We start from the raw sequence: 71,236 nt of genomic DNA, 5'->3' as shown, positions 1-71,236 counted from the left end.
CTTTATTATTGGTTTAGATTATGACACATGCATTGATGTTATGAACATATGAATGGGAAGAGACTCTCTCTCACGCTTAGGTACGCAGGGGGTGTAAATCCAAAGCCCTGATTTGCATTGAACTAAGTTGACTCGTGGGCAAGCACAATCTGTGCGTGTCGAATGTTAAACCGATCGAGACAAAATTTGCCCAAGTGAATGAACCAACGTTTTACCACCTGAATCTCTTTTTACTACCTACTCAAGAGTGTAACGAAAATATTAAATTTATTAATAGAGATTCTAAAATGTCGCGACAATAATAGCTGATATTAAATCCATTAATGGTAATTTTGTAACGTCTCGACAATAATTGCTGACATTAAATCCATTAATGGCGATTTCATAACGTTTTTGCAATAATGTCTGATATTAAATCCAACATTGAATGTCCATAACTTGTCCATTCATTGCAGTCATAAGTGAGCCCTCCTATATAAGGAGGCTAGATCTTGAGCAAAGATAGAAGTGAAAGCAATAGCAAAAGACTTCCTCCACCTTCGTTCCCCGATTCTTTCCTCTCAGTTGTGAATTCACTCAGCTGAACTACTTGTGATAACACTCTAATACATTCTCAATTTGCCACAAACAACTAGTGCTTGGTTGTGTGCGTGGTTCTACCGTTGTATCCAGAAACAGATGAACTGAGAGGACCTCGAAGCACAGCCGGATGTGGGGCAACTCTGTTTCAAGAAAACTGTTTAAAAGCAAGCCTCGACATTTCTCGATTCGGCAACTCGCCTTTCACTCCTCTCAGCATCTCCCGACTCGACGACTTGGCTTCCCAACTTTACTCGGCATCTCCCGACTTGAGGACTTGGCTTCCCAACTTCACTCGGCATCTCCCGACTCGGTGTCCACTCGGGGAGTCTGTAATCGAATTGGGCAGTAGGTATTCATCTTCCAGACAATAGAGTAGCTCGACCTGATTTTCAAGGCTGATAATCTAAGATTATTTGCTCAGGTCATCTTTACAGATAAATTAGAATTGATTTTGTGTAATTTTAATTCAGCTAAACTTCCCCTTTATCTCCATCAACAAATTGTCCAACATACCTAGTATTATTATTATTTTTAATTTTCATTTCCTTTAGCCTAAACTTATACTCTAAATCCTAAAAATATTCAAACAAAAAAATTAAGGTTTACTGATGGATGTATAGGATAACATTCTATATATAGAGTTTTGTTACTTACACATCCGAGGAAAATTAAAATTAAATAACACTATGTGTTCTCGGTGTATGGTGTAACAAAACTCTTTCACTATATATATAGAGAAAATTTTATTATCTTACACACTCATCCGTTAGCATCTTATGTTTTTTTTTTTTTTAATTTTCACTTCCTTTAACCTAACTACTATATTTTAAACTCTAAATCCTAAAAAAAAAATTTGAACACGGGATGCCTCCATGAGTGGATGTGTAAAAAATTGGTTAAGAAATTATACTAAAATATTATAATTCTAGATCATTAGGTTAATATTGTCAAAACTCAATTATAATAGTTTTTGTATCGGGTAGTAATTCATAATTAGTGTTTACCGAACTTGTTTAATTTATATTATTTACCTATTGTTTATGTCAATTAAATCATTTTTTGTTATTTTATGTCATTTTCATTTGACAAAGATGAGAGAAAAAGCTTCCTCGATAGGGGGCAATGTTGCACTTCTGTCAAATTACTTTTCGCAACGTGGAAGGTAGAAAGTAGTCAATTTCAATGGTTTGAATACTAGTCGTAAGAGTCTAACTATAATAAGAAAAGGTCGAGTAATCTTTAAGGAGGATGCCATACGTCGTTTGGCCTATAGCTTTAGGCTCGGTTGAGTTGATAACCCTCTATGCCACCTTGATACAAACATAACTAAGTTTAAAGAGTAGACAAGAGCCTAAGATATACAATTAGGGCTATAAATAAATCAAGCTGAGTCGATTTTTGGGATGTTCAAACTTATTTGATAAGATAATCGAGTTGAACCAAACCGAGCTTAAAATGAACTAAGTTTTTAAAATAATTGTTCAAGTTTAGTTTGATTTATTTTTTATGAGTTTGAGCTTGTTTTAAGCATGGCTTGAGCTTAGTTTGTGTAGATATTATCGAGCTCCCAATTCAAATTTGGTTTGAGCTTGCTTCGAGCTTGGTTCGTTTAAATGTTATCGAGCTCTCAATTCAAGCTTGTTGATTGTTTAAAATTTTTAGTTGTTTGATTTGGTTATTGAGCTTGATAATTTAAATTTATTTATTTATTTTATTATTTATTTAGCATATTAAAAATAATTTTATTAATGAATATAGTTCGTGAACATTGTTCATGAACGTTGCTCACGAATATTAACAAGCTAAACACATGTATTCAAGCTTGTTTGAATCTTACATATATTAAACTAATATAAACAAACTCTTATTCACGGACGCTTGATTCATTTACAATTCTATATATAATCACTCGTTTGTCATACTAATAATATTACTAGTTCTACTTTATTGATTATCAAATATTTTATTTTTGAAAAATTATTGTGCAACACGATCGCAAATAAATATTGCATGGATAAATTTATATTAATTCTTCGAGTCAAATCTAATAAAAGTGTAGGGCATGATTTTGAATGGATTCAAACGGAATTGAAAGAAAATATGTCGCTATATATGCTTGTAATATTGCAAATCATGTTAATTTTTTTTTTATGACTTGTGTTGCTATCTATTGATGTTGACGTTGGATTAATTTCTCTTGCTTGGCTCGATGATTGCGGTTGAATCACAACAAAACTTAGGATTTCACATGGTGATGCGAGCAAGCAAATGAATATGTGTCCCAACGGAAGAGGCCGTCGACTGCCGTCTTCAATTGGTTAATTCTTGCCCAGGTGTATTGTCTCTTGGATTTAGTCAAATTTGGCTCGGAGTAACGGGGAATATCTACAATAAAATAAAAATAAAATAGTGAAAATATGCAAAGCAATGATTTAATGAGCAATATATAAATATACATACAGAGAGCTTATGATGACTATGTTAAATTTTGGACTTATAGTTTGTTTTAGTCAAAGTTTGTTATCACACTTCAACACGTAGAGATAGATGACGGAATAGAAGGGCAACTGGAGTCAAGTATCTCTTCAATTGAGATAAAAGTTCTAGGATAGAATAGTTGTTGCAATTATTGATTGAATGGGCAGCGTTAGCTAAAGAGGTCAATGGCGTACTCGTAAGGACGGTACCCAAGGCAAGCAAGATTTAAATGATGATATCTATGTTACATATGATAATGGAGGCTTATCTCTGGCAGCAACAACGACTAACCTGTCACATTCACGGATCAAAAATTCTAAACATCAACCAAGATTGAATAAGATTTTAGGGAACCCATTTTCGCTGCTACAAGGAACCGTGTGGTTTTTTGCTATGACGAACAAGTTTTTAAATGCTACCTAACACGGTGGGTCGAGTACATGTTTGCGCGCATGCATGCGCAAGGCTTGATCAAGCCAATGAAAGACAGAGAAAGAAGCTCAATTTTTAGTTTCACATCATCTTGTTGGCCTGACCCATGTGGTTTCTGAAGTGATGCTATTTCCGTAGTACACCTCCTTGGAGGATTCATCCCAATACGCCTGCAACAACACAATCACATCAATAGCTGACCGACTGAAAGAAACATGCTACCGAATTTGGTCGAAAGTGGTGAAACAGGCATAAGCAACGCATTTTTAAACGGTCATTGGTTCCTGTTACTTGGAACTCGTGTCCTTGAGCAATTTCTAACATAGCTCTTAACTGACACCCATCTCATTTCATTTCGAGATTACGATTAATTACTATGTAATAATATTTCTTTTCTTTTGCCTTTCCCCTTTTTTGCAGCACATACAAGTTAAGTCATGTCCATATAATTTTTAATGTTCTAAGAACCAAGGTAGGAAGAAAGGAAACAAGATGAGGTGGAGTAGACAAACCTGCCAACCAGAAGGAAGATCTTTGGACAGTTCCGTCAGATCAGGCAGCTTTTTTGCATTGTCAGTTGCTGCATCCGAAACAGATTCAACCACATCAGATTTGGCAGCTTCAACTCTCCTTCGTTTAACCCGTTCTCGCCTGTATACAAGATTGTCATTCAGCTACAATTTCAACCAACGCAAGCACAATGGGGGAGAAAATAATGACGAAATTCAAATTTGTATCACTTTAGCATGAGACTGGAGTCAAAAATCACAAACTGTAAAAGGATAATCAGTATAAAAATAAAAACGTCAAACATTGAAAATTTGTATCCACTCCAAAAGAACGGGTTTAAAGCATAAAGCCATCAAAATTCAACAAAAGATACATAGAAGCCTCAAAATTTCTATAATCTTACTAATTGTGCAATTGTGGTGTTCAATCGGTGCAGCTTTTTTATTCTAGGCCTTAAGAAACAACATACCAGTCACCACCTAAAGGAAGGAAATTTGCATTATCTTGAGCTTCTCCAGTAGCAATCTGACGTGCATGCCACTCCTGCATAAATTAATCAATTAACATCAAATCGCAAAGAGAGAGAGAAGAGGGACGTGTGTGTGTGGTCGGTAGGAGGTGGGGAGACGGAAGGGAAGACAGACATAGACAACAGTAATGCAAATTAAGCACACCTTTATTTCCTTCTGACGTTTCTTTTCTAAAATTTCAAGAGCATCTACAGGTTCATCATCATCATCGTCTTCCCCATGCAGTTCCTCTTTTGCAGCCTTCCACTGATGAAACAGACAACTATATTGTTAGGCAAATACATACATGCAAAAGGGAACAAAAAAACACAATCTACATTCAATTATCTCACAATATACTCGTGCACATTTTAACTTACTTTATCAACCAAGCTGGAAACCTTCTTATTAGACCGCAAACTTGGAGCAACTGCAATAGTGGCCTTCCTAGTACGTAAAACTGAGAGATGATATCATTAGGTACTATAGGCACAAGAGGAAGAGAACTTGGCAAGCAAAGTGTGTACATTCAACATTTATAATGAAGCAATCAAATTGTTACTCAGAAGTGAGAACCTTTTGATTTATTTTTGTTGGAAACTGGAGGAGCAACCATGGTGCTTCCATTCATTAAATCCTTGCTGGCTATTTGCACGCCAGATGTATCAGAAATTGCTGATAGGCTACTCTTACTAGTCTCTTTGAAAACAGCAGAAACATCAGAATCATGCTTTCCTGGTGATACAGATTTGTTTGCAGATTCCATAGAAGGCCCAACTGATATTGCTTGATTCAATGAGGAGACATTACCATAACTTACAGCGCTTGCTTCAACATAAAAACCAGTTGATGCAGTGCCAGAAACAACAGGTATGTGTGAGACAGACCCACCAGAAACATCATAGTATGTCATGGGTTCAACTTGATTGACATGTACAGCGATTTCAGGATAAGTGCTTGATACTACTGGTTCATAATAAGATGGCTGTGGAGCTTCAACAATTTGGGATCCATCACCTTGCATATAATAGTTTAGGTTTGTCACCTCACTCCCATTAGGAGCATAATAATTGTAGGAAGGAAGAACATATCCCAAGCTATACTGGTCTTGGGGAGGCGGAGGCAAGACATCGGCATAAGGTGGAGGGTATGATGGTTCAGGTGGATCTTCTGGCGGAGGTGGAGGAATTACTTCATTATCAGGAGGTGGGGGAGGGATCCACTCTTCATCTGGAGGTGGTGGAACATTAGGCTCATCAGGATGGCTTACTGAAGCTGGGCCCACCTGTCCAGTTGGTTCTACTGGAACAGGAGATTCAGTAGTTGGATATGTTGGATGAAAAGCAACTGTCTCGTCATCCACCTCCATCTCCACATCCATATCAACATCCTCAGTGGGCAGTTCAGCCTTGATTATGGAATTCACAGTTTCCTCACATATATTGGTCCTCACACCAGTGAATCCTAAGCATGCAGTGTCTTCATTTTCAGGCTTTTTCATATCAGGCTCAGTCTGCATGACATGTGTGTCAATATCAGGAATGGAGTAGCGGGTTTCACCATTATATAAACTACTATTCTCCTCAACTATTCTAGATGGTCCTACATTATCAACAGTACTTTCATCAGGAATAGAAGAAACTTCTGCACCAGCAATGACAGACTCTAGCTGCTTGAGTTGTGTCTCAATATGCCACCAGAATGGAATCAGAGATGAACCATATGAGGAAAGTGCTTTGCAATCAGATATCCTCAACTCAATCTCCTTTGCAATCCATTCATGTCCATCAACACAGCTGGGAAACACAAAACATCAGTTTTCTGATAAGAACAAAAATTATCTGATAAAATGGTTATGTACGCATATCAGGAAAAAAAGACTATAAAAAAAAGAAATCACAAGTCATACCTAGGGAGTGTCTTCAGTCTATGCAATAAATTTTGAGCATATTCCACAAGTGAAGCAGGCTGAACATCTGTCATTGCATAAAATTCACTGATCTTTGTGGTGTGTTCTGCTTCATAACTTGTCAGATCTGCGGAAGACCTTGAATAGTCTAAAAGAGCATTGCTAGTTGCCTGTTTCTATAAAAAAAAATAGTTAGTTAAAAAACATAATTATGTAGCAGCACAAACTTAAATAGCTAAAGCATATACACTCAAGCTTGTCAATTGAGCTGCAAATACAACCTGTCCATTTGTATTTATCATCTCCACAGTTCCATATGGTTCTATGCTGCTACTAATCCCACCATGCATGTTAGAAACTGGTATGTTTGCTTGCAAAAGAACAGGATAATTCACTTGTCCTTCAACAGTGGAAGAAAGATTGACCCCATTTGTCGGAACTTCAAGTGACAATCCATGAGGTACCTCCCATGAAGTCTCTCCTGTGGCAGTATTCCAATAATAATATTGATTGCTCTGCTCATGCATTACAACCTTCCAACTTCCTGCCAAATCACCAACAACTTGCATTCCAGAAGCATCAAGAACTGGTTGGCTTTCAGGAGCACCTTTGCTAACTTGAGCAGCAGTTGAAGCAATATCACTTTCTATGGTATCATTAGACTCAATATTGTTTGTGTTCCCCAATTGGCCATCACTAAGGCCAACAGCATCATCTACATTATTTGTTTTGTTTTCAGCAATAACATCTACAGATACAGTTTCCTGAACATGTTGATAACTAACAGTTAGCAAAATATACAGTTAATAAATACAAAAACTTCAAGACATTATACATGAGTTAACATGAAGAAGAGTCTTGTTCCCCTAGAGGAACAAGAAAAAAAAACAACACAAACATTACTTTTGTCAGCAACTTCCACATTATCTTGATGTTCATTGCTTTCCTCAACAAATGGATCTTTCAATACACTAGTGGAATGAATAGAATAGATTCTAGGCAGAAAGAAAAATATCATAAAAGTGCATTATATGCTGCACAAAAATAGTGCTACAGGGATACAATTACATAGTTTATGATTTTGAAGCATAGAAATGTCTCCCTCAAGCACATGTATCGAGAACAGTTATCATGCCCCAGATAATCCACATGACCACCATGCATGCAATAGCATTTCATATTGAAAAAAACTGAGCATCAGATCTGGTTGATATATCAGCACATAGTGAATTACCATGTTACAGTGTGGCCATAAGAGCAGACTAGAAAAAATGGAAGGATCACAATACCTGCACCAGAGGATCAATTGATACATTCTCTTCAGCACTCTGAATTGGATGTTTGCTGGACTCTTCATCCAATTCATCATCACTATACTGCTCAAGTAACGACAAAGGATTTTCCTTCTTCTTACCTGAGAAAATGGAATTAACAAGTAAAATATCTCAGAAATAAAGAAATAAAGCTAAAGAGAATGCCTGAAACACACAATACTAAGCCTTTAGCTATGCAGTAAGCTAGTAGTTATAGAAATAGTATAATTTTAATGAAAAAATATATAAATGTCCAACCACCTGACAATCATAAAACACATGTCAGCAAGTACAAACCAAATAAAGCTAGAGACATACAAACCTCCACATCTAGATGCTGCCAAAGGATAATAACAGGTAGGGAGTCATTCAATTCCCCTGTGGCAGCCCGATCTGAATGACTAATGATGTTCCCACACCTCAGCCACCCTACAGTCTCAGAACCAGACATTTGGTGCATACAACAAGCGTGTATAAAATTTCCAAGTTTCCACCAAAAATATGCTGTGGCATATCTTCTCTACATAGTCCATTTAAAATGAACTCATGAAACCCACCTGAAGAAGATGGTGAATTGGGAACCTCAGCTTGGCAGTCTTTATCTGGATCCTCTCCTACTTCGTCATGTACAGAACTCGTCACCATCTCTCCTACAAACAGAACGCATGATGAATATCAAATATAGCAATTTATCAAAGAACTGAAAAAGCTTCTCAAGCATTATAGCATTGTAGAATCACTTTGCTGATTTAGAAGATAACCAAAAGGAACTGTTCAGAAAAAAAAAAGAGCATAAGCCAAAATCATGATATGGCATATGAATCTATCACATAGCCAAACAAATTTTAAAACAAGTTCTGCAGAATGCAGGCACAATAAGCTATAATGTGAAACAAAGTATAAAGGGAACCATTTTGTACTAGAGTATGCTTACAAAACAACATCGAGGCAAAAATATCCCGTGTGGCAATAAAGATTAAAAAAAATCATAAAATGCATATTAGATGCAAGTTGCAACACGTTTAGGAACTTTTGGAAATTGTTCTTAGACAAAAATTTTTATAAAAATGGAATATATGTTATTCAGCATCCAACACATAAGAGCTATTTTTGCTGCACAACCAGCCATATTTTACTAGTAAACACTATTAATCCTTGACAAAGAACCCGATATCCATGGTAAATCTTGCTTGCTTCTGATTTCTGAGCAATAAATATCGAAGGTCTGGCCAATCACTCGAGAATCCTAACGATCCATCACTGAGTCCCCAACCATTTTTTTCAAAAAAAAAAAGTGACGCTAACTCAAAATTAGGAACCACTAATATATTTAAATCCAACACAAGAGAAGAGAGGATATTCACAGGAAGATAGAGAGGAGGAATACCGGAGGGCTCGGCGAACAGATCGAGCTTTACTCGCCGGCTCGCCGCCTTCATCGCCGCGAGACGGCGTTCCTTCCTCTTCCCCATCGATCAACAGGTTTGAGTGACAACCAATTTGGACAAATTTTGGAGTCCTAGGGAGTCGCCTAAGGTTATCGCAGAAAGGGCGGATTGATTTGAAAGAGGCGAGATGGATGGTGCCCTAATTCGAGAGAGAAGATGAGATTTATGAGAGCATCGAGGTGTAGTATAGATGTCGTACACGTGTTTTACACCATTAAATATTCATTTAAATATATGAGCAGAAATGTGAAGTACGTTGCAAACACATTAAACCAATAAATTCTTTAGAAAAATATATGAATAAATATAAAAAAAAATTATATGCATCAAATTTATATACTTTATAGGGTTTAGTAAGTATAAAAAATTTATATGACTGGTGAAAATAAACTTTTATAAAATTTATTGTATATAAATTTTATATAAGAAATTTATATATATATAAATCTAAATTTAATAAATAAAAATTTATGCATGCCTTAGTATGTGTAAAAATATATGTGGTATATATATATATATATATATATATATATAAAACTTTTTTGTGATTTGATAAAATTTTTACTTGTGATTTTTATAAAGAAATTTGAATCCTTGATTATCTTTTATAAATTAATTGTGGAAAGATTGATGTAGAATTAATTATACATAGAATTGACTATATATATATATATATATATATATATATATAAAAGCCTTGCTCCTATTTTTTTTTTTTTTCACTTCCGCCAAATCCCTAGCTTTCACCACCACCGGCCCTAGCCTCCACCATCGTCGGACCAAGCTATAAGGGAAGAAGAAGAAGAAGCTTAGTAGTAGGGAGTTGAAGACATGTTCTTCTCATATTATATTTTATTTTAATTCCTTAAATTCATAGATGTTTGATACCTTTGAAATTCAATTTAACTAGCATTAGGAGACCTTAAAATCTTCATATTTTGATAGTTATATTGTGCCATGTGATCATGCACGTTTTACATATCATATCATGTATTAGATAGTTATATCATATCATGTATTAGATAGTTCCTATATATTATATATGTTTAGATATCATAGTAGATTAGGTGATGATTTCGGAATTTAGTTTAAGTTGTGTTTGTGTTTATGTTTCTACTTGCTTATAACATTATGTGCTCTATGTAGATTTCGGACTCTAGATGAGATAAGTTTCGGATTGAGTTTAGCTATGATCATATTCTTTTTATTTCTTAGCATGATAACCTTATAGATTAAATGTGAGATTTAGGAGTTTGTTTAGTTGTACATGTGTTTATTCTTACTCCTCACCATGTTCACTTAAATTCTTGGGTTCGGTTTCTTTGTATTATAACTATTAGAGTAATGTTTCTCGCAGCGAAGCTCCTCAGTGAAAACTCTTTGCGACTGAGGTGGCATCTTGTGTGGCCAAGTCCAACTCACACAAAAAATCGCGGACTTGGCTTCCTCTTTCATGACCCATGCCCTAACTCTCCACCTACTCCTTCTTTCTCTTTCGCGATTCTCCTCTCGTGCCCTAACTCTCCTCCTCCTCCTTCCTCTTTCGTGAAGCTCCTCAGCGAAGCTCCCGAGCCACTTCTTCCCTCCTGTTCTCGAAGAGAGGAGCAAAGTATGTCCCCTTCATGCCCTAACTTCTTCGATCGTAGCCTCGTGTTCTCCTTTCACTTCCTCCTAGCGAAGTGAGCCGCTTCTGCCCTCCTGTTCTCGAAGAGAGGAGAGAAACCTGTCCATCTGAAAAATAATGAGTTTTTTCTTCGTTCGCATTTTTTGCTTTATTTGCGTTTCTCCCTCCCCTGACCTATCTCCTTCTTCTTCCCTCTCCCTTCTAAGGAGTCGAAGCCATGACTTAGCTATTGGGTCAAGTTATATATAGTACCAGCAGACAAGGAGCTTTGAGTTTGAGCATTCTCTGAAGTAATCAACTTCTATTCTATTTCTTCTTCTTTGGCGTTTCCATGGTTTGGTAGGTGAGATTAAAATATTCAGGTTCTTAAAGAACCTGAATTTTTGTTTAGTTATAGAGTGTCTTTGAGTTTTACTGGTAGGTGGGATTTGTGCAGGTTCTTGAATTTTGTTCATGCTCATAGTTGAAGATGCTTTAGATTTATTAATAACAAAGAAAGAAAATATATCTATGGTAGTAATGTGAAATGAAATTTTTTTCTTTGTATCAACTCTAAACAAAGTAGTTCAGCATTCATGTTATGAATTGGACGTAGTATTTGTTAGATTTTCAGTCAATTTTGAACATATGGATTTACCTTCAATTTCACTGCTCCTTTTGATCGCTAATATCAAAAGTTATTATTGATTTGCCCTTTTATAGTTTTTTTTAAGAATGCCACAGACTTTTTTAAAATCAAAGTAATAAAATTTGATTATTAGGTTGCTATTTCATGACACCATCAAGTTACAACAACATCGACAATATGATATTTCAACCTGTAGCATGTAGGGACTGTGGACAAAGAACATTGGTGTGTATTTCTAAATAGACCAAAAATCCTAGAAGATACTATTATAGATTTGGGCAACATGGATGGCAAAAGTGGGTTATGCTGTGTTTGATCCTTGTGTCTAAGTGTACAGGAGCTTAGGAACACAAGAAGTCGAGCAGAAGACGTAGCTAGCTAGAAGGATGTCACGGGAAGGGAGTCGACGGGCTCAGTACATCTGAGGGATGAGGTGCTGCGGAAGAGTACACCGGTGAATGAGAAGGACGTGTGCGACGTTGATGAGAAGCCGGAGCAGAAGCTTGCTCGAGGAAGAAGGCTAGAAATTAGGTTCGGGTGAGCCCTATTCCAGTTGGCCGATATCACCTAGGCGATCGGAGCAATAGAAGAGCTAAAATGGAGCTATGGAGTTGCTGAAGGTGCCTTTAACAAGGGTTGAAGGCGCCTCCGTGACCTTCAGGAAGAAGGCACCTTCAGCTGGGCTAAAGGGGGCCTTCAACCAGTCATGGAAGACGCCTTAGACTAGGCAAATTTTGTCGTTGGTAATGGATAAACTTTTAGCCACCGCGCCTTGCTGGAAGCACCTTCCAGCACTATGGAAGGCGCCCTCAAGCCACGGATAAGATTTTCCAAGGGCTATAAAAAGACTCCTGGACCTAGGAAATAAACAACAACTCTGGTTTTAATTTTCTAGCAACTTTCTAAGATTTCAAGAGTGTAAGAGGCTTCTCCGCCTTCAACGAAGGAGATTTTCTTTTAGTGCTTTTATTGGTCTTGGATTAACAACCACCTACGTTGTAACCAAGTAAATCTAGTGCCTCGTCTTTAAGTTGTTATTTTCATTTATTATTATAGTTGCTTTTAATTAGAGTTGAAAGAACGGAAAAAAAAAAATTTCAGGCAATTCACCCCCTCTTGCTGACCTCACTGCACCAACAAGTGGTATCAGAGCTCAACTGTCTCAGAAGGACTAATCGCCGACTGAAGCATTGAAACGATGGCCTGACTGATAATTTATCCACCAAAGTTTGAGGGAGAATTTGTGACTTGGAAGAAATGCATAGAGGTATTTTTTTAAAACCGATTTTGAATTATTGTTAATAATAAAATATGGAATTGTAGCACCGAAAGAAAAAAGGAGTATCAATGGACCAAAAAGCAGCAAGCAGATTTCATGGCAAATGGACGAACCGAATTCCATGACCTCCGCAAGAAGTCAACAAAATCGGCACCTACGAATCAACAAAGGAACTTTGGAAGAAGTTCTTGGAACTACATGAAGGTACATCCGAAGCTAAACTCATAAAGCGGGACCTACTCCGGAACCAAATAAGAAATCTCCGAATGGAAGAAGGCAAATCGGTTGCTTAACTACACAAAAGAATTATTAAGGAGCTAATTTCTGACTTAACGAACCTTAGAAAAATGATAACTAATCAGGATATGCTAAGATATGCTTTAAATGCGTTCCCGAAAATATTGGAATTGACATCTATAGTAGACTCCTACTATATCTCCATAGATCTCGAGGTGAGTGCTTTAGAAAATCTGTTCTCCACTTTCGAATTACATGAATCTCGATGTGCAGGACAAAGAAAAAGGTCGAGTCAGAACATTACCCTAAAGGTAAGAACGGACGGTCTAGACTCTGAAGAGTCAATTGATGAAGATGAAATGACTTTAATGGTAAGGAAATTTAATAAGTTTATTTGATCTAATAAGTTTAAATCGCAGATGAAAAAGGATTATCGAAATAAAAGGAAGTTTCGATGCTACAACTGCAATGAAGAAGGGTACATCAAGGATGAATGCCCTAAACTAAAGAAAAATGAGAAAGACAAGGGCAACAGACCAAAATACAAGAACTTGAAGGCCACATGGGATGAATCATCATCCTTTGAGTTCGAGATCAAAGCCTACTAGCTCTAATGGTAAACCATCAAACAGAAGATGAAAGCAGCTCAGAGATGAGTATCAATGAAGGGGGAGGATCATCAGAAGAAAGTTGCGATGAAGGGGGAGCATCAGATCACGAGATAAGTGATGGAGTCAAAAAAAGAGAACAACAAGCTAACGATATGGATCATGGTCAACCCACTCTAGATGTTAATGATGATCCATTATGCATCAATGGAGGCCAAATTACAAGGGCTAAGACTAGAAAGATGAAGGAAGCACTTAATGTACTAATTGAAGATGTGAAGGCCAAAGCTACCATTGAAGAAGGTTTGACCAAGAGCAAGTCATTCGACATAGTCAACCTAATTCAAACCTTAGATGAGCTTAATTAGCACTTAAGTCTCATGTCTATGTAGTACATATTTTTCAATCTAAAGCTTAATTAGCACATATTTTTCAATCTAAAGCACAATGAGGCTCTCGCTTGTTTGTTATTCATTGAACTTGAACTTATCAAGGCATCTCCTTGTGGCGTTCAAAGACTTATCAACCTCAATCCCAAGGTTGTGGCGTCTTCCATCTCGTATACCAATGTTCGTGCTTTTCTAAGCATTGGGTCGAGGTTTCTTTCATCCATCTTATCGTTTTTAGACCTTCCTTCTTTCTGTTTTCAATTCGTTGTGGGTTCTTGAGATATCTTTCTCGTTGGGTTCACATCATTTGGTATCAGAGCTTTGGTTTTTCTAAATCGATTTGGTTATCCTTTTGTTCTTTGTGCTTGAAACTTTGTCTATTTGTTCAAAATTATCTGCTTATCATTATCATCTCGATCTTAGTGAGTTTTATTCGTCTTGGTGCTATCAAATTATTTTCAGCAAAAAAAAAGAGGTCGAAATTCAAAAACTATATATATATATATATTTGGAAAAAAAATAGTAAAAAAAAAAGGCCGAAATTCCAAAAAAAAATAGGAAAAAAAGGTGAGTGTAGAGAATTGTTATTTCTATACTTACACTTTCCAATTCCGCATTTCCTTTAAAGTTTTGTCTATTATATTTGCACTTTCCAATCCCGCATTTCCTTTAAAATCTTGCCTAGTATACTTTCACTTCCAAATTCCGCATTTCCCTTAAAGTTTTGCCTAGTATACTTTCACTTCCAAATTCCGCATTTCTTTTAAAGTTTTGCCTAGATTTAATTCTGCACCTGTCTAGATTAAGTTCTGGCAAATTCCTTTTCAGTTCTTATTTCAAATATCTTTATCTTTTAGTCTCGCATTCTCATAAGTTTTGCCTAGATTCAATTCTGGCAAATTTCCTTTCTGAACTTAATTTAAGTTTTCAATTCTACAATTTGAATTCTTCTATCAATTCCTTTCTTTTATCCTATACCTTTAGGGTTTTCAATCAGTCAATGATCGTTTACAAGGAATTGCCATAATTCTAAGTTCTTCAAAGAGCTAACATTAGCGAGTTGAGTGATTGAGTGACAACAGATTGCATTAATGGCGACAAGTGGAGAAGAAGCAAGACCTAGAGAAACACTTGAACAATGTGCCTTGAGACAACACTTGGAACACATGGAAATCAGATTCAATCAAATCCTCAACAGATTGGAGAGACAATATGCTGTAATTACTGAATTGTAAAATAACTAAGCTGGTAGAGTTCTTACACGAAGTTCGAGGCAATATAATCGTGAAGACAACAACTATGATGATGATGGCATTTTTTAGGACATTGATGATAGAGCTTCTAGTGACAGATCTGGTGGTATCAGAATTGGTGGTAGAAGGGGAAGGAGGAGTGATTATGTTGATAGAAACTTGGGAAATATCAAAATGAAGATTCCTTCTTTTCAAGGCAAAAGTGATCCAGACGCATATTTAGAGTGGGAAAAGAAAGTAGAATTAGTATTTGATTATCACAACTACTCTGAAGAGAAGAAGGTAAAACTTGTTGCTGTTGAATTTATTGATTATGCTATTATTTGGTGGGATCAAGTTATTCTAAGCAGGAGAAGAAATAACGAGAGACATGTTGGCACTTGGGAAGAGATGAAATCAATTATAAGAAAGAGGTTCATTCCATCACATTACTATCGAGATTTGTACCAACGGCTACAAAGTCTAACCCAAGGATCCAGGACTGTGGAGGATACCATAAAGAGATGGAAATTGCCATGATTCGAGCCAATGTGGAGGAGGACCGAGAAGCAACCATGGCAAGATTTTTGCAAGGTTTGAATTCAGAAATTGCAAATATAGTAGAGTTGCAACATTATGTGGAGCTGGAAGATATGGTGCATATGTCCATAAAAGTTGAAAGGCAACTTAAAAGGAAGGGTTCAATCAAGCATGGTTAAAGTTCTAATTCATTCACTTGGAAATCTAGTTGGAACAAAAGAGATGATAAAGTTGCATCAAAAAATAAGACTGAGTTTTTGAAGAATAAAGATGCTAATTCTCCATTGGTTAAAGGTAAAGAACCTATCCAATCTTCAAGAAATAGAGATATTAAATGTTTAAAGTGTTTGGAAAGAGGACATATTGCTTCACAATGTCCAAATAAAAGAAGTATGCTTTTGAAAGAAAATGGTGATATTGAAACTGAGAGTGAGTCCGAAGATGATAATATCTTGCCACCATTGATGGAAAGTGATGTAGAAGAGTATGCTGTTGAAGGGGAAGCCTTTGTCACTAGGCGTGCTCTAAATGTGCAAGTGAAGGAAGAAGATGAAGAACAACGAGACAACATATTTCATACCCGTTGCCACATCAAAGACAAGGTATGTAGTATGATTATAGATGGAGGAAGTTGCACTAATGTTGCTAGTACTATCTTGGTTGAGAAATTATGCTTACCTACCACTAAACATCCTAGACCTTATAAACTACAATGGTTGAATAATTACGGGGAGGTTAAGGTCACTAAGCAAGTGTTGGTTTCATTATCCATTGGTAGGTATCATGATGATGTTCTTTGTGATATAGTACCAATGCATACAAGTCATTTGCTTTTAGGTAGACCATGACAATTTGATAGGAGGGTCATACATGATGGGTTCACAAACAAATATTCTTTTAAGATGCATGGTAAACTTGTAACTCTTGTACCATTGACTCCTAAGCAAGTATATGAAGATCAATTGAGGATAAAAAATGAGAGTGAAAAAAGAAAAGATTGTGAGAGGAAAAAAAATGGAAAAGAAAAGGAGTGTGAGAAAAGAAAAAGTGAGGATGAGAGGAGTGAAAAAATGAATGAAAAAGAAACAAAAAATCTAGAGAGTAAATAAGGGAGCTTTTATGCAAAAGAAAGAAAGGTTAAGAGAGTTTTTTATTCTCAACAACCGATGATTGTAGTTTTGTATAAGGAGACTTATTTCAACACTAACAACCTTAACTCTTCTTTGCCTAGTGTTGTTAAATCTCTTTTGCAGAAATTTGATAATGTCTTTCCGGAAGAAGTTCCTAATGGATTTCCGCCACTTAGGGGAATAGAGCACCAGATTGACTTCATCCCAGGATCAGTCATTCCTAATCGACCAGCCTATAGGTGCAACCCTATGGAGATGAAGGAGCTTCAAAAGCAAGTTGAAGAATTGATGTGAAAATGGTATGTTCGAGAAAGTTTGAGTCCTTGTGCAGTTCCTATTTTGCTTGTGCCTAAGAAGGATGGAACTTGGAGAATGTGCGTTGATTGCAGGGTTATTAACAAAATTATGGTAAAGTATCGTCATTCTATTCCTAGATTAGATGATATGCTAGATGAACTATATGGTTATTGTATTTTCTCTAAAGTTGTTTTGAAGTCTGGCTATCATCAAATTCGTATACGTGAGGGAGATGAATGGAAAATTGCTTTTAAGACTAGGTATGGTTTGTACGAATGGTTAGTCATGTCATTTGGGCTAACTAATGCACCTAGTACTTTCATGAGATTAATGAACCATATTTTACGTGCTTATATTGAGAACTTTGTTGTAGTATATTTTGATGACATCTTGATTTATAGTAAGAATTTAGATGAGCATGTCAACCATTTACAAAAAGTTTTACTTGTTTTACGAAATGAAAAATTATATGCTAACCTTTAAAAATATTCTTTTTGCACTAGTCAGATAGAGTTTCTTGGCTATATTGTTAGTGCTAAGGGAATAGCAGTTGATGAAGAAAAGGTTAAGACAATTCGTGAGTGGCCAACACCAAAAACGATAACTGAGATACGTAACTTTCATGGGTTGGCAAGTTTCTACAGAAGGTTTGTTAAAAATTTGAGTTCTATAGCTGCACCCTTAACTGAAGTTGTTAAAAAAAATGTTGGGTTCCGTTGGGATAGTGAACAAGTTACAGCTTTCAACTTACTTAAGGAGAAGCTAAGTTCGGCACCATTACTTGCATTACCTAACTTTGCTAAAACTTTTGAAATTGAGTGTGATGCATCAGGAATAGGTATTGGAGCTGTGCTAATACAAGAAGGTCGACCCCTTGTTTATTTTAGTGAGAAACTTAGCGGAGCAGCTTTGAACTATCCAACTTATGACAAGGAGATGTATGCATTGATGAGGGCTTTAGAGACTTGGCAATATTACTTATGGCCCAAAGAATTTATTATTCACACTGATGATGAATCGTTGAAGCATTTGAAGAGCCAAAGTAAGTTGAATAGGCGTCATGCAAAATGGGTAGAATTCATTGAATCATTCCCTTATGTGATCAAGTATAAACAAGGTATGGAAAACATTGTTGCCAATGCTTTGTCTCGAAGGTATACCTTGATCTCTACTTTAAACACTAAATTGTTAGGATTTGAATACATTAAAGATCTATATTCTAATGATTCTGATTTTGGAAATGTGTTTGAAGTTTGTGAACATGCTGCTTTTGGGAAGTTTTATAGGCATGAGGGGTTTCTTTTTAGAGTGAATAGGTTGTGTGTGCCTAATTGTTCATTAAGGGAATTATTACTCCAAGAATCTCATGGTGGGGGACTAATGGGACATTTTGGAGTAAGAAAAACTCTAGAAGCGTTGGTAGAGCATTTCTTTTGGTCACACATGACACAAGATGTAGTTAAATTTTGTGAGAAGTGTATTACATGTAGGCAAGTAAACTCTAGATCTTTATCTCATGGACTGTATACACCTTTACCAATTCCTAGTGAACCTGGGTTGATATTTCCATAGACTTTGTTTTAGGACTACCAAGGTTCAAACGAGGTATGGAACTATGGATTCTATTTTTGTGGTTGTGGACAGATTTTCTAAAATGGCTCATTTTATTCCTTGTAGGAAAACAGATGATGTTAACCATATTGCTTATCTATTTTTTAGGGAGATCGTGTGGCTTCATGGAGTACCAAGGAGCATAATTTCAGATCGTGATGCAAAGTTCCTAAGCTACTTTTGGAAGACACTATGGGGAAAATTGGGAACAAAGCTTTTATTTTCTACAACTTGTCATCTACAAACAGATGGACAAACTGAGGTGATCAAGATTCGAGGATGAATCCTTTTGGGAAAAGGGGGAATGATGGAGTCAAAGAAAGAGAGCAACAAGCTAACGATATAAATCATGGTCAACCCACTCTAGATGTTAATGATGATCCATTATGCATCAATGGAGGCCCAATTACAAGGTCTAAGACTAGAAAGATAAAGGAAACACTTAATGTACTAATTGAAGATGTGAATGCCAAAGCTACCATTGAAGAAGGTTTGACCAAGAGCAAGTCATTCGGCATAGTCAACCAAATTCAAGCCTTAGATGAGCTTAATTAGCACTTAAGTCTCATGTCTATGTAGTAGGGATATGTAGGCTTAATTTAGACTCAATTTATACTTTTTTTTGGGTTGTAATAAAGCCATAAGCTTAAAATGACTAAGTAGTCTACATAGACCTTTACTAAATGAGCTTTCTTTTGGCCTTTTAGGGTTTTTTGGTCACCTTATAGCTATAAATAAAGGGAGTGACGACCACACATGTATCTTTGACATATTTTTCAATCTAAAGTACGGTGAGGCTCTCGCTTGTTGGTTCTTCATTGAACTTGAACTTATCAAGGCATCTCCTTGTGGCGTTCAAAGACTTATCAACCTCAATCCCAAGGTTGTGGCGTCTTCCATCTCGTATACCAAGGTTCGTGCTTTTCTAAGCATTGGGTCGAGGTTTCATCCATCTTATCGTCTTTAGACCTTCCTTCTTTCTGTTTTCAATTCGTTGTGGGTTTTTGAGATATCTTTCAAGTTGGATTCACATCAGTAAGTGAGATACGTGCACTATCTCCCGAGCAGTCTTTTAATTTTATCAAAATACTTTCTAAAAATTTGTACAAATTAGAAAAAGAAAGTATTGATTTAAAAAGACATAATGCATGTCCTCTAGAATTGAATGATAATTTAGAAAATGAAAAATTGAAGATAGAAATCAAAAAATTGAAAAATGACCATGCATGTTTGAATTTGAATAATTGTCAAAGACCAAAATCTAGAAAATATGATAGACTAAACTGGTATATTAGACATCACCAGGGATAAATTAAGAATATTCCTAAAAATTATGTACCCCCAAATTTTTAATTAACCCAGTAGGTAGGGACTTATATTGGGTTCCAAAAACATACTTAGAGTAAAATTATTTTTAAAAAGGTTAAATGTGAGAAAAGAAATTAAATATTAATTTCTTTAAAAGACTTTGTCTAAGAAAGTGGTTGTTGCTCCAATATCCAAGAAGGCTTAGTGTCTCGCCACAGCTAGAAGCCTATTATTGAAATAAATATTTAATGACTAACTAATAAAACAATTTACTGTTATATTTGTTAACAAGTTAGAATTTTTTTTTCGAATTTTCACAATTGGCAAAATATTTTTGTTAACTCTTTTATTTTTTTTATACAAAGTATGACTTTATAAAATTTTTTAACTATTCTGTTACTATTTTTTAAGTACCCCTCAAAATTAATTTCAAAATATTCTAACTTCTTATGGTATTATTCCTATTTTTTTGATACGATCAAAGAGAGAGAGAGAGGTACAAGTTAAGGGGACGTTAGGATATATTTTTATCATTTTTTGTAAAAAAATTTAATTCAATATATTTTTACCTTAACTTGAACTTGGGTTGATGCACATAAAAAAGGGGGAGATTGTTGGAACCCCGTGGTAGTTTTGATGTGATCAACCAAGTTAAAGTTAACTCCTATTGTGTTTGATCTTTATGTCTAAGTGTGCAGGAGCTTAGGAACATGAGAAGTTGAGCAGAAGACGCAGCTAGCAAGAAGGATGACATGGGAAGGGAGCCGACAGACTCGGTGCATTCGAGGGGCGAGGTGCCGCGGAAGAGTACACCGGTGGACGAGAAGGACGTGCGCGACGTTCAATGGACGAGAAGCCGGAGCGGAAGCGTACTCAAGGAAGAAGGCCGGAAATTGGGTTCGGGTGAACCCTATTTCGGTTGGCCGATATCACCCAGGCGATCAGAGCAACGGAAGAGCTAAAATCAGAACAAGAGTTGAAGGCACCTCCGCAACCTTCATGCTAAAGACGCCTTCAACCAGCCATGGAAGGCGTCTTCCAGCCCCATGAAAGGCGCCTTCGACCAGGCAGATTTTGCCATTGGCAGTGGATAAACTTTTATCCACTGGTGCCTCGCTGGAAGCGTCTTCCAGTCCTATGGAAGACGTCCTCAAATCACGGATAAAATTTTCTAGGAGCTATAAAATGACTCTTGTACGTAAAAAATAAACAACAACTCCGGTTTTAATTAGAGTTGAAAGATCAGAATTTTTTTTCAGATAATTCACCTCCTTTTATCAAACCCGTTGCACCAACATAAGCTACTACCATCTTTACCATCTTTATTGAAATGATAACAAGTTCTCATGCAGTAGAAAGGATCATCATTCTAAAAACGATATGTCAGCTTAACGTAAGGTTGCTGCATGTTTTTGTTGAAAATGAAAAACAATGGAATCTCTACTATTCACATGCACAACTGAAGAAACCAAAAGCAAATAAATATAACTGATTTTGTTTAGAAGAAAAACAAGAGGTTTAGACTTTTTACATGATTATTCTCTTTGCATCAGGCAGTGCAACACTTCACCATACACTGCAATGCTACTAGATCTTTTCCTAGTATACAATAAGGGCATGAGCAATCGATGCACATAGGCATAGTCCCAATGTTGTAAAAAGGCGTACATGGTTTGGCCAACCCCACAATATTAAACTTGTGGAATTTAATTGCTTTTGCTACTGAAACTACTTAAATTGTCATTTATTATAATTACTTTTAATTAAAATTGAAAGAATAAAAAAGATTTTTTTTTAAACAATTCACCTCCTCTAACTAACCCCGCTGCACCAACACAAGCTGCTACCATCTCTATTAAACTGATAACAAATTTTCATGCAGGTAGAAGGGATCATCATTTTGAAAACGGTATGTCAGCTAAGGTTGCTGCATGTTTTTGTTGAAAATGAAAAACAATGGAATCTCTACTATTCACATGCACAACTGAAGAAACCAAAAGCAAATAAATATAATTGATTTTGTTTAGAAGAAAAACAAAAGGTTTAGACATTTTACATGATTATTCTCTTTGCATCAGGCAATGCAACACTCCACCATACACTGCAATGCTACTAGATCTTTTCCTAGTATACAACAAGGGCATGAGCAATTGATGCACATAGGCATAGTCCCAATGTTGTAAAAAGGCGTACATGGTTTGGCCAACCCCACAATATTAAACTTGTGGAATTTAATATAATTGCTTTTGCTACTGAAACTACTTACTAATTTTGGATGATTATAAAAATGATGAAGTAACACAATCACTGGATGATTATAATAGCATGGCGTAACGCAATCGATCACAGATATCCACTAAATTTTTTATTTTTTCAAGCATGCCCCACCTTTGCTCGAACAAAACGACAAGCAACCAAAAAGAAATTACAATAGAAAAACAACATGTCGATCAAGAGAGACAGATCAACCAGTCAAAGTTGCCGCCAATAATTAATCCATTTAATGTTTAACTCAAAATCAAATAATGAACTCTTCTTGATAATTCCTCAGGTCACTTGTGTTTGTTACAATGCCAAAAACTGCAGCATTACTCCAAAATGGAAGATGGGAACAATACCATCCGCAAAAATCATGTGTTGCTCTGGAAGCATTCAACACTTCCACAATGAGCTTATAATTATCAAATCTTACATTAATGATAATTATAAATGATCAGGCAGCGACTTCCAACTTAGAAGCCTCTGTGGCGGGAGCAGCAACCGGAGCAACCCCACTAGTTGAGGCCTGAAAAATATCAAGAATATTTAAGCATTTGGACTTTTGAATATAGAAGAAAAGATTTAAGATCTGAGAACAAAATAATAAGTAAAAGAGCTATTAAATACTTTAACAGATTTAAGGATTATGCTTTCTTTCTTTCCACCCCCTATAGTGTTGGGCTGTGTGGTGATACCTCTCCTGCTGAAAGTTGTAATCCTACTTCCTCTACCTAACTCTGTCCTTTGTAACCCCAGCTGCTCCACCTCATCCTCTAGCCAACCTAAAGCAAAAAAACGAAGAAACTTAAAGTTACGCTTTCCCTATAGAAAAACTAGATAGACTTGGCTCTTGGAGCCTCGAAGCTTTTAGCGAAGACATACCTAACTTTGAGGTCACAGTTGAACCATAAACTTACTATCAAGATGGTTTTAAACCTTCCTTTTTAAATACACCACTTAGTAAAAAAGACATATTAGATGCTGTCATTTCTAGACTAGAAAAAATAGAAATTCTTGGCGAAAATCCCGTCAAATATTGGGAAAAGGATAAAGTGTATTGTAAACTGAATATTATCAATCCCGACTTAACCATTAAAGTATAAGACTTAAAATATTCTAATTGGGATATAGAAGAATGCAAAATGCATATTACTTAACTCCTAGCATTACAAGCCATCCAGAGATCAGATTTTAGACATAGAAGTCCTACTTTTATAGTCAATAAAGGAGCTGAGCAGAAAAGAGGGCAGTATCGAATGATGTTCAACTATAAAAGACTTAATGATAATTGTCATGAAGATGGGTATAAAATACTAGATAAAGATCAATTACTCAATAAAATTCAAAAATCGAAATGGTATTCTAAATTTGTTATGAAATCCAGATTTTGACAAGTTAAAATACATCTAGAATCCATTCCCTGGACAATCTTTTCTTGCCCGGAAGGCCATTTTGAATGGCTAGTCATGTCTTTTGGGTTAAAAGTAGCCCCTCGAGCCTTTTAAAGGAAAATGGATGACATATTTAGACCTATGACTAACTTCACATGTGTATACATTGATAATATTTTGGTATTCTCAAAAATAAAAGAAGAACATTATACACATTTACACATGATTTTTAGCCTTTTTGAACAACATGGTTTAATTATTTCCAGAAGAAAAATGAAACTAGATGTTCCTTATATTGACTTTTTAGGTAGTCTTATAGGTCAAGGTAAGATAACACTTCAAACTCATATCACCAGTAAAATCTTAAACTTTCCAGATAAAATGGAAGACATCAAAACACTTAGATCATTTTTAGGCTTATTTAATTATGTAAGACCTTATTTAAAAGATATTGGAAAAATTAGTGAACCTTTGTATAACAAAACTTCGTAAACAGGATAAAGATATTTTAATCAACAAGATATAGATTTAGTAAAACAAATCAAAGTAATGGTCCAACAATTACCTCAATTAACTTTACCTTTAGATACGAATTACTTAGTAATTGAAACATATGGATGTGAGATAGGCTGGGGAGGAGCTTTATTTAGTAAAAGATCTACATATGATCCAAAAACTTCAGAACAATTGTGCATATATGTCTCAGGAAAATATAAGGAAAAAGGAAGACTTACATCTTTATATTTTGAGTTACTAGCAGTCATTTATTGTTTAGAAGCCTTCATGCTATTTATTTGCAATAAATCTGAAATAACTATTAGAACCGATTGTGAGGCTATAGTAAAATATAACCAACAGACAAAGGAGGTAAGAAAAGTATTAGGCTCTAAACGCTGGATTAAATTTACAGATGCTATTCTTAATAAAGGACTCAAGATCCATTGGGAGCATATTAAAGGCAGTGTTAATTCTTTAGCAGCCACTTTATCAAGATTATTAATTTAATATTGTTTTGCAATCATGGATACAGAGAGAGTTTGCACTTATGGCTACCAAAAGACAATGAAATTCGGCAATCAAAAACTTCCTCAATTCTCCCGCAAAGGAGATATTTTTGAGTTTCCTTTAAGACTTTAACTTGATAGCATCCAATAATGCTTAATAGATAATATTTCGAATATTCCTACTTCACCTGGAATAGCTAGCCAACAAATAGTTATTATTAATGCTATGTCAAATTATTTCTTGACTACTATTCAGAAACCACTTGGGAAGAAATTCTCCTATTATGCTATTTTCTCTGGGCCTTATGCAGGCCTTTATGCTACTTGGGATGAAGTGAAAGTCTTACTTCTAGAAGAAGATAAACCTCCTTATAAAGGGTTTTATTCACTTAACGAAGCCTATGACTTACTCCGAGAGAAATTGTGGGCAACTTTATTATAAGTCCAATATTTCATCTGGATAACAAAATACAAGGGGACAAAACTTATTTAATGGCAGCTTCTTCTAATACTAGCCCAACAAGGCAAGAAACAGATATGCTTTCTGTACCACTTAGGCCACTCCATTATCAGTCCTTAGAAGTATTGCAAGGCCATAAGAAGAAAGATCATCCTTTCTCACTAAAAGCCCTACCAGAATACCTTACTTTATACTTACAAACATTGGGCGATATTTCTTCTTATAAAATGTTCTTAGAACTCTCAAATGCATTAACTTGGTTTCATCAAAATGAAACCCCCGACTTAATGATTTCTTATACAAAGGAATACTCGATGAAAATTCCATGTATAAAACAATTTTCTCAATGTTCTACCATAAAACTTACAGACTTGGGCTGTAGATGCCAACTTTTATATTCAATACGTCAAGCTAATATACAGTTGGAAAATTTTCAAAGAAAAAATTATAGAGGAAGACTTATTACTCCAGAATCTCTTATGACTTATGGATTGCTCCATCAATTATGGATCCAAGAATTAGACTCAATACCATTAGTACCAAAAACTCTTGGAAGACTTCTCCAACACTTACTTGAAGAAAAAAGAAACCATCATTTTAGCTAATTTTGATAGTACTCCACCTGAATGGCTCTCTACCCAGACAGAACCAGCCAGACATTTTAATTAAACTAGATATGCAAGGATTAAATATGCAATTACTTCCATTCGAAGACTATCCCTCTCATCCAGACAAAGATCGACTCTCTCCAAAACCAATTTCTGAACAATTAAATCATTGGAGAGCCTCTCTTTAAGGAAGCTCTTGGTTATGAGATCCTTATCAAGATCTAACAGATTATAGTCTGGCCAGAGAAACCTTCACTAAAAAAATTTACTGGCCAAAGACATGTGGGACAGTACACTTTTCCTTCTCCTATACTACTCACCATCAAAACTTATGCCAATTTTATCAAAAGGAAAATTTGGCTTGGCTAGAGAAACAAAAAAGTAATCTTTCTATAGCCTCTACATTAACAATCCCTCCATCAATGGGTTCTGTTGAAGAACCAAATTTAATCAATATGATGGAAATATAGCTCCTGACGGAAGCAATGATGACCACACTCTACTCTATGACGGATGCAATGACGTCAGTAACTTAAAAACATCAGCCATGAGCTAAAACTCCACCAGAGGATTCCAACTTATCTGCCACGTTTCTCTTCTAGTCTCTTCTCTTTTGTTATAAATAGAGAGTCTCTCTGCATAAGTGAGCCATCAATACAAGAACCTATAATCTCTCCTCTCTTCTCTGACAGTTGTATTCCCTACTACATCCTTGTAAGTTTGTAACTTGCTAGTTTAAGTTTGCTTTGCTTAAGTTTGTAAGCTTGTTTAAGTTTGTAAGCTTGTAAGCTTGTTTTATAATACTAAGTCTGTATATGGCCGAGTAAGCTTTTATTTCTAAGCCTCTGGGTTTTGTCTATTGTTTCTACTATCAATAGTCCTCAGTCCTTATCTGACTTTTCAGTAACTAGCTAAGAGAGAAGACGAACTTTAGTTTTCTGGTTTTGTAAAACCTGTGTTGGCTAAGTAAGGAAAAACAGCAAGAAAGCTACCGTAAGACCTGAAGAGCCAAGGTAAGAAACTAGAAACTATACAATAAGTCTAGAGACTCTCTACAAGGTGAGGTTCACTGGTGCGATCTAGAAGCATTAGACAAATACCTAAAGGCTTAGAAAACTCAACCTAGACAATACAAATACCTCAAAGTTGTAAAAAAAAAGTGAACCCCAGTTTGGTATCAAAGCTAATAGACTTGGAAACCTATATGTGTACAACCTCTACCTCTTTTAAAAAACTTGATTATTTAGATCTTGTTCTACAACCTAGGCAAATAATAACTCTAGACCATAATAAGCATACTTGTTATATTAGAAGGAAGCAACTTAGCCATCACCTACATTCTGATCAACCCCACTTAAATACTTTAACAGATTTAGTGCTAAGTCTTGGTCTCTTTGTAGAAACTCATTGTCAAACGTTACTACATAAATTTGAACATCTACTTACACTTTCTTTGCAACAACAAAAATTAACAGCCGAAGTTTTAAAAAATCTTGACTACTTAAAAAGCGTAAAAACATTAAAACCTGTAACAGAAATAGATACTCATCAACTTTTACCACAATCAAAGGACTTGATTAATCATAACAAAACACAAATAAACGAAAAATGAGATAAAATTAAATTAACCATGTATTAGAAGAACTAAAATATAAATGAACAAATTGAAATGTGAAAATATACATTATGATGATGTTGTAGAATATACAAGATAATTTTTCACTACAAAAGAAGACGGTTATTGCCAGATTACTCTTCCTGGCAAAGGAGATCAAATTCAGATACAACAAAATAATACCATTTAGCTCTCCTTACTTCTCTTCATTATCATTTAACTTTGATTGAATCAAAACTTCTTCAATTAGACAATCATCTTGCTGGTAACTTTGGCCCTAGTGAGGTAAAAGAAGTCTTTGCAAAACTGAATAAAGATCTTAGCAACTTATCTTTAGGAAAATCTTTTCCTAAACTATCACCTGTCACTTCTAAATTTTTAACATACAAAGCCAATAAGTCTAACAAAAACTGAGCCTTTCTCAAGATCATATAGAATTGTTAGATCCATGGAAGTAAATACTTCTTCTTTCTGGTTAGATATCATAACTAGAAGAAATAGTACTTCTATTTTAGGCCCTTCACCTAGAAGAAGTGATAGATGTGGATAAAAATCTGATAATTTTTTCAAATGAACAATTAAATACATTAAATCCAAAGAAACTTTATAATCAAGGAATCTTTTATATATATATATATATCATATCATTTTCTAAATTAATTTGTACAAAATAAATATGACATTCAGATTTTTATCCAATAAAACTTGAACAATCTCTTTAAACAATTTTTATCCTCTTTGGGTTTAGAAATTCCCTATATATATATATATAATAAATTTTATAAAAGTTTATGTCCACGTATAATTTTATATATATATATATATATTAAATCCTATAAATTATATAATTTGATGCATATAAATTTTTATGTGTGCAAAAATGTAAACCTATAAATTTTAAAATCTTGGTTAATAAATTGACGTTGTTTCAATTAAATATTTTGACCTACCTAATTATGCATGATGTTAAAATAGATTGATTTTGGACATTATAATTATCCCCCTTTAAATAAATCTTTGTTCTAAAAAAAATATAGACTTATCAAATAATTATGGACAGCAACTTCTGATGTCTTTTTGATTCTCCTAGTTTATCGGCTATTGCTTGGAAGTTAACTCCTAAAATTTTATTTGGGCACAAGAATAGTAACTATTCTAACACTTAGAGCATCTTCAATGTAACTTTTTTTTACAGATTTGTAGAGTTGAAAAAGTTCAACAAAAAAATTCTAATGAATGGAGACATAAGCTTTGAGGTTTTTATTTTAAGAGTAGGTTTGATATTTCAAACCTGTTTTTTTCTTTTGAAGATGGAGCTATTAATCATTAGAAAATTAATATTACATGTTTGATTTTTTTAAAATCATTAAATATTTTATTTAATAGTTAAATTATATATTTTTCTTTTGAAAATAAATATATTTGATAAGTTAAAAAAATACAAATGACTATAATTAAATTAAAATTCATAAGTTAATTAAATATTAAATAAAAATTATAAATTAAATTAAATTAAAAATCATAAGTTTATTAATTTAAAATTATAAATAAATTAATTTAAAGATGATAATTAAATAAAATATTAAGTAAAAATTATATAGAGATATTAAATGAAAAAATAAAAATAAAGATGTATGATTTGTAATGTAGAACCCACAACAAAAATTGTATGGAGGTTTTTTTTTTATTGTGGAGAGAATAATAGATTTTTCTACTTTTGATGTGGTATTGATGTGACATATTGAAAATTTAAAAAAAACTTATGAAAAGGTTTAACTGATGAAGATGCCCTTAATTGGGTATCTTATATCATCAATATAATTAAAACCGTTAAATTTGCATCGATAGTAAAAGTAATGTCTGGTTCTGACCCTCGGCCTGCATCACATATCTCCGTTATAATCAGTTTTAAAAAAAATAACAAGGTCAATTTTCTGAGTAAAATATTTATTTGTAAATTCTTTTCTTTTGAATTTTTTTCCCACAAATTTAGACCACTTTTCTCTATGGGCCGGTTTTAAGGCCCAGCGGAGAGGCCCAATCGTGGTCGAACTCCGCCTCCCTCCTCCCTCGCTCCCTCACGGGACCTGTAGCTGTCTTTGTTAGGGTTTGGCCGATCGAGATCGATGCTGCGGTCGCTGGTGCGGGCGGGACGGCCGATCCGCGCTGCCACTGGAGACGGGCCGGGGGACCTGCTGCGAGCGCGCATCCGCGACCGTGAGCGGGCGCGGCGGCAGCGCCGGGACCCGTCAAAGGATGAGTTTTTCGTTCCGACGCCGGAGTCCTCCAAGTGGCTCGACACCGTCTCCTGGCCGATGGTCCTTGGAGCCGTCGCCCTTACACTTTTTGCCAAGCTTCTCATGATGGTACGTCTTCAGAGCTTGCACACTTCTCATTCTCCAACCTCGGTTATATTCCTTCGAAGTCCATCTTTTAAAATTTTCCGGTCTCCTTGGTTGATGCGTGTTGTTTTCTCACGCACGACGAGGGGAAATTCATAACGAATTTTACTGCTCCTCGTTTTTATTTCGGCCTTTGAAAGTAGCCCGTTTGTGTTCTATAATATCGGGCTTATGAAGTGTTTAGCATCATCATTCATCTAAAAGAAGCCTCTTTTGATCATTAATCTTCCATGCGGTGCATTCTCTGGTTATTGACTACTGATGTATTTGTCAAAGACTTATGTTACATTTCAAATATTTTTTAAACTAACTTTTTGCAGTGTTCGAGTAAGTGATTGAAATTTATTCTATGAAAGGGTTTTTGTTTTAGTATCGAGTAAGTAATTGAAGTGTTAATTTTTTATCATTCAAGACTCAGGAGAAAGCGAGATATTGTTATCATCCTCGTAAATCCTTTTCATTTCAATCAGTTTGAAGCCTAGTATAGGTTCTATCTGATGAATTTGCATGTATATTTCAAAGTTCATGCTATTTTTTTCTAAATTCGACAAGCAACAAAATATGACATAATAATACGTGATAGCACTGGAATTTGGCGCCTCATCATTAAAGTCAGTTATGACAATCCTAAATTTTGGTTTCATAATCAAGCCTTTAGTGTGTTAAGATATGGTTTGTCAAATATCAGTGGGCTTCACTGATTTGATTATTCATTTAGATTTTTTTTTTAAGTCCATGCTTGTTTGGTCAGTGTCACTGATTTTAGGATGAGTAAGATATCAAGTTTTTTTAGGAGTTCTCATAACTCTTGCTTAGATTGATTCTTAGCAGTGAACTCTCAGTGAGATGTGAAAGGTATGCCCTTCTCAACCTTGTTTCCAACCATTTCAGTTTCAAGATTGTTCTTATAGGTGATCTTATGCTTCTGTGAATTTGATACTGACATTATTAAATATATTGTAGTCTAACTGTGACCTCCCCAGCCCTTTTTTTTTAAATTTTTTGTTGGAATATCATCCAACTTTTCTCCTACAATTTAGATGATGGAATCATACACTATTATCTTCCCCATCCACATGGATTATCATGAATCGTGTGATAGAGGTGATGTGGGAGTTAGGGGTTTGGCAAGATAGTCTAATTTTTAGTTGAGCTATTGTTCTTTTTTACAGTGTCTTTTAGAAACCATTATTTCAGTTGTATTAGTGGCCATAAAGGAATCGAATCTACGTCAGGCAGAGTTTCTATGAATTCCTAGCCAAGTATGTTACTTTTTTAGAATTATGATTTGCTAATTGTTGTTGTCTGTTAATTGTTCCTCCATTTCTCAGTAAGAAATTTGTAGTTAATCACATATATAATTCCTTTTGGCATAACCGCAGGAGCATGATGCCACCTCTCAAGAAAGATTGGAGCGTAAAATGAAAGATGCACCTCCTGAACAAGGAACAATTAGAATGCTTTCTCGTGAAGAATGGGATGCAATCCAAGAAGTACGACCCAGAACTCCATTTGAGTCCAAGTTTGCTCGTGCAAATGCACGCATCAGATCTGGAGAGCCAGTAAAATTGGTATGGCCTTCTATCTATAGTTTGCTTTGTTTATTGATAAGCTATATAGATTTTTGTGACCATATATAAGCTATATGTATTTGAGTTAGTTGATTAATATGCTCTCTTATTGCTACCGATTTGTTCTGTTCATTATCTATCATAAATCATAAACGACTATAATTTTTACTAGTATTTTCACTAAAACTACGCTTAAAAGTATTTTTCAATTTTTTATGGATATATAGTTATTTATTTTGCCAATACGGGTTTCAAATTGAACCAAACAAAAGGCAAACCTATAATTTGAAATGATTTCTGTTTGAGTTTTGGTTTAGATTTTTCTTATGAAATCAATAAATCAAAACCATTTTGCCTGCCCCCTAAAAAAATCAAAATCAAAATAAAAGATGGTAATAAAAATCCAAAATAAAGCAACCAAGATAAAACAGGAAAATATTGATTTATTGATGAGGTATTGGTTCGATAAATAAAAAAGAATTTAATTTATATAATATGTAGTTGTGGGCATAACACAAATTAAATGACATAAGACAATCCAAGAAGCACTTGATCATGATCAAATTTGTAACTGTACTTGGATAATAAGCATTTACCTATAAGAACTGAATAAATTGCAATGATGGTTCCAACTTTATAAAATCAAATATGCTGACTCTTTCTTTCCATGAAGTCATTCTATTTGTGTGTGTGTGTGTACATGTGTATGTTCAGTTTCGAAGCTTGAAGTTTCATTTTCATTTCCTTTCGGTTTGAAAATTGTCTAATCTTGTCAGTTGCAGCTCACTCTTAGTTCAGTGCAAGTAGCTATGTATGTAACCTTTCTGTTCATTTTGCTCGAGCAAAGTAGCAGCAGAACACTTGACAGATATATCATTGTAAATCCATCTTTAAAAAGGTCGCACAATTCTAATTTGATTGCAGGAGGATGTTAAAGATTGGGCCATTGATGTGTTCAGAGATGCCTTAACAAGAGTAGAAGAAAGTGCCAAACGAAGGTGAACTCCATGGCTTCACTGCTGCACATCTTAACCCTCAGATACCAGATAACAATGAACAGAATGAACCCAGAAACCCACTTGAGGTAGCACAATCTTCATTCTTAGATCCAGAAATAGCCTCCAAATCAATGATTCCGAGGAACGCAGAATTCTGAAATCTATGTACCATAGTGTGGCAATTCTTTGTGATGAACTTGAATAAGGGTGCCCAAATAACTTTTGACGAGTCAGGGTTTACCTTTGATACATATGTTTATTTTTCATCTGTTGTTCAAACTTTTCTTAGGAAAATCACAAGTTAAGTGCTGCTTTTTCCAGATTTTTTCCCCACTATTTTACTAAGTGTTTTATATTTTTTATTATTTAATTTATTAATTTTTTATATAAAAAAATGACCTATCGAACTTGGGCTTGGGCTGACACGGGCAGAGGTTATCGGTGAGCCCATTCCCACGTTGGGCTAACAATGCACTGGGCGAGGCTACGCGACACAGGTGCAGGCCCGGTAATTGAGAAAATGAGAAAATGTATAAAAACTCCTATTTGAATTAGGAAATGATAAAGTGGGAAAGCGTTTAATAGTGACGAGGAGAAGAGTAAGGAAGAAACAAAGAAACCCTCCCGCAGTTTTTCTTTTCTTTTTGTTTATATCTATCTATTCGAGAAAGATCGAGCTGCCGAATCCAAATTTCAATCTCATAGATCCCATCTTTTTCCAAGCCTTTCTTCGGCTTGATTCCTGTTGATTTCGCGATCTGTGTACGCTCATAGTTATTCCTCTTGGCGGTCAATTCGATGGAGGCCCTCTTTCTCAAGTTCCGGAATCTGGACGCTTACCCGAAGATCAACGAAGATTTCTACAGAAGAACCCTCTCCGGCGGCATAATCACCATTGCCTCCTCCATCATCATGTTCCTTCTATTCATCTCCGAACTGCGTGAGTTGAAAGTTGTTTTTGCCTTCGGGTTCCTTCATTCGTTAGGTTTTATCTGTGATTTTCGAGTTCTACGAGGTTTTCTATATTGGTTGAGTGAGATGCAGTTCGTAGGGGTTTGACCTTGGTTAAATCTAATTTTAGCATCAGAAGGGTCACGTCATAGTAGTGTTCCTGTTTGAAGAATCGAGCTCAGAGATTTTTGCATGATTATCGGGCGATTTTTTTTTTTTTGGTAGCGGTGAACTACTAGCTACTGTATTTTTGGTTTCTGGAGGAGATCATCCCATACAATTACAGTTCTTTCTTTCATTTGTTTTTCCAACTAGAGGATCTATATGGCTAGTGATTTCATCATAAATAATGTTCTGAAATCTCGAAAAACTAACGATTTCAAGTTTTATACTCCCTGTTCTTCATATTATCATGTAACTGACCTATTTATAACAGTTGAGACTAATGGTGGGCTAGTGTGTTGAAATGAGGCTGAATCAATCATTTTGGATTTCTCCCGTTATCTTCATATTATCATAGTGCCGACTCATTTTTAACACCGTAATATACAAGTGGACTCTTCTTTCTCTGTTGAATATAGTGATCTTGCCATGGGAAAAATGTTGAATTGCAAAGCCAAATGTTTTGATGCACCGTTAGAAACTTTAGGAAGTTCTCCTAGTTGTTAATATCATTCATGTCCTTTGTGGTTAAGCTCATTTTCCAATCTTCTGTGTATACATGTTTGTGCTTTTGTACTTCCAAATGCATTTCGTCTCAGTTTGTTTCCTTTTTCTCCTTTTGTTATTGCAGGGTTGTATCTTCATGCTGTTACAGAAACAAAGCTTGTAGTTGATACTTTAACAGGAGAAAAGCTACGGATCAATGTAATATTTATACTGCTAAACTTTTAAGATATATAGTACATATCTTTGATTTTTTTTGAAGGACTGCATTTTGTCATACATGATTCATCTCAATGTTCTCTTGTTTTATCTTGTTCCCCCTTCCCACACGTCTCCTTCATTATAAGTGCAGTTTGATATCACATTCCCTGCCCTTTCATGTTCTACGGTCAGTCTCGATGCAATGGATATCAGTGGAGAAGAGCATCTTGATGTCGTATGTATTATCACTAGAGTTTTTATATAGCTACGTTAAGTGCTTTAAACTGTTACATTTGACCTTTAGTAATAGGTTTTCCCCACGTTCTATCACAGAGACACGACGTCATCAAAAAGAGGTTAGACTCTCATGGGAATGCTATCGAATCTAGACAAGATGGAATTGGTTCACCTAAGGTATGTATGGCTTATGTATCCATTTACTGTATGCTACTAAGTTGATAGGACATAGACATGCAGCCTGTATTTATTTGTTGCCATTTTACACTACAGATTGAAAAGCCTTTACAAAGACATGGTGGACGGCTTGAACATAATGAGACATATTGCGGTTCTTGCTTTGGTGCAGAAGCGGTATGTTTCTAAGTCTGTTTCACCAGCAGCTTGTCATTATTGAACTGATACTGTGATGAACTATTGCTTTGGTTATCCTATGAAATTACCTTAATAAGTCACAGAAAGATCTTGCCATTACCACATTTTTGTTATAATCTTGCAAACTCAATCTTTAATATATGAACTAACTATTCTTTTGAAATTCATTTTGATATTTGTCAAGAAAACCTTGTAGGACAGAAGGACCAGTTAACTAGTGGTTAATGAACCTTGACCTGGATAATTTCCCCGAGGTTGTTTATCAACTTACTGTGTGGTAGTTTGTCAGAGGTTTATGAACTGTGTTTGGTAATTTGAAAGAGGTTGTTTATGAACCTAGTATTTGGCTTAATTTGGCAATGTCTTAACATTTGGACTCAACCTGCTGCTTCAACTGATCGAGTCAGAAATTTATTGGCAGTCAAATCTAATTTAAATACAAAAATAAAATTTTGCAAAATCGGTCAAAATAGCATAACAAGTCAAAACAATGTATGAAAACCTTCACAAACAAATATCAACTCTTAAATCAAACATGAAGAATTCAAATTTTCAAGTTGATAAAAAGCAAAGCACACAAATCAATGAAAACAAGAAGGGGTAGATTTATTGGCAGTCCAATCTAATTTAAATACAAAAATAGAATTTTGCAAAATCGGTCAAAATAGCATAACAAGTCAAAACCATGTACGAAAACCTTCACAAACAAATATCAACTCTTAAATCAAACATGAAGAATTCAAATTTTCAAGTTGATAAAAAGCAAAGCACACAAATCAATGACAACAAGAAGGGTCAAATCTACCTTCCACTCGTTTCCTTCTACTTCTTAGGGAATTATGTTTGGTTTATCACTTTAATACATTCTGCATGATGATAAGTAAAAAATTGACATAAGAAAGTTAAAACATAAAGGAACCATGACAATATGTAATATTGGCTAAATTCTAACTGGTTTTTTGTCAACATCATCTTCCTCATCATCATTTTATGAACACCATCAAGTTATGCTAGTTCTAATTATTTAAGGTTATATATATGGATCTTATCCCTCGATCAAATTCTATGCAAGACTACATTAATTATAAATTATATGTTAACTGAAGATTTCTTGGTCTTCCTTTGTCCCTTGTAACTTCAGCTCTAATTGATTCAATTGTTTCTAATTAATTATAGTTTATGAATTTTAAGTTTGCCCATAATAATCTGACCAGTTTGAAAATATTAAATATTAGTGTTGACCTGTGAGATTATGTAAAACATGGTGCTGGTCTGAATAACTGAATTGATGAGAATCTGATTCCTGTCCTATCAGTATGCTTGACCTATATGTTGTAGGCCTAAACTATTTTTTCTTTTCCTACTGATGTATTTCACTTATGTTGGAGAGTTTTCTCCTTAGTATCTGTTTTAACTTTTAGTATGTTAAAGACATGAAAGTCTCAGTGGCTATTGAGCTTGTCCATTCCTTTGAAATTTAATCATCTTTTGATCTGATTCTTTTGATGATATGTTAGCTCATATTCTCAAGAAATAATCAATTTTGTCTCAAATTTTCTTGTACTTAATAAAAGTTAAGATCTATTCTATGTAAATATGTGTTCCTAATGCAAATTTATTAAATATCTTGCAACTGATTACTAATTGAGCCATATTTTCAGTCTGAGGAAGAATGCTGCAATTCTTGTGAGGAAGTTCGTGAAGCTTACAGAAAGAAAGGTTGGGGCCTGTCAAATCCTGATCTGATTGACCAGGTACTATTACCTATAAATTCTTGGCATCTCAACCTTACTGTGTCTTGAATGTTTATACTACAAATTATGAACCTAGCCATTGTAAGAAACCATCATCTTAAAATGACTAGAGATTATCATGGGAATGATTCAAGATATATCTTCTGACATTCATTCTGACTTTCCTGACTGTCTTAGTGTGCTCAAAACCTTTGCATTGTGCTTGGTGCCAGCCATGGCCTTGTTTTAGTTAATTAGCTCCCCAAGGCCACACTTGTCTCCAACCCAGATTAGTTGTCGTGAGGAGTCAAGTGTGTCAATGAGTGTTACAAATCAGAGGTGTGAGGGACTTTGAGGAGCTATTTCCAAGTCATGGCCACTTTAGGCTAACATTTGTGGACACGACAATCCCATGACTTAGGTAATATATGCAGGTGATGTGCTCAGTGTGAGACAGTCTTGCCTCCAATGGTGGCATTACCTCTAGTGACTGTCAACTTATGTAGGGCTGCTTCTGTGACAACATTAGGGAGGCTTAGCCACAAGGCAAGAGGCCTAAAGAAAAATAGGAGAGAACAATAAAGGAGAAAAAGGAAAAGAATGAAGGAGAACATGATAAAATTAATTAAAGAGTGTCAGCTGGGCTTGACGAAGTAACAAAACTGATAACTTGTAGAAGTTTCATGTATATAATTTTCTTAGAAAAATTATTTCTTGAAACGGTAACATGTATGAGTCAAATCGTTGATCTAAAATTTAAAGTGCTTTATCTGAAGCAACTAGTAGTGTATAAGGTCTAAGAATGATTTCTTAATTAAAGAAGGCTGATTAACTTTTCACTATTCTCTTTTATCTTAGTGCAAGAGAGAAGGATTTCTTCAAAAGATCAAGGATGAAGAAGGCGAAGGGTGCAACATCTATGGTTTCCTAGAAGTCAACAAGGTGGGTGGGAATTTTCATTTTGCCCCTGGTAAAAGCTTCCAACAGTCAAATATGCATGTGCATGACCTGTTGCCATTCCAAAAAGAAAGTTTCAATGTAAGAAATCCTGGATCACTCAACCTTGAATTTTTTGTTCGTTACTAGCTTTAGTTTTCATCTATTCTAGTTTCAGGGAGCTATATTTCTAGTGACACTTTTTCCCCATTATCATCATCATGACAGATAAGCCATAAAATTAACAAACTAGCATTTGGAGAGTATTTTCCTGGTGTTGTCAATCCTCTTGATGGGTAACCTCCAGTACATCTCTTGAGATTTGCAAAGTTTTTGGTTATCATTTGGACTTTCTAATCTTTTAATATGGAAATATTGCTTGCCTACTTGTTAAAATATCAGAGTGCAGTGGGTGCAACAAACACCATATGGAATGTACCAATACTTCATCAAGGTAGGTCTTATTATCATATTTCCTTTTCACTTTTCAGATTGGATGCTTGAAACCCTAGTATCATACTGTTATGCAGTGTTTCTTAAGTTTTTGTATTCTCTTCCTTTATAGGTGGTTCCTACTGTATACACTGACATAAATGGGCACACTATCCAGACCAATCAGGTAACCTTGATTCTTAGATTCACATTTTCTGTATATATTTTTTAATATACAGTGAGTTCCTTTGTTGCTATTCAAATGATTGTGTGGTTGTGCAGTTTTCAGTGACAGAGCATTTCAGGAATGACGATATTGGTCGGCTACATTCTGTTCCAGGGGTGTTTTTCTTTTATGACCTTTCTCCAATTAAGGTAACACTTCTATGGGCATTGGTTTAACTGTTGATTGATTTGATACCCTCACAAAGTTGGCCATATCAGCATTTATCATTTTTGTCTTCCTTTATCCATCAATGTTTTACTATCTTTATTCATTTTAAATTGGAACTTTGGCTTCTGCATCCACTACCATGATGTATTTGTTGTTCAACATATTCGTCACTCGTTAAGATACTGTGTGTGTGAATCTTAATTTAATAGTCAAAATTGAAATAGTAATTTTACAAAGACTTCTTTCCAGTCAAATGATCTCTGTATATTATGGTTGGCATCTTACATGAAACATTATGCAGGTTACTTTCACAGAGGCACATGTATCTTTCTTGCACCTCTTGACTAATGTCTGTGCGATTGTTGGAGGTAGTATTCTCCTCATTCTTGTCATTAATATCTAAACTAATTTGATGTTGTTTCCACGATTTGAAGACCATTTAATGGTTCGTACTTGTTGAGAACCCAATCCCACATTGAATCTTCGATCCCTCATTATAATATGTTTTGCTAGAACAAATTGTCAATTCCCTCATAAATTGTATTATTTTGCTTCATCCTGAGGAGACAGTGTTAGTGGCGTGCTACTATATGTCCATATAAAAGATGATATTTGGTTTCAAACCTGCAAAATTGTTTTTTCTTAACCTGGTAGCCTGGAGCATGCATCTTCCTGGATATTATTCATGACTCAGAAATATTGTCTAATTCCATTCCACTTGCAGGTATATTTACTGTTTCAGGAATACTAGATGCATTCGTCTATCACGGCCAAAGAGCAATCAAGAAGAAAATGGAAATTGGAAAATTCAACTGATTGACTGTGTATCGAACCTCCTATGCAACGATCAAAAAGCCTTCTCTGACCTTTGCAGACATTCAAAGCCAAATCGCTAATATCACCATTCTGTTCTTTTGTCACTAAGTTTCTAAATAGGGTCAGAACGGTACTTCTTTACGATCTCTTTGCAGCCCAAGAGGTCCATTGTGTTATGCAATTTTGCACTGTGCTAAATGATTGTCAATGTCATATTCATGTCACCTTAAGCGCAAATGTGAGTTCTGGTGCTAGAACATTTGTTCATTCTCGACAAAGATTTTCAAAAAAGATTTTCCAGATATGTTTATGGAGAGCTATACTGATTCATTTGGTTGCAGTATGTGTAAAAAGTTTTGATATAATCTGTCTTTTTCAATGCTTGCAATCGCACTTCATTGTGCAAAAAGGCGGGTCCCGCCTTTGCAATCGCACTTCATGATGCTGTTCATCGTTGTATTTGTTCTTGTTAGAGTATGGGTAAAAGCTACAATTTTTTCACACCTGGCTTGCAGTAGCTGCTTGTCCAACTGAACAGAAAGATGCCCATCATTTGGCAGGCGGGATCCTTTGGTCTCGTCTGCCCTGGTCCGTCCCTGGATCAGGGACATTGAATAATCCCTCCAATTAATGCAGGGGATCAGGACTTGGTCCGCTAAAAGTGGATCAGAAGATCCCTGTTCATCATTTGCTGTCTCCGTGAGAAGTAGCTTCTCTTATAAACGAAGCGAATTCGCGACTCTTTCATAATTTTTAAAGATTAAAAATGCAAATAGAAGAGAGTTCTGGTGGGTGAATATATATGCCAAAAGCAATCTCTCCATTGCAGACTAGATCTTCAGTAGATCATATATCATTCTTTTCTTTCTGACTGTAAACGCTAAGCAAAATTGACATTAGAGGTTGTAGTCGCAAACCTTCTTGATGAAATTGCCTTTCTTGTCGAGATCTTCTAAGGCATATGATTTCTTAGCTAGACCATAACAAAAGATTCCTCATCGGTGATCTAGATCTTCTTAGCTAGCTAGTTGATTTCGGTAGTAACAAAGCTTATTCGTCGGCAACCATTGTGGTTTATTGTGACAAAAGACGAATATATTCGTCCTCAGCGTCTCCGTCAACCTGTCCGAGAGTCAACAAGGAGGAGGGGCAACTGTTGTGGTTTATGTTTCATTGAAGAGAGGTGGAGAATTCAGAATGAAAGAGGGGTTTTATCTGTTTGTTTGCTTTTATTTTTACCTCAATGTCCACCTTTATTATCGGTCCATGTGTAATTAAATGGCGTATCTCTAAAATAAACCCCTCCTATTAAATATTTTTATTCTTTAATACGCATAGGATTATTCATTAAGTTATCATTTTTTTTTTATAAAAAATAATAAGTGTATAAATTTAAACTCTGTTCACTTCAGCAATGCGTGTGTATATATAGACTAAAATATTGGTGAATTTCCACGCGAGGGCAAGGCGTCAAATGTTGACTCTGCTTGGTCATCGCATTTGACAATTCTGGAGAAAGAAAACAATGGTCCAATTTAGCAAAAGCTGACCGGTTCAAATCTCCTTTTCCACATTTATTGGAGAGTATATCCAAAACGCGCCAGAAATTAATATAAAAGCGAAACTTAAAACCCTACTTTTCTTTTACAACCACAAGAATATTAATTATACATTTAAACTACTTGAGAGCTATGTCAAAATGATACGACACGAGTACAATTTTGACCACTTCTTACAGGACCTGTTTCTTGTTAAAGACGTTCAAATCCTTGACTGGATCAATTAATTAATCATTTGGCTCGAAATTTATTAAATAAATTAATCATCCATCTCTCTGCCTCTTTCTATATATATCTAGTTTCTGAATGAGAGAAGAACAGACAAGAGAAGATACAAAGAGAAGAAACAGAAAGGAGGAAGAGATCATACAATTAATTACTTAAATATGAGTTTTGGAGAATTAGAAGTGTTACTTGTGGATGCCAAAGGCCTCAAGGACACTGATCTAATAGGTATTAATTAATTAGTTTATTTTTGTGAAATTTTAATTGTAATTTTATGTATTTAATTTACTTGATTTAAGCAGGCAAGATGGATCCTTATGTGGAGATTCAATACAGGGATCAGCAACAGAAGAGCAAAGTTGCATATAGTGAGTTATTTCTAATTAAATAATTTATATATGTGTGATTTTTATAGGATTATTTAATATCCCATAAAATAAAATTATAAAATGTAATTAAATGTGAAATTAATTAAGCAGAGGAAGGAGGAAATCCACGGTGGAATCAGAAATTCAACTTCAAGGTTCACCATCCACTCGAGAACAACTCGATTCGACACAAGCTTGTGCTTCGAGTCATGGACCGTGACACCTTCTCGGCCGATGATTTTGTCGGAGAAGCAACGTGAGTATTGCGCGCCCTAAAAAATTTAAACTCTTGTTAGCAATATTTCTCCCTAATTACATAGGAGCTTATCACTAATTGTGTGGTTTTGATGATGAATAGGATTAATGTTGGAGATGTGATTGCGCTGGGGATGGAGAAGGGGTTTATGGAAGTGAACCCTTGCAAGTATCGGGTTGTGCTTTCCGATAAGAGATATCACGGCGAGATAAGAGTTGGTGTCACCTTCAAATTAATTAATTTAACCAAGGTAATTGATTAAATAATTAATGCAAATGCTATTAATATATTTTTTTGTATTATTTTAAAATGAAATTCCTCTAATTGTAGAACAAACTTTGTTGTTGTGTTCTTGTAGATGTGATGGAGTTAAAAAAGGAGCTTGGATTTATGGATTATGCAAGTGCTTGAAGAATAGATAGATAGTGATCTCCTTAGTTAGCTGACCAATTATTTGATTTGTTGTTGAAATTAAATTTGTTTATTTATTTTTGGAAATGTATTAATTTCATTTTATTATTGGAGTAAGGAATAATGGTGATGTCTAAGTAGTGCAATTTGTGAAACATATTGGTTGACCAAAGAATAATCTATATCAAACGAGATGCTTGTACCTATTTACTCTCATATAAAGTTAACTTGTAGGTTTCATTTGTTAGTGTTGACAAACAATCTATTGGAGATTCTAAGGAATTAGTAAAATTTAAATATATTGAATTAAATTTACTTATATGTTAAGATGACCTGAGCAGATAATCTCAGACTGCTAGTAAGAGCTGGTTATTGTCAAGTGTTGACCGCAGAGTGGATGAGCAAGCAGAGCGTCTAAGCAACAAAATCCGAGGAGCCAAGTCTGTACGGACAAGAAGCCATGCGAGCTAGTCTAAGTGGACAAGAGAGCTAGTCTAAGCGAACTAGTGAGCGACCATTCAAGCGAGCTAGCGACCGAGTGAGTATTCGATCATTCGGGCCGAAAACTAAGCAGTCGGGCGAGCGTGCGATGAGATGAGCGGGCAGTTGAGTGGACGAAGAGGCTGAGCTAGTGAGCGGCCGAGCAAGTGTGCGGTCGGAAAAAGAGTGTAAAATACCGGAAAATAGGCGAATATTAATAAGGGAATTTTCTGAAATTTTTGAAAATTTTTCGGGAATTTTTCGGAGCTCGTATGGACGAGTTAACAGGGACAAAAACGGGGCCTGAAAAGTCTGTTTAGGCTACCCCGTTTAAGCGAGGAAATGTTTATATTTACATTTCCTTTTTCTTTTATTTTTCTTTATTTCTTTTCTTCTCCCCTGCCGAAACTCTCACCCAACCTTTCTCGCGCCGACGCCTCCCCCTCGCACCTCTCTCTGCCTTAACCGCCGGCCACGGCGGTTACCTTCTCCCTCTCCTCGCCAGCGACGCTCCACTTCACTGCCGTCGGGATGCCAAGCGCCACAGCACACAGCCGACGCCGCCGGAGTATTGCCGACCCAGCGACGTCATCCTTGTGCCCTAGCGAGCCGCGAGCCTCCATTTTTTTTCTTAACTCCCGAGCCCTTACAGCACTGACGATCTTCCTTCCTGCGACGCCAATCGCCGGCAGCGCGTGTCATCCGCCTCGGTGCCCTAGCATCTCCGCCGGCCAATTTCTTCTCTGCCGTAGTGGTCTCCACCACCACCTATTCGACCGATTTCTGTGCCCTAGTTTTGGGTTCACAGCCGTTCACGCCGAAGACTCTCTTCTCCTCTCTTCCGTCGATGCTATCTTCACCAGCCGACGAGAGCCAACCGAGGGTAGTCGTTTCTCTACACTGGTTCTCCTCTGATAACCTCTGTTCCAGCCACAGTAGCGTGCCCTAGTCGATCTTGGGAGGTCACAGATTGGTGAGGAAGTGGGGCTGTAGTGTTATTTGATCAGCAACAGAAGTGTTATTTGATCAGCAATAGAGGACCTTAGTCCACAGAGGTGAGGACTGTGAATTGAAGGAAGAATTACAGCGGGTTTTTGTGTGCTGTGGATCAAGATACAATTGCTTGTTCAAATTCGGCAGCAAGCAACCTTTCACCGCAGTCACTTAGCTGTGAATTCAGGTAAGATACTGGGTTTTGGTCTTAGTAGTAGATCTTAGTGTAATTTGATTATTTTAGATCGTGAGACATGCTGTAGAGAATTTGATATCTTACTGTAAGAACTCCTGATTTATTTATTTTGGGATTTGTTTTCTTCTGGATAGCAGTGGACGATTGGTTCGAAGTTGTTGGATTCCAGCCACCACAACACAGAATGGTTGGTTATTTTCTTGATCACCATGTTGATTAGATCAGTGTAAGTGTTTTCGGCCAATGATTTTCTGTTATGTAGATTGGATTGTTAGTTGTGTTAGAAAGAGATGTTTATGTAGGTTGATTAGGATTTTATCCTATTGGTCGTTGAGATTTTATTTAGCTATTCGTTGAGTTCTAGCTAAATAAATGTATGTATATCGTTTGACATAGGACTTTGACGCGAGACGAGTATCTCGGAGTCAGAATTTGGACCTTTCTTTTGTCGGAGGCGGGTACTTTGACTTATGTCTTTGATATGCATAATAATATGTTTAACATATAGCAGTGATTGTGTAATCATTTTGTTTCGGTTGGTCACTACATGATAGTTACATGGTTGCTTGTTTTTTTATTCTGCACTGCATATTATTTACCTGATCATATATGCTTAGGTAGTGACCCAACCACATGCTATGTTATCTTCTGGATCTAGGGTTTATTTGATGTCCTATCTGATTTGTGTACCTTCTATCTGATACATCTTCCAGTGGTACACACTTTGTATTATTTATATGGTCATTACTATGTTATTCATGAGATTGTCATGCTTAGTGTCATGCATCATGATTGCATGCTGTGCGATTGTCGGCTCCACTATGGTTGAGTCCATCGCCAGTTACATGTACTGCACACACCACCACCCATGGATTAGTGGTATATCAGGCATGTGTGTGGCGGTTCTGCTGTTTGGCTCCGTTGGTCAGGTGACTCAGCGTGGTAGCCGTGGCCGACCCGGCTGCTCTCATCGGCATTTAGTGTAGCGTGGTAGCCGGCAGATGGTGGACTCTGTTTGGCTCCGTTGGTCAGATGACTCAGCGTGGTAGCCGGCAGAGATATCCTCCCCGTCATCGTGTACCGGGAGATGAGAGCATTGAACTCCCCCATTTATGATTTGGGGTCAGAGGACAGGAGTACTCCGACAGCATCCCGTCCACTCGGTCGCTCATCAGGAGCAGTGATGTCAGAGTGCACGGTCACCATATGCATTTATTGCATTTATTGTTTGTGATTGCTGCATTTACTTGCTGCATTTATATGGATGCATATGATTGACATGCATACAGGATTATGACCTCCCCGGTCTGACGACCCTGTTACCTTTGTACTTTGATTCTGGTTAGTACAGTTATCTCCTGATTTCGTTTCAGTTGCATTTATCCTTCTCGTATTCAGGAGACTGTACGCATGATTAGTGTTGTCTGTTATTTGTTTTATTATGCATATCAGTTGTACCTGCTGAGTGTTGCACTCACCCCGCCTCCATTGTTGTTATTTTCAGGTTGAGGCTGTCCGAAGCAGTTCCAGTCGATGGTCCCCATTTGCACGTAGAGCTAGTACTCTACTAGTTTTTGAGTTGTTACTTTATTTTAGCTTTTCTCTATCAGACTTTGTTTTAGTCTTGTTTTGGATTTTACATATGGATAATGTATGGATTCCTACCGTTTGATAGACTTTTGGTATGATTTGGATTTTATTCTTCTACATGCCTGCTTGGACGGCAGAAGAGGTGAGTTCGTCGAATTTGAGCTTTACGAGTGTAGTGGAGTAGGGTGGATTTCGAGTCAGAGTACTATTGTTTTTGTTTACTATTATTAACTGCGTGGTTGTGACAGCCAGAGGCTGAATATCTATATAAACTGTGTGGTGATTGTTTTTATTATTGTTATGATTCCAGCCGCCTGTGGCTGAGGTATATGTGTTATGTAGAAAGTTTCAGATTGTCCACCGTACAGGGGAGATGCTGCCGAAATTTCTTCGGACAGGGACTCCTCTGGGGCGTGACAAAGAGTCCAAACGGGTGAGCGATTGAGCGAGCTTGCGGCCGCTCGGGCAGAGAAATCAAGTGGTCGAGCTTGCGAATAGTCAGGAGAGCTGAGCGGTCCGAAAGGCAGAGCGAGCAATGCTCCCTAGCAGGTGAAGTGTTTTAAACTCATTTACAATTCATAGCATGAGAGAAATTATGATTGGATCACAACGAGTGATTATCTCTACATGAGCAATTATGAACGTATTGAAATTTTCCTAGCCGTCGAATTGATGCATTTGGATATCATCAATTCTGTGAGACTAGTACGGATTATACTCCTTGGTTCGCCAAGCAACTATTTTCTCACTGATTGGAGACATTGGGATGTCGAGAGTTAAACACAGATGCTAGTTATGATAACTAGTTCATTGGAGTGACTCGCTGTAAGACTTCATATGATTATCCATATATATGGATATGTCTATAAAGCTCTTACTATAGCTCGAGTGTAAGTTTCTTTTGACTTGAGGTATACAAGTCATCTTGGTCATAGAGACTTATACTTTGACATCTTAAACAAACACCTCATTGAGGTGTGGACCCAGGATGATTGGATATAAGTTGAAATGCCCAAAGATGTTTGAATAGCCCACAAAGGATTCACTGCTCCTTGTGAGGAGATGTATACTCTATGGCCACTCATTAGGATTATTACTCAAAGTCTTTGGCAAAGATCACATGTTAAGAGTATGAGACTCTTGTACACATGTACGAGTAATTTGAATCCGTAGAATGAGGAAGTATTACTTGGGCTAGGTGTGACGTATTTAGTCTAGTGGGGACAGACACATAGACCATGTCTTGAGCCAAGTGTGTATAAGATAAGTGAAAGGAGAGAGGCACGACTCAATGTAGTTGTTGAAGGGTTTAGAATTAGTTCTAAGATCACCTATGATTTTCTGGCTAATTGGGAATCATGATGTACTACTAGGTGCCACTGATGATCGTTCTTTAATTAAGTAGTTAATTATGGACGACCAAGATAAATCGGGAACATATTGGGTCACACGCACTAACGAGTCTCTAAAAGACGTAAAATAAGTTAAAGAATAGGATTCTTAGATCAAGAGATAAATATTTAGTTAGACCATACATAAGGCAAATATGGAAACATTTGTCATGGTGAAAGCGCGGATGAGCTACATCTCTTATGGTAGATGATCCGGCGGTAAGAACAGGGGACCCCCGTTCTGGGGAGTCAACGCCACGTGGAAGTCAAAGGGCCAGGTGGTCGATCGGATAAGGATGGACCGACCGGACGACTGAGAAAAGGTTGGATCGATAGGCCGACCGGAGAAGGGGGGCTGACCGCCCGGCCGGCTGACCGGTGTCTAGCTGATGGCAAAAAGCGCCCCGGCAGGAGTCGGGGTTCCGGCGCTCGTTGAACAGGAATGAAAGGCCGAGCGGATGCCACGCGTGGCCGAAGACATAAGGTAGCATACTGCGGACAGTTTCCATAGAGCACATTACCGAGAATCTCCCAAGTAGACCACTATATATGACCGGCCGGACGTGAGGTGAGTGTTGGCCGGCCGGACGCCCGGCATGGAGTAAGGAGAAAAGGACAAGGAACATCTTCTGACAGCGGGCATGCTCTGTGACCAAACCATACTCCAAATCTTACGACAAGGGGTTCCGCTGTCCCATCGAAGACATGCTTGGACTGTAGCAGTATGGTGTCAGGTAAGCCTTCTGACAAATCCTTACTAAGGTATGAGCTGGGGACACGTATTCGCCTCGGTATGTGTGCATGAGCTCCTTCCCAGCTCTATATAAGGAGCCTCGCACTTCACCATAGGTACGCGATATCACATATTCGACGCCACTTGCTTGTTCGCTTACCTGACTTGAGCGTCGGAGGGTCGTCGCCGGGAACCCCTTCCCGGCCCGACTTCTGTGCAGGTTCACCGGAGGCCCGTGCGAACAGTCAGGAGATCTACGTCAGCCACTTGGAGAGCGCCACGTGCCCAGCGCCCGTTGATTCAGCTTTCGGACAGGATCAATTTGGCGCCGTCTGTGGGAAGACCGTCGAGCTCCGACGTTAAAAATCGAGAGACGAGCCGGCGTCTATAAACCCTCCGAGCGGAAGACCGTCGAGCTCCGACGTTAAAAATCGAGAGGCGAGCTGGCGTCTATAAACCCTCCGAGCGGAAGACCGTCGAGCTCCGACGTTAAAAATCGAGAGACGAGCCGGCATCTATAAACCCTCCGAGCGGAAGACCGTCGAGCTCCGACGTTAAAAATCGAGAGACAAGCCGGCGTCTATAAACCCTCCGAGCGGAAGACCGTCGAGCTCCGACGTTAAAAATCGAGAGGCGTCTATAAACCCTCCGAGCGGAAGACCGTCGAGCTCGGCGTTAAAATCGAGAGACGGCGTGTATAAACCCTTGAGCGAAGGCCGTTGAGCTCGACGTTAAAATCGAGAGCAGGCGGCGTCTATAAACCCTCCGAGCGGAAGACCGTCGAGCCTCCGACGTTAAAAATCGAGAGACGAGCCGGCATCTATAAACCCTCCGAGCGGAAGACCGTCGAGCTCCGACGTTAAAAATCGAGAGACGAGCCGGCGTCTATAAACCCTCCGAGCGGAAGGTATTCACCATCGATAAGCGTTTGACCGCCTCTACGTTCCGCTCGGCACAGTACCCAAAGGTACTTATCAACACCTGGTCAATAGCCTCTTCTGTCAAAACAGGATATATTTAGCCGAGCGGGAAAATTACGCAAAATACTTCGTAAAAATCCCTCTGGGGCATGAGATGTGATAATAGGCGAGCGGACAACACACACATTGACCAGCAAAAGGACAAAGCAAACGAAAGGAAAACGTTGCATTAAAAATAAAACTTTAGGCCGAGCGGCCTAATTACAAAAAAAGGATCATTTTCTGGCCGAGCGGCCGAATTACATATAAAATGTCTACTCAATATAATCGTAAAGGTCCTTGGGGATGCTGTTCAGGAGTGCCACTTGATCTGCAGCAGGGATGACGAGGGACTCGGGAAGTTGCCCCTTGGACTTCAAGTAGGTGGTGGCGGCGGCCATGGCAAGGTTGAAGGCAGTATACATCCGCTCGCAAACTTTTTCCGAAAATTCGGGCGAGCGGATGTAATTTTGCCTCAGAGCAGCGACCCGGCTCGACTCGGCCTCTTGGTATTCTTTGAAGGCCAATTGAGACGCGGTGAGGGACTCTTGCAGAGTTTTCAGCTCGTCTATATGCTTGACTGCATCAGCCAAGCGGCCTGCCTTCTCGCCATCAAGCAGGTCCATCAGCTCCTTTACTTTCTGCTCCAGGCCCCGAGCCTCCACATTCTTTTTCTCCAGGTTGGAAATAGCCGTGTTCTTCCCCTCGATCGCCAAGTTTATCTTGTGATCCAGAGATTTTTTCACTCGCTCGAGCTCGGCCAAATGATGAGCTTGGTCGGTTGTCTTCTTCTGCTCGGTCGCCAACAAATCTTGAGCTTTCTTCAGCTCCTTTTGCAGCTTGGCATACGAAGGGCCTTGAGAGCCGGACGGACCGCCTGCCACCTTCAGTTGCCTTAACTCCTCGTCCACCATAGCCAGGCGGTTGGAGACTGCTATCTCCTCCACCCGTCTCTGATGAAAAAGGAGAAGTTGTTAATCGCCGATCGAAAAAAATGCATGCAAAACTTTGAAGAGAACGAACTTACCCCCGTGGCCTCTTGCATGTGGCTGTTGGCCAAATTTCGAAGGGGGATCAGCGCGACACGCGCCGGAGCGTCGGCCCACATCTCAGCTAGGGGCCCTTTCAAGGTGATAGTGTGCTCGGGCGCGGTTGGGCGGTCGGCCTCTAGCAGCAGCTCTTCAGTCGGGAGATGAAGAGTGACCCGAACCGTGCGGCCATGACCGGGGGTCGTCTGACCAGCGGTCGGAAGAGGATCAGAGGCCGACGCTGAAAACTGAGATCGGATGGTTGAACGCCGGACTGGTTGAGCGGGCGGAAGAGTGCTGACCGGAATAGCCTCAATCGGGGTTGCCGGCTCATCCCATTCAAATGGCCTCGACCTCTGGAGCCTTGCCGCGAGCAGTTTCGGTGACCCGCTCGGATGGTTGGACTGCGGAGGCAGCCGATCGCAGTGGAGTCTCCACTCGGCGCCTCTTTTGTCGAGGTTGCTCCTCCTCCCGAGCGAAACCTTCCTCTTGGATAGTTGGTCCTCCGCTGGGGGTGGCTCCGCTTGCCACGTTCTGATGGGAGGCCTGAGCGGCTGACTCTTCCTGAGTCCCGCTTTCCCCTTCATGCGAGCCGACCGGCTGGATGCCGAGCGTCTCCATTTCTTTGGCTGCCGCGGCTTCGAGCGCCGCCGCCTTCTTCTTGAAAATGCCAGCCATTACCGACTCCATGACGATATCCGCTGCAAAGGAAAGAAGAGAAATTAGTTAGCAATCAAAGCATATGCCCAAGTAAAATTCTTACCGAAGCTGCTCGGAAGAGGAGTCCGCATTGGACTCAGGCCGAAGATGTACATCACTCCTTCGTGAAGAAGCTTATTGATGTCAAGCCGCAGACCGGCCAGCATATTTACAGCATGGAGGTAATCCGGTCGGGTCTTGAATTTCTTCAGCTCAGGAGTGGGGGGTAGGTCGACCTGCCACTTGGTCCGGAAATTGGCCTGATCGGGCATACGAATGTAGAAAAAATACTCCTTCCAATGTTTATTGGAAGAAGACAGTTTATTAAAGAAGACTAAGCCAAGCTGGGTCGAGCTTGGAACATGAAGGTGCCCGGCTCGGATTGCTTGGGGTAATAGAAATAATAAAAGACCTCCGGTCGGAGGGGTATGTTGTGGATCTTGAACAAAACAACAACACCACAGAGAAGGCGAAAGGTGTTGGGTACTAGACTGCCGAGAGGAACACCATAAAAGTTACAAACATCTATAATGAAGGGATGTACAGGGAAACGCAGACCGGCAGTAAACTGGTCGCGGAAGACACAGAAAGCTCCGCGCGGCGGCCTGTGTGGCCGAGCGGAGGGACCGGCTAAAAGAAGTTCAAAATCACCAGGGATTTCAAAATTATCTGTCAGAATATCAAAGTCACGATGATCGAATCGTGACTCCATGGTAGTGTACCATGGGCCGAGTGACTGGTCTTCAGGATAAGAAGAACTAGCCATGGTCCGATCGGAAGGAATCAAAAAGGCCAAGAAAGGCAGAAGAAAGAAGACAGCAAACGAAGAGAGGCCCCAAAGATTGGAACTTGGGAAAGAAATGCAAAGAAAGCACAAAGACCAGAGAGAAAAGAGAACCTTACAAGGAAGAGGAGGATCGAAGGAGGACCACAGGAGATCGCCGGAAACAGGAGAACACGATCACCTGAACTCTAGACCGCGAGGAATAACCGTGGGCACGCGAGAGCATAAGTGAGACCACAGAGGAGAAAGCGAAGCTCTTATAGGGCGGAGCCCGAGCGACCTCCACCGTCGGATCCAGGTCACGGGAGCCAAAGCACACATCCAGCCGTTCATTTCAAACCGCCTCGATCTTGTCGCTCGACCATGCCGCCGCCGTACGATGACGGCAGTGCGCCACGTGGCAGTCAGCTATTCGATGCATTTAATGAGCGCATGCTCAGCCTTAATGTCGGAGATTGGCACAGATTACGAGGAGATTCGAGGAATGTTGCTGTTGACTAACCTTACGGCCATCCCTGCGGGAGGCCGAGCGGAGGATAATGGCACGAAGTAGCCGCCCGGCTAAACTCGCAGTCCAGTCAGTCGGACTGATCGCCTCCTTCGACTAGACTTGAAGGGGAGGCAAGTGATCCGGCGGTAAGAACAGGGGACCCCCGTTTTGGGGAGTCAACGTCACGTGAAAGTCAAAGGGCCAGGTGGTCGATCGGATAAGGATGGACCGACCGGACGACTGAGAAAAGTTTGGATCGATAGGCCGACCGGAGAAGGGGGGATGACCGCCCGACCGGCTGACCGGTGTCTAGCTGATGGCAAAAAGTGCCCCGGCGGGAGTCGGGGTTCCGGCGCTCGTTGAACAGGAATGAAAGACCGAGCGGATGCCACGCGTGGCTGAAGACATAAGGTAGCATACTGCGGACAGATTCCATAGAGCACATTACCGAGAATCTCCCAAGTAGACCACTATATATGACCGACCGGACGTGAGGTGAGTGTTGGCCGGCCGGACGCCCGACATGGAGTAAGGAGAAAAGGACAAGGAACATCTTCTGACAGCGAGCATGCTCTGTGACCAAACCATACTCCAAATCTTACGACAAGGGGTTCCGCTGTCCCATCGAAGACATGTTTGGACTGTAGCAGTATGGTGTCAGGTAAGCCTTCTGACAAGCCCTTACTAAGGTATGGGCTGGGGACACGTATTCGCCTCGGTATGTGTGCATGAGCTCCTTCCCAGCTCTATATAAGGAGCCTCGCACTTCACCATAGGTACGCGATATCACATATTCGACGCCACTTGCTTGTTCGCTTACCTGACTTGAGCGTCGGAGGGTCGTCGCCGGGAACCCCTTCCCGGCCCGACTTCTGTGCAGGTTCACCGGAGGCCCGTGCGAATAGTCAGGAGATCTACGTCAGCCACTTGGAGAGCGCCACGTGCCCAGCGTCCGTTGATTCAGCTTTCGGACAGGATCAGTAGAGTTGAATCATATTTGGTTTAATCATGAATTAATTATGAACCAACTTGGCTTAGTTGTAAACCAAACTAAGCGGTTAATAGGAAAATTTTTAGTTAAGGGATAATGGGTTGGATTTGGATTTTTTAATCCAACTCATTAAAGAGAATTATATATATACGTAATTGAGAGGGAATTACATACAAGTTTCATTATTTGGTTGATTGGCTTTGGAAACCCAATCCTCCTCTCCCTCTCCTCTCTCTCTCACCACTAACAAGAGGGTGCTCCCTCTTATTGCCGTGACCACCACAAAGGGAGAAAAATTATCCCTTGTGTGCTTCTCTTCTTCTTCCTCTTGATCTCTCTTCTTCGCTCGTGGCTAGTAACTTCCGAAAGAGAGACTTGTACTTAAGGAGTTGTCATGAGGAGCTCAGCGTGGATACAAATAGAGGCGAGGTTCGACAACATCGCTACGGTTGATGCTCTTCTCGTTACAGGTCATCCGTAAGGTATACCTAGCGTAAATTTACTTCTTGTAGAATTTTAATTATGCTATAGTGTTTGACATGTTGTATCCTTGTATGTGTTGTTAGAGTGTATACTGAAAGTCTAAGCTTTTGTAAACATTTATTTCGAATAAAGAATCACATTTGGTCAAATCATCTACATTTGTTGTAGTTGTTCAATTAATTTATATTGTAGATAACATAGAATGTGGTGTCACATACAGAAAATGATGTTATCAATACCTTATAAATTATAAACAGTAGCTCATGACCAAAATGGAAAGGAACAAACCATTGGAAGGTCATAGTGGAATTAGGAATTAGTTTATCTTGACTATATAATTACACTAGTACACTTAGAGTGTATTGAGTAGGACCATTTGAGGTCGTTTCTTTTATACTGACTTTATAAAGGAACAAATACCTCAGTTATTATGGAAGTGTGTGCTCTTAATCCTAATATAATAACAAGCACATATATTTGATATTTATTTCTTTAATTTATCAATGGGTGAGATTTAGTTTGATGAATCAATAAGCTCGATAAGTTGGGAAATGATATTACTTATAGTGTGTGTTGTTGATTATAGAAGGAAACTGTGTCCTTGTAATCTAGGTTGATAATGTCCCCAAGATGAGCTCATAAAGATTGTCATGTTAAACCCTGCAGGTGGACTTAGTCCGACATGACGATAAGGTTGAGTGGTACTATTCTTGGATTAAGATATTGATTAACTGAGTTGTCAGTAACTCACTTAATTAGTGGACATTCGACATCTTAAACACAGGGAGACTAATACACTCATAATAAGAAGGAGCCCAAAAATGTAATTTGGGATTGGTGCGGTAGTTCAATAATAGTTCTCTAGTGGAATGAATTATTATTGATAAAATTAAGTTGTGTGTTCGGGGCGAACACGGGATGCTTAATTTTATCGGGAGACCAAAACCAATTTCTCCTCTCGGTCCCTATCGTAGCCTCTTATTTATAGAGTACTATACCCACCTATACCCACCTTCATACCCATGAGAAGGGGGCCGGCCAAGCTAGCTTGTGGTTCAAGCTAGGGCCGGCCAAGCCTTGGTTCATGGGTGGCCGAGCCTAGCTTGAACCCAAGCTTAGGTGGCCGACCCCCATTAAATTAAAAAGAATTTAAATTTTAATTTTTATTATGTGGAAGATATAATTTATTACAGAGAATTAAAATTAAAATATCTCTCTTTAAAAGATCTACAAAAGATTAAAAGAAAGAGATTAGATCTCTTTCCTTATTTGCAGATTGGAAAGATATTTTATTTTTTCTCTTTGAAAAATTATTCACATGTTGAAAATTAAAATTATAGAAATTTCTTTTTATCAACCATGAAGGGATTTTAAAAGGAAATTTTATTTTTTAAAATTTCCAAAGACAAATAAGGAAGTTTTAATTGTTGATTAAAATTATCCTATTTGTAGGACCGTTTGGTCGGCTAGAAGGATTGGTAAATAACCTGTCAATTAAAAATAGACAACCCTTCCTCGAACGATTAAGCTAACACTTGTAAAATGAATTAAGCAGATAAATAGAAGCATAAAAGAAAAGACGAGGCACCAGATGTTTACTTGGTTACAACCGATGTGGTTGTTAATCCAAGGAAGATTAAGCTCAAAAACTCCTTCAGGCGGAGAAGCCTCTTACAGCGTTTAGGCACAGAAAACAGAAGCTTAACTACAACTAAAGCATACAAGTGTTTGGAAATAGAATGATCGTGATTATTGAAAAGCTTCTGGACCAAGGCTATATTTATAGCCTTGGTCGGGGCGCCTGGAAGGGTTCCGGGCGCCCTGGGGGGATAAAACTTTATCCCCCAACGTCCAGAACGTGAAAGACGCGTTCTAGTCAAACTTCAGGTTCCGGGCGCCCCGGGCTGTTCCGGGCGCCCCGGGCTGCTCCGGGCGCCCCGGAGCAAAAGTCAACTCTGGTTGACTTTTGCGTCCGGGACCTCTGCTCCGTTTCAGTCCCGCCTCGGTCCGGGTCTTTCGCTCCGGATCCGCTTACTTGGGTGATCTCTGCCATCCAGAATAGGGCTGACCCGAACCCATCTTCCAGTCTTCTCGAGCGTGCTTCCCTCCTGCTTCTCGTCCCTCAGAATTGCCGCGTGTCCCTTCTCGTCCACCAGCGTACTCATCCGCAGACTTCGTCCCTCGGTCGCACCCCGTGCCGACCTTTGCGCTAGCTGCGTCTCTTGCTCCCCAAGCAATCTTCCGCTCCGGCTTTCGTACCTCGGAACCACCGCGCGCACTTCCTTCTCGTCCGCCGGTGTACTCTTCCGCAGCACCTCGTCCCTCGGACCTAACTTAACTTAACTTGTTAGAAACAACCTTGGTCGGCCACAAGGTTAGAAACAACGCAGGACCTAACCTAACTTGTTGATCACACCAAAACAACCTTGGGGTTCCAACACTATTTGCTCTATATGAGGTGGCCGGCCACATACAATTAATTAGGAAAATTTATTTAATTTTTCTTAATTAATTGTTGTCAAGGAAAGTTAAGGAAATTTTATTATAAATAAATTTCCTTATTTGCCAAAGCCAAGGAATATAAAAGAAGGGGTAGGGGTGCCTTCATGGGTTACAACTTCTATTGTTCTCTCCCTCTTTTCCTTGGTGTTGTGGCCGACCATCCTCTCTTTCTCTCTTCCTCTTTGTGGTGGCCGAATTCTTCATCTCTCTTGAAGCTCTTGTGGTGGCCGGATACTACTTGGAGAAGAAGAAGAAGAAGGAGAGAAAGCTTGCATCCCTTGGAGCTTGGTTGGTGATTTTCTTCTTCCTTGGTGAAGCTTTCTTGTTTTGGCCGAACCTAGCTAGGAGGAGAAGAAGGTGTTTGGTGCTTTCTCATCTCGGAAGATCGTTGCCCACACAACGTCCGAGATTAGAAGAGGAATACGGTAGAAGATCAAGAGGTCTTTCTAAAAGGTATAACTAGTAATTTTTCTTTCCGCATCATACTAATTATTTTTTGAAATAATACCAAATACAAGAGGCTTACGATTCTAGGTTTTCAAATATGTTTTTCGATGTTGTGTTCTTTTGTTTTTTCTTTTCCTTGTGATTTGATTGTTCCTTTCGGTTAACCTAAAGTTATTTTAGGAAATTAAATATTAGCTTTCCATAAAAGGTTTTGTCTAGTCGGTGGTGGTTGCTCCCATATCCAAGAAGGCCATGTGCCTCGCCACGTCAGTATTGGGAACCAATTATGGAAATTAATATTTAATGGAATTAATAACTTAAGGTGACTTGGGTCGAACGTGTTAAGTTCCGCAGGAGATCCAAGTCAAAACCTAAAAGAACAAATAGATTAAGTTTTGGATCAAACGTGTTAAGTTCCGCAGGAGATCCAAAATTTAATTTAAAAGAACACATTGTTAGAATGTATACTAAAAGCCTAGCTTTTGGTATAAAATATTTATCTATAAATAAGAATCGCATTGGTCAAATGTCTACATTTGTGATAAATGTAGTTGTTCAATTAATTTATATTGTAGATAACATGGTGTGTGGTGTCACACACAGAAGATCATGTTATCAGTACCTTATAAATTATAAACAGTAGCTCACGACCAAAATGGAAAGGAACAAACCATTAGAAGGTCGTAGTGTAATTAGGTATCAGTTTATCTTGACTGTATAATTACACTAGTACACTTAGAGTGTATTGAGTAGGACCATTTGAGGTCATTTCTTTTATACTGATTTTATAAAGAAACAAAGACCTCGGTTATTATGGAAGTGTGTGCTCTTAATCCTAATATAATAACAAGCACATATATTTGATATTTATTTCTTTAATTTATCAATGGGTGAGATTTAGTTCGATGAATCAATAAGCCCGATAAGTTGGGAAATGATATCACTTATAGTGTGTGTTGTTGATTATAGAAGGAAACTGTGTCCTAGAGATACTAGGTTGATAATGTCCTCAAGAGGAGCTCATAAGAATTGTCATGTTAAACCCTGCAGGTGGGCCTAGTCCGACATGATGATAAGGTTGAGTGGTACTACTCTTGGACTAAGATATTAATTAAATGAGTTGTCAGTAACTCACTTAATTAGTGGACATTCGATATCTTAAACACAGGGAGACTAACACACTCATGATAAGAAGGAGCCCAAAATGTAATTTGGGATTGGTGCGGTAATTCAATAATAGTTCTCTAGTGGAATGAATTATTATTGATAAAATTAAGTTGTGTGTTCGGGGCGAGCACTGGATGCTTAATTTTATCGGGAGACCAAAACCAATTCCTCCTCTCGGTCCCTATCGTAGCCTCTTAATTATAGAGTACTATACCCACCTATACCCACCTTCTTACCCATCCTATAGGGGCCGGCCAAGCTAGCTTGGAGACCAAGCTAGGGCCGGCCATGGGTATGTTCATGGGTGAATTCATGTGGCCGGCCCTATTAAAATAAAAAGGAATTTTAATTTTAAAATTTTTCTTATGTGGATAATATAATTTAAAAGAGTTTAAAAATTTAAATCTTTCCTTTTATAAAATTCTACAAAAGATTAAGAGAAGAGTTAAAATCTCTTTCCTTATTTGTAGATTAAAAGGTTGATTTTAATTTTGGTAAAAACTTTCCTTTTAATTATATTCATGATTTAAAAGAAAGTTTAAAAATTAAAAATTCTCTTTTATTAGTTTCTACAAAATATTAAGAAAAGATTTAATATCTTTCCTTATTTGTAGATTGAAAGGAGATTTTAATTTTTAGAGATAACTTTCCTTTTTGAAAATTATCCACATGTTTAAAAGAAAGATTTTAATTTATAAAATTTATTTTTATTAACCAATCATGAAGGGATTAAAATTATTGGAGAAATTTTTATAAATTTCTAGAAACAAATTAGGAAGTTTTAATTTTTGTTTTAATTAAAACTCTCCTTGTTTTTGGGAAAGAGGTGGCCATTATAATTTGAAAAGAGAAAATTATTTTAATTAAATAAATTTTCCTTTTCAATGGCAAAAGAATTAAGGAAGTTTTTATTAAATTTTCCTTATTTGCCAAGACCAAGGATTATAAAAGAGGGGGTAGAGGAGGCTTCAATGCTAACGACTCTATTCTATTTTTCCTCTCTTTTCTCCTTGGGTGTGGCCGGCCCTTTCTTTCCTCTCCTCTCCTTTGTGTGGCCGAAACCTTCTCATGGTGGAGATAGCTTTGGTGGCCGGATCTAAGAAGGAGAAGAAGGAGAGAAAAGAAGCCTCTTTTCTAGCATCCCTTGGAGCATGGTGGTGGTGGCCGAACCTCTTCATCCTAGGAGAAGTTTTGATGGCCGAAACTTGTAAGGAAGAAGAAGGTGCTTGGTGGTTCTCATCTCGGAAGATCGTTGCCCACACAATGTCCGAGGTTAGAAGAGGAATACGGTAGAAGATCAAGAGGTTTTTCTACAAGGTATAACTAGTAATTTTTCTTTCCGCATCATACTAGTTATTTATGGAAATAATACCAAATACAAGAGGCTTACGATTCTAGAATTTCGAATATGTTTTTCGATGTTGTGTTCTTTTGTTTTTTCTTTTTCTTGTGATTTGATTGTTCTTTTCGGTTAACCTAAAGTTATTTTAGGAAATTAAATATTAGCTTTCTATAAAAGGTTTTGTCTAGTCGGTGGTGGTTGCTCCCATATCCAAGAAGGTCATGTGCCTCGCCACGTCAGTACTGGGAACCAATTATGGAAATTAATATTTAATGGAATTAATAACTTAAGGTGATTTGGGTCGAACGTGTTAAGTTCCGCAGGAGACCCAAGTCAAAACCTAAAAGAACGAATAGATTAAGTTTTGGATCAAACGTGTTAAGTTCCGCAGGCGATCCAAAATTTAATTTAAAAGAACACATGGTAGCTAGGAAAAGGTTCAGACCTTTGTACAAAATTTTTGTACAGTGGAACCTCTAGGTTTTCCGAGTAGCAACCAACACACATGGTAGCTAGGAAAAGGTTCAGACCTTTGTACAAAATTTTTGTACAGTGGAACCTCTAGGTTTTCCGAGTAGCAACCAACATGTGTATGGTGTGTGTGATGTAATAATTAGAATTATTATTGTTTTATTTTTCACAATGCATGTTTACGAAACATGTTCTAGCACACACCCGCATTGGACATATCCCAACACAGCAGATATGTCTGGTGGCTCCTATATCGATCCACCATTGCCATGGGTTTGAACCAATCAGGTTCAACTTAGAGACCACAGTGCAGAGGTCATCTATTTATGGTCCCTCATTCAGGTTGGCCTCCTGCTTCTTCTTCAGTTTTCTACACTCCGAAGATTTGTGACCGACTCAGACACAATTGAAGCATTTCCCAGAGAACTTCTTCTTGTTGATACCTCCTCTGGGTCCTATTTTAGAATATTTGAGGTTCTTTCATTTCGAGTTTTAACCGTGCTCGACCACGTTGCTTTCATAGTAGCCTGAGAGAACAGCTTTCTCTCTGGACTCTTATTATATTCTTCGATGGGGAGTGTAACAATGAGTTCCTCCACTTGTGCTTTAGGTAGTTCTTGAAGTCCTTCCAGCCGGGAGGCAACTTCTCAATGATTGCAGCCACTTGGAATGTTTCACTTAGAACCATCCCTTCTTAGTGGATCTCGTGCAAGATCACCTGAAGCTTCTAGAATTAGCTGATCACCGTCTTGGAGTCAACCATCTTGTAGTCTAGGAATTGACCCACAATGAATTTATAGGCCCCTGCATCCTCTGATTTGCACTTCTTGTCCAAGAACTCCCACAGCTCCTTACCTATTCTCTTCATGTTATACACAGCGTACAACGAGTCGGCAAGACAGTTGAGGATGTAGTTTCGGTAAAAAAAACTCAGAAGGAGTCTGTCCCTCCACTTTATTGACGGTCTGCGCATCAATATCCTCAGTATGCTTAGGAGGATCCTCGGTCAAGAACCGAGCCAGATTGAGTGTGGTCAAGTAGAAGAGCATCTTCTACTACCACCTCTTGAAGTTTAGTCCACTGAACTTCTCTGGCTTTTCCCTATGATTAATTGACATAATTCTAATTAGGGTGGAGGGGGCCTCATGTGTTGAGTCTATTGCACCTCAATACTTTATTTTATGGCCAACTCAACAGAATTGAGTCCGTTTCAAGTTTGTTTGACAAACAATTTGCTAGAGATTCTAGGGAATTAGTGGAATTTAAATACACCAAATTAAATTCACTTATCTGTCAAGATGACCTGAGTAGATAATCTCAAGCTACTAGCAAGGGCTAGTTATTACTGTTGGTGCAACCTTAGGTCAAGGTTGACCTGGTTGACCTGACTCGAGTTGTATTTTGATGTTTGACTTAGGAAGATTGTCGGTGCAACCTTAGGTCAAGGTTGACCTAGTTGAGTTGCATGTTGATGTTTGACACTCGTGGAAGAGTTGTATTCTTGATATGGGACAAGAATAGATGTTTGAGAGATTATTGGGGCAACCGTAGGTTAAGGTTGACCTGGTTGACCTGATTCGGGAAAAAGTCCAAGTATGGAGACTTGGCAACGGAAAAGTCCAAGCAGGGAGCTTGGCACGGGAAAAATCCAAGTATGGAGACTTGGCACTGGAAAAGTCCAAGTATGGAGACTTGGCACGGAAAAGTCCTAACTGGGATGTTAGGCAGTGTGGAAAGTCCTGGTGAGTGAAGCCAGGCTGTGGGAAAGTCCTAACTGGGATGTTAGGCAGTTGGAAAGTCCTGGTGAGTGAAGCCAGGCAGTGGGAAAGTCCTAACTGGGATGTTAGGCAGTGTGGAAAGTCCTGGTGAGTGAAGCCAGGCAGTGGGAAAGTCCTAACTGGGATGTTAGGCAGTTGGAAAGTCCTGGTGAGTAAAGCCAGGCAGTGAGAAAGTCCTAACTGGGATGTTAGGCAGTGTGAAAACCCTAGTGAGTGAAGCTAGGTGAAAGTCCTGGTGAGTGAAGCCGGGCAAGGGAAAATCCAGATAGATCAAGGGTGATCGGACATCTGGTGATGGGAAGTCCAAGTAGGTCATAGGAGTGACCGGATACTTGGCACGAAGAGGAAAGTCCAAGTGGGTCAAAGGGATTGACCGGACACTTGGTGGGGAGTCTTAGCAGGTCAAGGGAGTGACCGGATACTAAGCATGATGTACCAATAGGTCAAGGTTGACCGGATATTGGTTTGAAAGGTTTGGGACTTGGTTTGGGCAAAAACCAAGTTCTGGATCGGTCTGCAGACCGATCCAGCGATACGGTTGTGTATCCGATCGATCTGGTGACCGATCAGATAACAAACAGAAGGCAAAGCGTAATTCTGTGAGCTTACTGATCGGTCTGGGGACCGATCAGCATGAAGCCTGATCGGTCTCCATGACCGATCAGAGACGCAGCCGAGAGAGGTGGGATCGGTTTGTGGACCGATCCAGCTGTGGCCTGATCGGTCCGCCGATCAGAAATGAACAGTTGGTCACTACGTGGAGCAATCTGATCGGTCTAGGGACCGATCAGAGCCTGATCGGTCCCGGACCGATCGAAGGGTTCTGGACCGATCGGGGTGGAGCCCGATCGGCCGTTGAGTCACAACGGGTCGCTCCGTCTTCTCCGCTGGCTTCTGTCTTCGCTGTGCAGTTTCGCAGGTTATAAAAGGAGATCAAGGCTTTGGTGCAACTGCTTCTTCTTCCTTCTTTCTTCTCTTCTGCTGAAGATTTGTGGGCTGCGATAAGAGCTCTGTTGAGTTCCTCCCGAAAGCTTCGCGTGAGCTTCCCCGACTGGAACAACTGCTGCTGCTTCATCCGGACTCCAGTCGACGAGAAAGCAAGATTGGTAGAGTGCTTGTGTAATCTTATTGTATTTCTTGCTTATTCTTTGTACTTGTACTCCTGTTTGCTGTTGCAAACAAGTGTGGCGAGGTTTCTCCACCCAGAAGGAGTTTTTATTAGCCGGTTTTCCGGGGACTCATCCACCGACGGATTGATTGGGTTCGTCCACCTTACGGACACGCCGAGGAGTAGGAGCATCATCTCCGAACCTCGTACATCGCTGTGTTAAGGTTTGATATTCTTCCTTTCGTTTCTAGTTTATTTTTCCGCTGCGCTAACGAATTGTAGGAAGAAACGAGCGAATTGGGGCGGCTATTCACACCCCCCCTCTCTAGCCGAGTACAAAGAGATCCTAACAAGTGGTATTAGAGTGAGGTTCGCTCTTCATCGGATTAACACCCGGGGAGCACGAGCTAGAGGATGGATCTACTCGGAGAAGATGTCACCATTCCACCCTTCTACGAATGCGGTGACTTCGCGTATTGGAAGGTAAGGATGAAGTACTTTCTTATGACTAACATAATGAATTGGTTTTGTGTACAAGAAGGTTTTATTCCTCCGGTGGATAAGGAAGGAAAACCACTTGAGAAGAAAGAGTGGACAAGAGAACAAATTCACAAATCCGAAATCAACGAAGAGGTAACGAGAATAATTGAATTTTCATTGCCTACTAACATCTTGTGTAAGATAGGTTACAACAATGCCAAGGAATTATGGGATAACTTGGCCAAGTACCATGAGGAGAGCTCCACTTCAAGCCATGAAGAGGAGCCTAGTGAGCCAAGTAGCTCACATCATGGAGAGAGCGAATTGGGAGTTGAGGGCTACTCAACATGTAAGGAAGAAGAGGAGGAGAGTTCCTCTTGTTCAAGATCGGAGAAAGAAGAAGCTTCTACCTCCGAAAGGGATGAAGAAGAGAGCTCGCATCCACCCTCAACCCTAGGTAACTCAAGCAATTTAAGTTCAATTAAATTACACATTATGTGCTTTGAGTGTAGGGAACATGGACATTACAAGAGTAAGTGTCCGAAGAGGGTAAGAAAGACTCCACCGGCGCCAAAGGTCAAGGAAGCCGGAGTCCCGAAACGCAAGGGCAAGGAGCACATCGTGTGCTTCCAATGCAAGCAAAGGGGACACTATAGGAGTCATTGTCCGAGGGAGAGGCAACCTCACAAGGGCAAGAGACCGGGCACATCGATAGGGGGAGCTAAGACAAACCCTAAGGTAACCTCTAAGGTTCATTTTTGCAATTCTAATAAAATGCATGCTAGGAATTTTATTGCACTTGTCGATAATAACAAGCATGATAACCTTAGGAATCAATACATGTGCTTAGGAGCTAAACATGTTAGCCTAGGTAAGGATAACACTAGAAATACCAACCCTAGGATTAACGTTTCTAAAGTTAAGGAAAACCTAGGTAGAAATCCCAAGAAGACTAGACACATGCCTAGGAATATCTCAAGAGAAAATGACAAATTAACACTTGAGGTATTAGTGAGGGAAAATCAAGTCTTGAGGTCAAGACTTGATAATTTAGAAAAGGCTCTTAAAAACATGGAGAAGTCATCTCTAGGGTTTAAGAGTCAAAAACCCAAGTCCAAGGACAAGAAAGGTTTGGGACACAAACCTAAGTCCCAAGTGGTCAAGCCCACTTATCATAGTGTTCCATTCGATTATGGAACAAAACCTAGGGCTAGGAAGACCTCCACCAAGGTCACAAGGGGAGTCACCCCTAGAGTTGATCTTGATGAGTTCCAAATGACCAAGGCTTTAAAGCCTAAGAGGGTCATTAGGAGGGTTGCTAGGGAAGTCATCCCTAGTGAATATTTAGTGAACCCAATGAGCTCAAATAGATATTGGGTTCCTAGGAGCATATTCTCTATCCCATAGATGTCAACTCCAATTAGAAGGGTAGTTAACCCAACTTTGAGGAAATTGACACTCAAGGAGCATTTTCAAGGTTTTGATAACCTTTGAAAATGAAAAAGAATTATTATTTACTCCTTGAAGAGTAAATTGTGCCATATTTGAAAAATATCGATTTTAATCTTATTTGGCACAATTTAAGAAAACCTAGAGAAATACCATAATTGGGATTTTGGTTTTCTCTTAGGGATATATGGGCAATCTAGGGTTAGACTTTAAGTTAGCTAAGGCTAAGGATACTTAGATAGGGAATTTAGGTATTTTATTTGTGCTAACTTGCCATGATTGGTTGCCATATGTCATGCCATGACATCATATTTAGTTTATTATCATTTGAAATGTCATGATAATGCTTAGGCTAGTTTATATGTCATGCTTTATTTAAGTTTTCAAACTTTATGCCATGACATCATGACATTGGCACATATTTTTACTTATGATATCATTATATGCCATGTCATCATCTCTTGCATTATAATCAATGAAATTGATTTAAGGACAAACATATAATTTGATATTGAGATCAAATTGGTGTTTAGAAAATGCATGAGAACTTAGCCTAAGTTGACCTTAACCCATATCTCACATCAAATTGACTTGAATGTGGTTTGATACACCTTAGATGTGTGTGAGATATTAGGATCATGAGTTAGGATCAAGGTGCATTGTCCTTGTACCTAGATGACCCTAATTCAAGAAATTAAGGATTATAGGGAAAGCTTGTGTACAAGTCATGTACATCTAGCCCTAAGATTATGGTCCTAAATTCAAATGGTTTTAAAAGTATTTTAAAATTGATTTGAAAAATCTTGATGAAGCTTTCCTAGTGATAGCATTTATCATTGAACATTGTGATACAAAGTTGAGTTAAACTTGAACGATTTCAAAGTTTTTGAACTTTGTATCAAGATTGAAAAATGGAAGTTATTTTCATAGAAAACTATTTTTCCATGATAGTATATGTTATGAGGAATGTATCCTCAAAATTTCACAATTTTTTGAATTTTCTGTAATTTTCTGTGAGTTTCTGAACTTCTCCCGGGGAGAAAATCAGAAGTTCTGATTTCAGTGGCTGGATCGGTCCGGGGACCGATCCAGAGAAGATCTGATCGGTCTGCGGACCGATCCAGAGTATTGTGGATCGGTCTGCAGACCGATCCAGTGAGTTCCAGTAGCACGAGTGCGATCTGGTGAAGGGATGATCGGTCTGGGGACCGATCAGAGCGTGCCAGTTTCTGATTCTCAGCTATTGGTATGAAATTTCAGCTGGAAGTTGGGTTTTGTGGATTTCTAAAGATTTGAAACTCAAGACATTGTTGGTGCAATGGTCAAAAGGGGAGTTGACCTTTAGGGGGAGTTTTACCTGATTGTCAAGGGGGAGTTGACTTTTAGGGGGAGTTTTTACTCCTTAAGACTTTTGAGGATTAGTGATATGGGATTATCACTAAGTTGATTGTTGAGTTTAGTATCAAGGGGGAAATTAAGAGTTTCAATGAAAGGTATGAGACTTTCATTAGGAAGAAACTCTTGACCTTGATACCCTCCTTTTTCTTTTTGATGTGTGTCAAAAAGGGGAGAGTGTTCATTGGAGAATTATCGGAGAACCCAAGTTAGGTTATCGGGTTAACCTAAGCTAGGGGAAGAATGTCAAGGAATGTTCAAGGAAGAACATTGGAATTCTTTTTGATGTGTGTCAAAAAGGGGGAGAATTATTGGAGAACTCAAGTTAGGTTATCGGGTTAACCTAAGGGGAGAATGTCCAGAGAATCTTCAAGGAAAGAACATTGGACATTGGAAGATGATTGGAAAACCTAAGTTAGGTTATCGGGTTAACCTAACTTGATTATGGGTTTTGTCAAACATCAAAAAGGGGGAGATTGTTGGTGCAACCTTAGGTCAAGGTTGACCTGGTTGACCTGACTCGAGTTGTATTTTGATGTTTGACTTAGGAAGATTGTCGGTGCAACCTTAGGTCAAGGTTGACCTAGTTGAGTTGCATGTTGATGTTTGACACTCGTGGAAGAGTTGTATTCTTGATATGGGAAAAGAATAGATGTTTGGGAGATTATTGGGGCAACCGTAGGTCAAGGTTGACCTGGTTGACCTGATTCGGGAAAAAGTCCAAGTATGGAGACTTGGCAACGGAAAAGTCCAAGCAGGGATTGGCGAAAAGTCCAAGTATGGAGACTTGGCACGGGAAAAGTCCAAGTATGGAGACTTGGCACTGGAAAAGTCCAAGTATGGAGACTTGGCACGGAAAAGTCCTAACTGGGATGTTAGGCAGTGTGGAAAGTCCTGGTGAGTGAAGCCAGGCAGTGGGAAAGTCCTAACTGGGATGTTAGGCAGTTGGAAAGTCCTGGTGAGTGAAGCCAGGCAGTGGGAAAGTCCTAACTGGGATGTTAGGCAGTGTGGAAAGTCCTGGTGAGTGAAGCCAGGCAGTGGGAAAGTCCTAACTGGGATGTTAGGCAGTTGGAAAGTCCTGGTGAGTAAAGCCAGGCAGTGAGAAAGTCCTAACTGGGATGTTAGGCAGTGTGAAAACCCTAGTGAGTGAAGCTAGGTGAAAGTCCTGGTGAGTGAAGCCGGGCAAGGGAAAATCCAGATAGATCAAGGGTGATCGGACATCTGGTGATGGCAAGTCCAAGTAGGTCATAGGAGTGACCGGATACTTGGCACGAAGAGGAAAGTCCAAGTGGGTCAAAGGGATTGACCGGACACTTGGTGGGGAGTCTTAGCAGGTCAAGGGAGTGACCGGATGCTAAGCATGATGTACCAACAGGTCAAGGTTGACCGGATATTGGTTTGAAAGGTTTGGGACTTGGTTTGGGCAAAAACCAAGCTCTGGATCGGTCTGCAGACCGATCCAGCGATACGTTTGTGTATCTGATCGATCAGATAACAAACAGAAGGCAAAGCGCAGTTCTGTGAGCTTACTGATCGGTCTGGGGACCGATCAGCATGAAGCCTGATCGGTCTGGGGACCGATCAGCATGAAGCCTGATCGGTCTCCACGACCGATCAGAGACGCAGCCGAGAGAGGTGGGATCGGTCTGTGGACCGATCCAGCTGTGGCCTGATCGGTCCACAGACCGATCAGGAAACGAACAGAAAGTTGGGCACTTTCTGTGGAGCAATCTGATCGGTCTAGGGACCGATCAGAAGGGTTCTGGACCGATCAGGGTGGAGCCTGATCGGTCCACGATTCGACCGTTGAGTCACAACGGGTCGCTCCGTCTTCTCCGCTGGCTTCTGTCTTCGCTGTGCAGGTTCGCAGGATATAAAAGGAGATCAAGGCTTTGGTGCAACTACTTCTTCTTCCTTCTTTCTTCTCTTCTGCTGAAGATTTGTGGGCTGCGATAAGAGCTCTGTTGAGTTCCTCCCGAAAGCTTCGCGTGAGCTTCCCCGACTAGAACAGCTGCTGCTGCTTCATCCGGACTCCAGTCGACGAGAAAGCAAGATTGGTAGAGTGCTTGTGTAATCTTATTGTATTTCTTGCTTATTCTTTGTACTTGTACTCCTGTTTGCTGTTGCAAACAAGTGTGGCGAGGTTTCTCCACCCAGAAGGAGTTTTTATTAGCCGGTTTTCCGGGGACTCATCCACCGACGGATTGATTGGGTTCGTCCACCTTACGGACACGCCGAGGAGTAGGAGCATCATCTCCGAACCTCGTACATCGCTGTGTTAAGGTTTGATATTCTTCCTTTCGTTTCTAGTTTATTTTTCCGCTGCGCTAACGAATTGTAGGAAGAAACGAGCGAATTGGGGCGGCTATTCACACCCCCCCTCTCTAGCCGAGTACGAAGAGATCCTAACAATTACCAAGTGTTGACCGCGGAGTGGCTAAGCAAGCATAGCGTCCGAGCAACAAAGTCCGAGCGGTCGAGTCCATATGGATGAGACGCCATGTGAACTAGTCCGAGAAGCCGTACGATCTAGTCCGAGCGGACGAGTGCTGAGCGGGCAAGTGGACGAATAAGCCAAGTGGCCTAATGTCTAAGGTGGCTGACAGGTCGAGAAGCGGAGACTACCGAACACCGAGTCTCTAAATGAGTGGAGCAGAGCGGCTGGGCGAACTATAGGGTCGGGCGGGCAAGAAGTAGAGTGGCTGACTGGGAAGAGTGGTCGATCGGGTAGATTGGCTGAGGACAGACTGGCCGAGAGAGTGTACAATCGGATGTGTGAGTGGCCGACCGAGCAAGCGGCCGAACGGCCGAGTGAGTATTCGATCGTTCGGGCAAAATATCGGGTTGTTGGGTGAGCGTGCGATCAGACGGGCGTGCAGTTGAGTGAACAAAGAGGTTGAGCAAGTGAACGACCGAGTGAGTGTTCGGCCAGACAAAGAGTCCGAACGAGTGAGCGGTCAAGCGAGATTGCGGTCGATCGGGCAGAGAAACCGAGTGGCCAGGCGTGCGAACTGTCGGGAGTGATAAGCGGTCCGAAAGGTCGAGCGACAATGCTCCCAATCAGGTGAAGGGATTGAGGCCTCCAAAAGTCGCAATTTCCTTGAAATAGATTCGCCCCACCTCTGGCTATGCTTCGAGGTTTCCTTGGGTTGTCTGTTTCCCAGAATACAACGGTGAACCATGATTCCCACCAAGCATTGATGGTCACCTAGCTTTCAAGATAACTCAATCACAACTTCAATACACAACCTTTCGAGTTTCTAGTTGCTCCGACTTCATCCGTCCACTGTGCTACAAAGCTTCTATGCCCAACTACCACTAAGAATCCATCCAACACCGAGCTCGATCGATCATCTTCAAAAGTATTGGGTAACAAAAGTTTAATTTATACTTAATTACTGCATAAAGGAAAGTGTAGATTGTTATACTTGTTCTAATTTTTCTATTATACTCGTTTCCCTCTTTTGGCAGTTCCAGAAGAGGATTATAGTCGATTACCCATCGATATGGTCTGAGGGATTGTGAGTCTTGGAGTAGGAGTCGCTGAAGGCTTCAAACCAAGTAACCGATCAACTTCTTGTTTCTTTTTGTTTCTGTTTCTATCTTTTCCGCCGCATACTTATTTTTGTGAAATTAAAAAATAGAGTTTTTATAACCATGTGATTCACTCTCACCCTCTCATGTGCGCTATGATCCTTTAAGTACAAACTTTATGATTGTAGATCCACTCACCAAGAGCTTGCAACTCAAAGTGTTTCATGTATATGTTGCACATATGGAGGTGCTTCTGTTGGATGAAAATCTTATTTAGTGGAAGTTCGTATTTATGTTTGTTATTTTGTTACATTATGTAATGAATGTAGGATTTAAGTTAGGAAAACCTTCATTACCCAAAGGAGGAGGCTACCCTCTTGGAAAGGGGGAGAATGACGGAAACTCTCATTCATGTTTTGGCATGAAGAAGAAGTTGAGGCTATGAGATTAGCCTAACTTAAATGTATTGTCAAACATCAAAAAGGGGGAGATTGTTGGTATAATTTTCTTAAGTCAAGGTTGACTAGTTTGACTAAGCTTGAGTTGGCTCAAGTTTGAATCTTGATATTTGAGTTTTGATGTTTGACAATATATGAAGATTGCAAGTGCAATTGTCCGTTATGAGAAGATTGGTCGAGATTTAACCAGTTTGATGTGAAGAAGAGTCAAGTAGGTCAAGGTTGACTGGATACTTGATTGGAAAGTCCAACGGAAAGGTTGGTAGAAGAAGAAAATCTAAGTGTGTCAGTGTTGACCGGACATTTAGTGTGGAAAGTTCTGGTGAGTGAAGCCAGGTGAAAGTCATAGTGGGTGAAGCTAGATAGTGAGAAAGTCCTGATGAGTGAAGTTAGGCATGTGGAAATTCAGGTGGGTCATGGTTGACCAGACACCTGGTGATTGGAAGTCCAAGTATGTCAAAGGATTAACCATATACTTAGAACAAGGAGAAAAGTCCAAGCGGGTCAAAGGATTAACTAGATACTTGGCACAAGGAGAAAAGTCTAAGTGGATTAAAGGATTGATCGGACACTTGGTGAAAAAGTCCTAACAGGTCAAGGTTGACCAGATGCTAGGCAATAAGAAGTCTCAACATGTCACGGTTGACCGGATATTGGGTAAGAGAACACTAGAAGTTAGGGTTTAGTAATCGATTGGGCTAATCGATTACCATAGCCCAATCGATTAAGGTGATCGCTTAGGAGTTGTTTGACGTGAGCAAACATAAGCTAGCTTAATTGCTTAGCCTAAGCAATTCAGCATGGCTTAATCGCTTAGGCTAAGCAATTAAGGTTTTCTGCAAGTAAACAGTAGCTACGATAGGCAATTAAGCAGGGAAATTTAATCGCCTACGACTGATTCTCACGCAAATAGAAAGGTTCTTAATTGACTCAGCTAATCGATTAAGAATACTTAAGCGATTAGAGTAATCACTTAAGGTTGAAAATATAGTTGTTGTGCACCCGTTAAAAGGGTTTTAGCGACATTATTCACAACAACTCTCTTGATTCCTCTCAAGCCGACCGCCGACGATTCTTGAAGGCTCTTGGAGAAAAAGTACTGCTGCATTTTCTAAGTATCAATAGGTGTCTCCAAACAAGAAGAGAGCAAGCTAGAGCTTAATTATTGTAAATCTTGTAAGATTTCATTTGTATTTATTTTTCTTTTCTTTTTGTTGTATTGAGAGTATGTACAAGGCTTCTCTGCCTTTGGATTATTTCCGAGGATGAGTGTTTCATAGTGGAGAGTGTGCATGAGGGCCGAATCCTTAGATCAGGCACCTCTTCTTGAGGTGGATACCAAATAAATCCATCTTGTTAGCATTAAAGAGCTTTACGTCGAGTTTATCCACTGCACATCATAATCAACAAAGCGCGAGAAGCTATTCACCCCTAGTTTCGAAGTGATCTAACAATGAACACTTTTGTTATTACGTATGTATGTTCATTTTTCATATACTTCTTATTTGTTGTAATAGTAATGGATTTTAATTATCATTCTAAAATAAAGATATCATAATTTATTAATGCAAATTAGCATTTGGTACATAAATATGATATGGACTCTAGTTTGAGTCATAAAGTCTAGGTTATGATTTACAACTGTAGTTTAGTTTAAGGTATTTGTAAACATGACCTAGACTCTTTGGGTCATTAGGAGGATTAGTTGAGGATGTGCATGACATATTACTTTTCATATAATTTTCATGCTACATATACACATCAAATCTATTCTATCAATAAGTTCGTATTATGATTACTGTGAGACTTACTATAGTTATAGTAGTTATGACTTCTTTAGTCCCTTTGGCCCTTACTAATGGAATTGATGGACCACATTCTTTAAGAGGGTATTTTTACTCATAAAGATTGACATTGTTACATGTAACTAAGGACATATTGTTTTGTATTATTTTCACATGTAATGTAAGTGGGAGATTGTTAGATATTTTAAATATCCAATAACTTGTTAATGGACTTACCATGAATTTATAACCCTTTATTTTGCCACTTAAATTCAAACTCATTAAAGTGATCTAATTGTTGTGTTATTAGATTTATTTTTGGGTATGTATATTATATGTGTAGACTCATTTATCTTAAACGTACCTGATATCCATTATCATTAATGGGTTGATAACCGATAGTGGATATTGGATTATATATAGGGTGTGATCTCCGTAGGATTAGACACCGAAAGATTATTTCTTACTTCCCATTTAGTGAGAATGTACGATGTCGAAGCCCTAACCCTTTGGAAGATCTTGTTTCGACTTCCACTTCATAATTTAGAGGTAGCTTAGAGATGGTGTCTCTA

The 71,236-nt window shown here is 38.7% G+C and overlaps 4 protein-coding genes across 9 annotated transcripts; 3 read left to right on the top strand and 1 right to left on the bottom strand.

Moving 5' to 3' along the window:
• Positions 1-3,377: 3,377 nt before the first annotated feature.
• LOC121993171 (formin-binding protein 4-like) lies at positions 3,378-9,344 on the bottom strand. 4 transcript variants are annotated; one of them, XM_042547860.1, is made up of 12 exons: positions 9,121-9,344; positions 8,291-8,383; positions 7,710-7,834; positions 6,702-7,184; positions 6,421-6,596; positions 6,118-6,307; positions 5,088-6,024; positions 4,892-4,971; positions 4,677-4,778; positions 4,472-4,545; positions 4,005-4,143; positions 3,378-3,662 (listed from the first exon to the last, which is right to left on the bottom strand). In XM_042547860.1, exons 1-12 carry the CDS (start codon positions 9,203-9,205, stop codon positions 3,579-3,581), a joined length of 2,568 nt encoding a protein of 855 aa, XP_042403794.1. In that variant the 5' UTR covers positions 9,206-9,344; the 3' UTR covers positions 3,378-3,578. The 4 variants fall into 4 exon arrangements, with proteins under 4 accessions (XP_042403794.1, XP_042403792.1, XP_042403793.1 ...); XM_042547858.1 differs by having other exon boundaries at positions 5,088-6,307; XM_042547859.1 differs by having other exon boundaries at positions 5,088-6,307; positions 6,421-6,590; positions 9,121-9,343.
• Positions 9,345-29,459: 20,115 nt separating this feature from the next.
• On the top strand, positions 29,460-32,692 carry LOC121993170. Its single transcript, XM_042547857.1, has 3 exons — positions 29,460-29,767; positions 31,186-31,374; positions 32,299-32,692. Exons 1-3 carry the CDS (start codon positions 29,528-29,530, stop codon positions 32,374-32,376), a joined length of 507 nt encoding a protein of 168 aa, XP_042403791.1. The 5' UTR covers positions 29,460-29,527; the 3' UTR covers positions 32,377-32,692.
• Positions 32,693-32,918: 226 nt separating this feature from the next.
• On the top strand, positions 32,919-39,380 carry LOC121993169 (endoplasmic reticulum-Golgi intermediate compartment protein 3-like). 2 transcript variants are annotated; one of them, XM_042547855.1, is made up of 13 exons: positions 32,919-33,312; positions 34,117-34,190; positions 34,342-34,425; positions 34,524-34,604; positions 34,701-34,781; positions 36,464-36,556; positions 37,394-37,573; positions 37,700-37,767; positions 37,874-37,925; positions 38,037-38,090; positions 38,186-38,278; positions 38,599-38,665; positions 39,022-39,380. In XM_042547855.1, the coding sequence occupies exons 1-13, from the start codon at positions 33,171-33,173 to the stop codon at positions 39,111-39,113; spliced, it is 1,161 nt and encodes a 386-aa protein (XP_042403789.1). In that variant the 5' UTR covers positions 32,919-33,170; the 3' UTR covers positions 39,114-39,380. The 2 variants fall into 2 exon arrangements, with proteins under 2 accessions (XP_042403789.1, XP_042403790.1); XM_042547856.1 differs by having other exon boundaries at positions 33,246-33,312; positions 34,337-34,425.
• Positions 39,381-40,997: 1,617 nt separating this feature from the next.
• LOC121990418 (elicitor-responsive protein 1-like) lies at positions 40,998-42,126 on the top strand. 2 transcript variants are annotated; one of them, XM_042544553.1, is made up of 5 exons: positions 40,998-41,125; positions 41,200-41,265; positions 41,377-41,521; positions 41,624-41,771; positions 41,880-42,126. In XM_042544553.1, exons 1-5 carry the CDS (start codon positions 41,059-41,061, stop codon positions 41,883-41,885), a joined length of 432 nt encoding a protein of 143 aa, XP_042400487.1. In that variant the 5' UTR covers positions 40,998-41,058; the 3' UTR covers positions 41,886-42,126. The 2 variants fall into 2 exon arrangements, with proteins under 2 accessions (XP_042400487.1, XP_042400486.1); XM_042544552.1 differs by having other exon boundaries at positions 41,374-41,521.
• Positions 42,127-71,236: the final 29,110 nt, after the last annotated feature.

The sequence above is a fragment of the Zingiber officinale genome, chromosome 6B (assembly GCF_018446385.1).
Source record: "Zingiber officinale cultivar Zhangliang chromosome 6B, Zo_v1.1, whole genome shotgun sequence".
In the NCBI taxonomy this organism is placed as follows: Eukaryota; Viridiplantae; Streptophyta; class Magnoliopsida; order Zingiberales; family Zingiberaceae; genus Zingiber; species Zingiber officinale.
Note: the sequence above shows the minus strand (reverse complement) of the source record. Positions and strands in the feature narration are given on the sequence as shown.

Bases quoted from the DNA above. Each gene is read 5' to 3' on its own strand.
- LOC121993169 (XM_042547855.1), top strand. From the start codon at position 33,171: ATGGAGGCCCTCTTTCTCAAGTTCCGGAATCTGGACGCTTACCCGAAG. The intron at 37,574-37,699 runs GTAAGAAATCCT...TCATCATGACAG, and splicing joins TCCAAAAAGAAAGTTTCAAT to ATAAGCCATAAAATTAACAA. The intron at 38,091-38,185 runs GTAACCTTGATT...GTGGTTGTGCAG, and splicing joins ACACTATCCAGACCAATCAG to TTTTCAGTGACAGAGCATTT.
- LOC121993170 (XM_042547857.1), top strand. From the start codon at position 29,528: ATGCTGCGGTCGCTGGTGCGGGCGGGACGGCCGATCCGCGCTGCCACT. The intron at 29,768-31,185 runs GTACGTCTTCAG...GCATAACCGCAG, and splicing joins TTGCCAAGCTTCTCATGATG to GAGCATGATGCCACCTCTCA. The intron at 31,375-32,298 runs GTATGGCCTTCT...ATTTGATTGCAG, and splicing joins CTGGAGAGCCAGTAAAATTG to GAGGATGTTAAAGATTGGGC.
- LOC121990418 (XM_042544552.1), top strand. From the start codon at position 41,059: ATGAGTTTTGGAGAATTAGAAGTGTTACTTGTGGATGCCAAAGGCCTC. The intron at 41,126-41,199 runs GTATTAATTAAT...TGATTTAAGCAG, and splicing joins CAAGGACACTGATCTAATAG to GCAAGATGGATCCTTATGTG. The intron at 41,266-41,373 runs GTGAGTTATTTC...AAATTAATTAAG, and splicing joins GAAGAGCAAAGTTGCATATA to CAGAGGAAGGAGGAAATCCA.
- LOC121993171 (XM_042547858.1), bottom strand. From the start codon at position 9,205: ATGGGGAAGAGGAAGGAACGCCGTCTCGCGGCGATGAAGGCGGCGAGC. The intron at 7,835-8,290 runs GTGGGTTTCATG...CCATTTTCTCAG, and splicing joins CAATTCACCATCTTCTTCAG to GTAAGAAGAAGGAAAATCCT. The intron at 7,185-7,709 runs GTATTGTGATCC...CAACATGTTCAG, and splicing joins CAATTGATCCTCTGGTGCAG to GAAACTGTATCTGTAGATGT.